This window comes from Protopterus annectens, chromosome 3.part1, assembly GCF_019279795.1.
Source record: "Protopterus annectens isolate FY-2018-M chromosome 3.part1, PAN1.0, whole genome shotgun sequence".
Classification (NCBI taxonomy): domain Eukaryota; kingdom Metazoa; phylum Chordata; order Ceratodontiformes; family Protopteridae; genus Protopterus; species Protopterus annectens.
The window spans coordinates 199,265,552-199,337,640 of NC_056732.1; positions in this window are offsets into that span (position 1 = coordinate 199,265,552).

A 72,089-nucleotide genomic window follows, 5' to 3' on the forward strand; every position below is an offset into this window, starting at 1 on the left:
ATACCATATCGTGGCATTTTTTTATGATGGGGAAATTAGTTATATCTCTCATTTTATTATTGATTTTAATGTTTGAGTTTAGGCGAACTGGTTGAAGAAAAGAGAGAGTATCCTGAAGATTAAGCGAGCGCAACAATGATTGAAAAATGTTAATTTTGTTTTTTAAAGTGGGTAGAATTTTTGACTTGTGTTCATTATCCAGGGTTAAATATGGGATAGATTTAGGGTCAAGTTTGATTTATTGTACATATTTATGCCAGATCTTAACCCAGGTTGGAGTCCATGTATCTACAGATAGGTCATAGTTCACTATTTGAATTAGGAGGCTTGCATCGATTATGTTGTAGTAAAGATTAAAATCAGGAAGGCTCAATCCACTTTTCTCTTTTGGGAGTATTAGTTTTTTTATAGGAAATTCTAGTTGATTTGGGGAACCAAAGGAATTTTGAGATGGTCTCTATTTTATTGAAAAAGTTTTGGGGTATATTTATGTCTATGGAGTTTAGTTGAAATAGTATCCTAGGTAAAATGTTCATTTTGACAATAATAAATAGTAGTTTTTGACAGTAGGGATAAGTTTATGTTTTTCATCTGCATAGATCATTGTTTATTTGATCCCATACTTCAATCAAATTTTCTTTCATCAAATCCTGGTGCGTGTGCATAAAGGTTATTCCTAGGTATTTGATTGTGTATTTGACTTGTATATCAGACAGAGGGGAATAGGATTCTAGGTGATTGTGGGGGTTTAATGAAAAGATGGAGGATTTTAAGGAATTTAGTTTGTAATTAGCAGCAGCGGCGAAGAGACTTACCGATTCAAGAATTTTGTGTAGATCACTACTCGGTAGCTCAAAATAAATGTTTAAATCATCTGCAAATGCTGAGTATTTGATCTCAATGTTAAAAACTCTGGGTATGCAATGATATTTTTTTGGCTGATAAGAAGGAGAGGTTGAAGATAAATATTAAAAAGATATGGTGAGAGGGGGCAGCCCTGTCTGGTTCCACTGGTGATTTTAATAGGGTGGGACAATGTTTTATTAATATAAAGGGAAGTAGTAGCATTATTATAGAGCATTTGTATAATGCTAACGAAATAGTCAGGAAAGTTGAAATATTGCAGTTGAAAACAGAAAATGTAATGTCAACATTGTCGAAGGCTTTAGTGACGTTAGCATGTGTATCTCAGTTGGCTGTACTTTTTTAGAAATAACATTACCGAGTCTAAAGCAAGGGCATTATCACAAAGTTGCCTTTGTTTCATGAAGCCTAATTGTTCAGAGGATACAACAGAAGCAAAGACTTTCTGCATTCTACTTGCTAGGACAGACATCAGAATTTTAATATCTATGTTAATGAGAGCAATGGGTCTGTAACTGAGGATTATGCTTGTCAGAATTAGGTTTCAAGATGAGGATTGTTTTAGAGCTGTTCATATATTTGTCAGTAATTCCCTTAAGGATGATGTAGTTATATAGGCTAAGAAGAATTCTGGATGGTCATTAACTGTTTGGTAAAATTCACCTGTAAACCCATCTGGACCTGGTGCCTTGTTTGGTTCAAGCTTTTTAATAACTAACTTTATTTTGGTCAGTAAGATAGGACAAGCTAAAAGGTTTTGTTGTGTGGAACTTAGTTTAGGAAAGGATATCTTATTGAGAAGTTCTTTACAGATACCATTATAAGTTTGATTTTTGGGGTTATATATCTCGTGAAAAATATCAGTGAAGGAGTTAATAATGTCAGAGTTACTATATAGGGTTTTCCCTTTATAATGTATTTCTGATATATAACTTGGGCCATATTTTATGTTTATTAGTTTTGCCAGTGTTCTGGAGGGGGTTGGTGCCCATTCCGAATATCTATGCAGGAGTATTAGTTCAGCTAAGGATTGGTTTTGTTGATGAAAGGAGTATATATATATTTTTGGGGCCTCATGAAGTTTACTTTCTAGGTCTAGAGAACATTTATTTTGGAGTTGTAAATCAATCTTCATGTACTCATTGGGGAGGTCAGTGATACATCTTTGTTCCTTCTTTTTATGAAAGGACACCTTTTGAATAAGTATCCCTCTGATAACAGCCTTGGCAGCAGCCCATTGAACATCAAAGGGGATGAAACACATGGAGAATTCCAGTTCAAAATGTTTAAGATATTGGTTAATTTTGTTTATAACATCTTTAAGGATATTAGTATTTAACATCCCGGTGGAACTGCTGCCACAGCCCTTATGGTGTTTTACTGGGTTAATATGCAGAGATACATTAGAGTGGTCAGAGACAAATCTTGCTTCAAGGGCAAAATTATTAATTTTATTAGAAAAGGCATCCGAAATTAGGAAAAAGTCAATTCTACACCAGATTTTATGAGATGCCGAGAAATAAGTGTATTTGTTGGCCGCTCTATCATGGTCAAATATTTGGAATGGGTCAATTAGATTTCAATGACTTATCAGGTCATGGATAGATGCAGTTAGTTAAAGGGGATGTTTTCTGTTTTTATTTGAGCTATCGCACAAGGGGTCAATAAGTGCATTCCATTCACCACCTATAATAAAGAAATGATTGGTATATTGTAGTAATAGATTGTGAATTTCATAGACAAAGATATGCTTGGTTTGAGCAAGGACTATATATGTTTAGGAATAGTATAGGGCATTTTAACTGGGGGTAGGAACAGGTAAATAAACATCACCGGCTATTAGGGTCTGATTTAGCGGTCAAGATTTCCCCAGGGAAGTTTTTTTTTTTTTTTTTAAGATGGCAGTGCCTTTTGATGAAAGACAATTTTCAGCTGATATTATCTGACTGATCCAGTTTCTTTTCGTATCATTGTCCCATTGGTTATTTGTCAAGTGCGTCTCCTGTAGATAGAAAATGTTAGATTTGCTCTGGTAAATTGGGTGCATAATCATTTTTTTTTTTAATTTCATGAAGACCATAAACTTTAATCATTGTGTTTAAGGATTTAAGTGAAAAATAGTAGTGCTCGAGTGATTTAAAGAAAGTGAATTGTTGAGACTTGTCGTGGTATAAACAAATAGCATTAGTAGATGTCCTATTTAGTAAAGAAGTTAGCTTGAGTAACATGGCATCCATGAGCCCTACCACAACCCTAGTGCTTAGCGCCACAAATCTCCCTGAATTGGTCTTATGTAATATATATATATATATATATATATATAAATGTAAATTGCATGTTCCAAAACTATTTTACATGTGTAAAATAACATTACAAAGTAGTTGGGAGAAAAAAATAAAAATCCTGATATTCCAAGTATCGACAAGCATCAGACTACCCACTCTCTTGCTGCTCCTTGGGGGTTTTAGTTTAACCTGAGAATGAGTAGTACACAAAATGTATCCTGTCTCTGACTAATACAAGTTGGAGATTTTTCATTTACACCAACAAATATAAACCAGTCATGGATTTATTTTAATCTGGTTAGACGTTAAGGGCAGTCATCTATAGCATGGGTAATATATACATTAGTTACTTTAACTATCAGTAAAACCTGACCCAGGTGTGACTAGTAACTGTAGTTGCCCTTGCTTTAAGGAACAGGAATAGAGAAAAATTAATCTGCTTAGGCATTAGAGTATACTTCTAATTGCATACGAGCCAATCAGGTAAGATTACTTGCCTACATAGTCCATTTAATATATTCTTCTTAAACATAGTCAAATACATAGTTTTCTTTCTTCCTGCAAATTAAATATTAGAAGTGGGTAGGGAGGATAATGCTAGTTTGTCGTTATATTATGTCAAGCCAAAGGAAGAAAGCATCATTCATGGAGAAAATACAACATACGCATAATTTTGTAACATGTCCACTAAATACAGAGGAAGAGCAGCATGCTTAATATTAAAACATTTAAGCAAAATATTACATTAACTTACCCCTAAAACAATTTATGAGGAAAATGCAACCACAAAAACAAGCTAGTGCAGTCAATGAAATCAAACATGAATGTAAGCATTCATGAGCGTAAGAGTGCTAATATGTCAGCAAACAAACAATATATAAACAAAGAATTGATTGTCCTAAGTATACACAAAAAGGTACTGTCCTCCGTTTGGCATACTATTAGAACATATTAATTACTTCTATAGTAAGGTAGTTACTTAACATAAAACATTAGTTGTGAACACTGAGAGATGAGTGTGCATGTGTGTTTTAAGTGTGAGGAGGTAGTTGATGCAGTATTTTCTAGCATAGTGATAAGCAACTGCTGCACAATAAGATTAAAAGTACTTTTTTTTTTTTTTTTTTTAATTGTCATGCTCCCCTCTAACCCGCTGTATGAACCTGGAGCAATAAAATAGAAATAGAACAGTGAATAGGTGGGGAGGGGGGCACCATTACTACCTGTTTTAAACACATGTGCAGGTGCTTAGTACAAAAAGGAAACAAGTAAAATGCTTTGTAAAACACATAACTTCACAAATTTAGAGTCCTAGAGTGACTAATAGCTACAGAAAATAGCTATTTGTGGATAAGGATGCTTGACTCTGGTTGAATCAGCAATCAATACACTCCCAGTAATGCATTTCATTTTCGGCGACCTCCAACCTCGTGATGTCATCCGATTCCCCCGCTGAATTCTGGGTAAAAGAGCATTGCAATGGCTCTGAAAGTCCACGAAAAGGCTCTCAGTGTAAAGGCAAGGTCTCAGGAAAGCCTCTGGGGACTCCTACTACCAGGAACAAGCAGGCCCATGTACTTTATTGCATGGATACGGGAAACACCATCCAATATAGCCAAGAAGACCAAGAAATGTCCAAATATAATCCATGAAGGTTGATTTACAGCTAGAGCGGATTTGTTTAGTAAAATTATATAGTTTCATTTATATTTTAGACCATATTTATTTGTTATGGCTGGAACCTTTATTTTAAAAGGTTTATTTGGTTCTATGTAGGACAGATCTTATTTTTAAACACATTGCTTAGAGTCTTATTAAAGATACTCAGCCAGAAAGCTCAAGTACTTACTTTGTTTGCTTTTCTTTTAGCTAATTTATTGCTTAGGAAGTTCACTGAAAGCTCTCAGGAAAGCTTTTTTTGCTTCGTCAACTGTTTGCATTACATATTTCTGGCCATTGTGGTAGAAGGAAAGGTTGTGGTAGAAGGAAAGAGTAATAGGGTACCTCATTTGCAAACAAATTTTGTTTTTAACTGCATACGCACAGAAAGGAGCCAAAGCTTGCCTTTGAGCTTTAATAGGCTGTGGCAAGTCCTGAGACACTGTAATTTTATGCCCTCTCCATGAAATAGTGCCTTTCTTTTTTGCAGCCATAACAATTGTGTCTATATGGGCAGCATTAAGTAATCTGGCATATATGTGTCTAGGAATAGCTTCCTCTTGTGTTCTGTGTAATGCTCTGTGAGCCCTTTCTATTACAATGGCATTAGTGAATGTTTTATTCTCGGTGATTGCCTCAAAGATCTCTGTTAATATGGGGGCTATCTGAGCTTAGTCAAACTTTCCTGGGATGCCTCTTATCATAATGTTATTCCTTCTAACACGTTTCCAAGTCTATTAATTTTTGTTGCAACTCAGATATAGTTTTGTCATTTGAACTTATTTTTCCTTGCAGATCTTGTATTTTCTTCACACAGTCCTGGCCATGTCCTTGCATCACTTAGATATTCTCTTCTCCCCACTCTCACCATACCCTTTTCTTCACTCACTTCTATCCCTACAATATTGTAATAAAAACACTCTAATGCAACAACTACACATAACCATTATGTACTCTGCATATTAATGTTGTTGTGAGTTATCTCCTTCATTGCATAAGTTGATAGTGAGCAATTTTCTCACCCAAACACTCCCACCCAAAGCTAACTATTAGAAAACCATGCTAGCATTAGCTTGCATAGAACAAACTACTGTATATACCTGTATGACTGCATTGCATCATATATACGTTGTTTATATTTTTATTGTATTACATTGTATTATATGTACTTTTTTTTTTTTATATATCAACCATTGTACTTGTTAGATGTGGAGCTTTTCTACCCGGGCCTCCGCTGTAAATCGACCTCGCTCCAGTTGGACATCCCCGACAATCAAAATTTTCCTCAGTTTTATTTTCAGTGAGGTTTGGTCTTGATTATTTGATCTAGATTAGAGCCAAATGTATTAAGCTTGTCTGAGAAATTTTTTATGTCATCTTGAAGAGGTTGCAGGGCTGATTTGATTACTTCCACTGGAATACAAGGTTCCACTTCAGTTTTGGAGGCACCTTTGTTAGATTCCTGTAGTAGTTTATTAGTTTTCTGTCTTTTGAATATTATATTCTTCTCAGGGGAAACTATAGAAGATAGTTTGGTTTTTGATGTTAAAGTTTCATAGATTCTTGCTGTGTAGATATCCTCGGCAGAATTTTTTTTTTTTTTTTTTTTAATAGTTAACGGAGACCAGTGCTGTATGATTAGAATGCCTTTCCTTTTACTGTCCCTGTTTTAGGATTCAGCTTTTGGAGAAAGGCCTGTCACCATGCAACTGCAGCTATACAGTCAGAGACTGAAGTAGTAAGCACAGGATAAATCCAGGTAAATATGCTGTTCAGTTCCAAAATGTTGTTAAATACCTTTTCTTTGTTGGTCAGTTGATCAGTATTTTCACTTTGATGTAAAGTATGAGGCCAGATGCAAGTTATATTAAGCGGATGAAATTTTCTGCTGTAGGAGAAGCAGAAAGTGTGTGCTCAGTGCTCGGTGGCCATCTTGGAATCATTCATTAATATATTGTTGAATTTGTTGATGGCTTCGTCTAGAGGTAGGGTTTGAGTACAGACCAGTTAAAGGATTTTAGTAAATTATCGAGTACATCAGGATGAAAGTTAGAATAATTGTGGGTATTTCTATATTGATGTCTTTTTAGCTGCTGAGTGATTTCTCTGTTGTCAAATACAAGCTGATGGTCACTATGAGAATGAGGCAGTACCCCAGAATTAGCATACTTTCTGGAGTTGGAAGCAAGTATCCAGTGAGGATAACATTTTTATCACTGGATTTGTTGAGTCAAATAGGAGAAGACATTAGCTGTTTGAACCCACACACATTAAAATACTAGTAGATGGGGTGGTAGATGTTGCAGATAACCAGTCACTGTTAACATCTTCTAAAATAATGGTTTCAATAGTAATATTTGTAGTTATCCAGCAGAGAATTTCTTTTAATACGCTTTTATTATTACTTGGTGGTATGTATAGGGCAACTACTTAGAGCTTCTTCTGATTATTAACATTGAGAAGAGAGATAAGAAGTTCTGCATTTTGGAAGGTTGTGATATTGGTTTTGAGAGGTAAGAAAGTTAGGTATTATTTACAACTGCAACACCTTTTTTTTTGTGTAGTATGTCACACGGAATTGTACTGTAGCCAGGAGGAGACAGAATTTCAGTATAGTTTATATGTGGTTTTAGCCAAGTTTCTGTAATGACAGCAATATCTGGAGAGTTTTGAAGAAATCATGCTTGAAGGTTGGTAACTTTGCTTAGAATACTAAGAATATTTAAAACGTCTTGTGGGTGTACATTAGTTAGGGATAGAGGAGTGTGGAATGGAGAAGGCTGACAGGACAGGGTTTGGATGAATGTCGGAACAAAGAGTGATTTTAGAAAAAAGTGGATTGGGATTTTTTTTTTTAATAAACTTCATTCCAGGTTATATAAAGGAATTGAATGGTTAGACATTTTGTATTTCAAAAGTTGAAGAGATTAAGCATTAAATAAATTTGAGGAAATCAGTATGGAGGAGGATTTAACCCGAGTGTAGGTAGGATGGTGGGTAGTGTGAGAGTATAGGCAGTAAGGTGACAGAAAATGAACATTAGAGATACGGAGATGCACAAGGATAACATGGTAGAAGCAGAGGACTATAGGTATAGTTAAGGGGAGATTGTAGTTGAATGAAAAAGAAAAGATGGTGAAGAAGAAGGGAGAAAGGTAAGGGGAAAGGGTGAATGGAACTGCTTTGCTGGAGATTCCAGGCAAGATGGTCCCCTTATTAAGGAGATGGAGAAATGTAAGATTTTAACAGAGAATAGTCATTTAGAAGAATGTAGAATATACCATGATGTAGAAGAGTGAAATTCTTAGAAGTCCAGACCAACACGGTGGGACTCTGGCTGACCAAGTTCGCAGACAACTGCAAGCTGGGAGACATTATTAACTCCCCAAGTGATGTAGACATCCTACAGAAAAGCCCTCACTGAGGCCAATGACTGGTGTTGAAACCATGGCCTTAAGCTTAATGCCAGAAAATGCATAGTCATTGCCTTTGGGAAGAACTCAGTTCCCACTAATTACCACATCGATGGGAGCCCACTGAACACTGAAGCAGTTATAAGAGATCTGGGGACAACCTCTCCTTTGACCACCACATTGCCACTGTGGTCATAAAGTCCTTCTATGTGGCACATCTCATTACCAAGGGTTTTACATTTAGGAAGAAAGAGGTCATCATCTCTCTCTACTCTTCCATCATTAGGCCAGCCATAGAGTATAATGCCCCATTTGGCATGTACCTCACTACACACATGCAACAGCTGGAAAGGACACAAAAATACCTCCCGAAGAGGATCCTAGGCCTTAAACACATGTCCTACATGGACAGAAAAAAAAACTCCAGCTATTCTCCATCTCATATCGTCTACTAAGAGGCGATCTCTGCTTGACTTACATAGCCATGTCTGACCCAGCTGTTAGAAATGCTACATCTAAAGAAATCCCAATCCCACCGCACAACACCATCAGAGACCTCAACCTCATTACCACAATCAACAGAACATGCAGGAGGGACAGGTTCATAACCCAGAGGCTACCCATGCTCTGGAATAGACTTCCCATACATGTCAAGCAGAGCACCTCACTGGCCCACTTCAAGAGAAATCTTGATGAGTGGATGGGAAATAGAAAGCTCACCCCGGGGATCACTCCAGTGGCTCGACTTGATAGAGGCACTGGAAACCAACGTCTGGTGGCATGATGCCAGGGCACTTCTATGGGCTAGGCTTGTAAAGGCTCCAGGGCCATTAGCCTAGTACACACCTATGAACCTAATTGTGAATTAGAAGATGCATTAGGAAGAGATTAATTAAGTGGGTGATGTGTATAATAAAAGATTGTTGGTATTAAGTCTTGGGTCAGTATTATCAAAGGAAGGGTAATATTGAAGAAGGACTTGCTAAGAAACCACCAGGCAGCATGTCAGCCAGAGAAACCACCCTCTGCCTTTGGTGGAGGGAAGGATTTTACTAAAATTTGCTAACTTGTGGGAGGGAGGGATTTTAGTATTTGTTGTTACCTCACCTTTTGGTGGCTGATGTAAGCACTTTTGCAATGGTTTACATCTTCTTCCCTTACGAGTCTCTAGGCTTCCATTAATTGCTTGGTAAAAACAAGCACACATCCCTGCTCCAGGGCTCTGAAAGCCTGGCACCCACTCCTCCCACAGATATCAGTCTCCTATTGGACTGGATTTCCTTTCTCGGTTCAGCATGGTTATGTTCGCATTGGTTGCTTACTCCCACCTTAACCTCCCCTCCCCCAATCAGCTCCTTCAGCACCTGGATTAACACTTTATCTACGGTCACCTGGGTTGTATTCAGAGTTTTATCCCTCTAGCCATGCACAACCACAGCTCAAGTGTTTCCTTTGGCTAAACCTGCCTAATAACATGCCTGCAGCTTTCCTGGAAGAGCAGTTGTTACAGGAAAGCTGTGTTACATGGTTTACACTGGCTGTATGTGGTCATGGGCATTATTTTAATTACTACAGAAATTCTAATGTAATGTTATGATTAAAAAAACTATCACATTTTTAACACTTGCTCTAGGAGTCCCAAATGTCATGTAAGATTTTTAAGGTAGTGTTTGAGATGCTGTCCTGGCTGGTAGGGAGACAGCAAGAGGAAAGGAAAGACTCCAGTGTAGATTTTTAAATGTTGCTTCCAATGAAGTTTTAAAACACTACTTGCCAAAGAAGCAGCTTAAATATGCACAACAGCTGTCCTAAATAACTAACTATTCACAATTCGTCTCCCCAAGACAACAATATAAAAGCCTGTATTGACAGTGAATCATAGGTTTACGTTCAATATCCATTTAAATTTTAAACTTTTGATTGAAATTAGCTTGGAATACATCTTAAAAATATTTGGATAAGAAACAAGTCTCTAAAGCCCTACTCAGATTTAAAACAATCATGATAACAATAACAACGCCTACTACCTTTGTTCAGATTTCAGTCTAGTTGTTTCTGTTCCCAAATGTATTGAGATCACACCTTTTAATACATTAACAACCATAATTAAAATAAAAGCTAGCTCTTACGATAGTGCTGTTTAACAGACAGACATATATTTTTGTGTCATACTTCGCATCACATATGGTAGTTCTGTGGTCGTAGCTGTGCGTTTCTGCTTGCTGGCACCATTGCATCTTTAGCAGGCTGTTCTAGTACTTATACTACAGACTTTATTTCACCAAGTTATCCTCTAAATGACTCAGCTTTGACAGCAGCAGGCCATCTGACTTTTTCACTTAACATGAAGGAAAAAAAAGGATCACTGTAAATTACATTAGAGGAGAAACAATTCAGAGCCATTAGCCAAGTCTAGAGGCCATTTCTTAATAATAAACTATAATTTCCAAATTACACACATAATGCCTTGTATTTTTAGAGCTTTGCAGTGGGAACAGTGGACCAAAGCATTAAATCAAGGTTTCTTGGATGATAGTCATCCATGGATTGTTCCCAACACCCCCCACTCCCCCCAAATGTCAGCCAACTAAAGAGCAAGTTACTGCAAGGTTAACTTCCTCTGGAATGAAGTACCCCAACCCTGATCCAAGAATATAAGTGAGGAACAATGGATAAAGGCTCATTGGTCAGTAGGTATGAAGACCAAAAAATGTTAAGGAGGCAGAAGAAAACATCTCATCAAAACTATTCTAAAGCAATACCTAAGCAATCAGACATGTTAAGTTTTATAATAATAATAAAAAAAAAACATTTAAGGGGTATTAACTAAGAGACAGGAAGCTAGGAAGGGTAGATGCATTGGTGAGGGGTAGAGAAACAGATGATAAACTGGAAGTGGGGGGAATAGATGACAGACTTAAAATCTTTCCAAGTAATAATATGAATGTTACCTTCAGTAACGTATGGAACAAATAAGGAATTCCTGTGTAACCATCATTCCTCACCTATATGCCTGAGGCTGAAATCCATCACTTTGTATAAATTATACAAAACATAGCAGAATTCACAGTGCACTCTTGGTGGGGGCCACAATTCCGATGTGGTGGCATGCGAGCACATGTGTGTGCAGGTGTGTTTTTGCAGACAAGACAACCAAAACATTACTAAGGAGCATCACTTTCCTTACTTTGCAGGCCACAGCATCATTGTTGGACCCTGTGGGAGTCTAGCAAATATTTTCACTAGGTGCTAGCAATGCAAAGGACAAAGACCTCAGAATTTCCATCATAATGGACAAGATGACCTTGGCTTCTCGCAGCTATTCCCCCCAACCTGCTCATCCAGTGCCAGGGTTCACTAATGAAACCCACGTCAGAAGGCTACATTCATAGATGCATACCATTTTACGACACGGCTGTCAATAAACAGAACTTCATTAAGTTCTGCAAAACAAATTTAACTACAGCTTACAAAACATTAATATCCAACACAGACATCATGTATATGCAACTTAAGTAAAAAAACACCCATGTCTTTAAATAAAGCAACAAAAATAATCAGTTTAAACATAAGCAACCAATGGCACATGTGTGATTTAACTACACTTACAAAGAAAGTCCATAAATCAACAGATGCAATACACTTCTAAAGTTGCATGTTGTTGTTCAAATCCTGTACAACTTTAAAACACACTTACAGTGATACAGATGGCTATAATTTCATATTATTATCGCCAGACAAAGCCCAGCTTAGTAAACTGTATCTGGAAACAGCAGAGTTTTGCACTGTTATAATTACATACTACATAAAAGACAAAGCTAGCTGGAAAACTATGCTGCGAAGGTATTCTGAAGTTTATTTACTTACTTATTTTTTTTTAAGATTGTGAGTAGGAGTTGGAATTACCAGTGTGGAGCTCATATAAACATGTCTGTGAAGTAAAAGATGATTCAACAACACATCACTTTTTTAACATAAAATGCAAACTGCAAACTTCAAGATGTTTTTAAGCCCATCTCATTTCTACATAGTTAAATTAGTTTTCAGGAAAATATGTGAAGTAAACAAGCAAACCAATCATTTAAATAGTTTCAGCTGTTTCACAGCTTCTGATGTTACTTAACCGGCTGTGAGTCACCTAACTATTTTACATATACAGCAGGTGCTTGAATATTTATCTAACACCAAAGAATGCCATAAACAAAGGCAAGCACCCTTCTCTAATGTGGCACCTAACCTCATCCCAGCTACCACAGTACAAAGATAACTGTTCCAAGGCCTACAAATTGTCCACTGTTACAGAGGCTTTTGTTTGTGCACATATTTTTTACTCAAAGTATAACAATGAATAGGTACATACTATACAAGTCGCAACATTTTATTTTGTAAATTAACTCAATCAGCATCCCCATCTACAACCTAGTGTTCTATATCACACTCACACACAAACATTAACCATCTCAAAGCTTGTAGTGATCCCCCCCATTCACTGATATCTGTGGTTCAATCACATTCCGGACCTTAGAGAACACTTCCTGGTATAAAACACTCTGATGCCAATCTTAAGAAGTTCAGAAATCAAAGACTGCGACACAGCTATATAACAGCCTATGTTTGATCGATTTCCCATTTGCCTGCTTCTTGCACTGCACTTAGTACAATGTCACATTTTCCACAATCACTTGATATCTTAATAATGTAGAGAACAGGAAGACGCAACTCTAAGGACTTGTAGTCAAACACCACCACCACTAACTCTTTTCAAGAGCTTACAGATTCTGTAAAAGAAAATGAAGTACATTGAAGAAAAGGATATAATCCATCATAAGGCCCATAAAAAGACTATGATAAGCTATGACACAAATACAATAGAGAAAAATCAAAGCTTCACAATTATCACACAAAAAGTTTGAGATGATATTTAAAACTGATCAGAAGTAAAGCGAATTACTGTAGATACAATATTGAAGTTTAAACATATCAGAATTTGGTGCCATAATAAAATAAAGGACATAGATGACTTGTTCAAAAACAAGATTTAAAATTTTAGTAAAATACAGGTTCAAAAAAGCTAAACTATGTTTTTAGATGTATTTAAGGCCTTAAAAATATCAATTAATATTAAATCATAAAATAGCAACAGCTCTAGAAAACGTAAAATTATGTTGAACTTGGTAACATGGTAAGGCATACAGAACTAGCAACTAGGTCTAAAATTCTAGCTAGATTAATTTCAAATAAAATTAATTCAGATTCCAGGAAATAACATAATTGCTATGGAATACGGACAATGTCTTAGTAGCACTTAACTTTTCATTTATACTACTTCAGTGAAATCTAAAATGATATCTACTAACTACAAACACTTGTTTAAAATTGCCTTATTAGTGGAAAAAATATAAGGATACTAGTCTGTGATAAATACAAGTTTTTCCTTTTAGAGAAAAACTGGGCAACATCTTATTAAGAAATAAGAGTATTATTACCAACATTTACTCAAGTGATTTTACTCACTTTGTTTATACTACAGTTTATGATTGATGCATTTCAATAAATTCTGATTAAAATAGAGCCAACAATAATTACTAATATGTATGAGATCAAATGCCCCTCACTGTTATAGCATGCTGATTGCTTTAACTGAAAAGGTTAAACACAAAAGAAGAAGAGCATTGGGATGGAAGTTTAAGAACCCCTTAATAATTCAAAAACACATGAATGAAAATAACTTGTAAGGTGAAAAGAGGAAAAACATGACTAAAACAGATCCCAGAAAATGCATAAAAATAGCAAGAAAGGTAAAGTACAGTTTTGTACCTACCATAAATGTAGATGTTCGAAGATCCACATTGCTGCAGTCCTTACACTTGGGTAAGTCCGCTGTCCTCGGTCGGCCCGAATATCAAAGTATAAGGCTGACGTCGGTCAAGGCGCATTTGACTGACATCAGGACGTCAGGGTACAAATGCGCATGACCGACGTCATATCCTCAGTCTTTTCTTGCCCCAGATGTCAGAAGACCCTAAAAATAAAGGTCAAAACAAAAAGACAGCAAACAAACAACCAAGCACCCTTGCCCTAATTATATGTACAAAATATACACTATATACACAATATTTACAACTCAACCCACACAACCACCTCTAACTACAGAGGGGAAGGAGGGAGGGTAATTTGGACTGCAGCAATGTGGATCTTCGAACATCTACATTTATGGTAGGTACAAAACTGTACTATGTTCTTCATCTCACATTGCTGCAGTCCTTACACTTGGGTAGAATCCCAAAGCAGAGGTATGGGAGGATGGCCAAACTATAAGGAAGCAGGAGCTGCCAAAATGCCCTGCAAAACAGCCGTGGCAAAACCAGCCCTGGATTTAGAGTAAAGTGGCAGGTGATAATGCCTAGAGAAAGTATGCACTGAACTCCAAGTAGCTGCCTCCAAAATATCCTTGGTTGCCACCGCCCTCAAAAAAGCTGTCGAAGTGGCAGTAGCTCTAGTGGAATGAGGCCTAATCCCAGCTGGAATCTCCTTGCCATGATGGGAATAACAGAAAGCAATGCAAAACCCAATCCACTTAGAAATAGTTTGTTTTGACACAGGCTTGCCCTGAGAACTCAAAGCAAAAGAAACAAATAACTGCTGAGACTGCCTGAACCCTTTAGTTCTGTCCAAATAATATCGCAACTGCCTGTGTACATCTAAAGTGTGCAAAATCTTTTCCCCTTTATTTTGGGGATTTGCATAAAAAGTAGGCAAATGAATAGTTTGGTTTAAAGCCACACTAGAAACCACTTTAGGCATAAAGGAAGGATTAGTACGTAAAGATACCCTATCCTTATGGAAAATTAAGAAAGGCTCAACGCCATAAGGGCCTGCAATTCAGAATCCCTTCTTGCAGGGCTGATGGCCAACATAAAAGCAGTCTTCCATGATAAATATTTCAACTCAGAAGTAGCTGCAGGCTCAAAAGGTTGTAGAGTGAGTTTCTCCAACACAAAATTGAGATCCCAAGCAGGAGTAGGAGCTCTTCGTGGGGTCTTATATTCTTTGCCCCTCTAAGAAATTGCTTGAACAAAGGATGAGAAAACAATGGTGGGTCACAATCATAGTGAGCCGAAATTGCTGCAGCATGAACCTTAATAGAAGAGAAAGACAAACCTTTGTCCAGTAACTCAGTAAGATATTGAAGAGCCACACTCAAATTAGGCTCAGAAACATCAAAATCTTTTGCTGCACTCCAAAATAAAAATCTCTTCCATTTATCTGCGTACACTTTCCTTGTACTAGGCCTTCTAGCTTCCAAAATAACATTCAAAACTTGCCGAGGAAGTGGAGGCCCACTATGGTTCAAAACAGAATATGCCAGGCTGTTAGGTGCAGAGAGTGAAGCTTGACATTGAGCAAATGGCTGTCCTCCTGTGACAACAGGTGTGGAATCGAAGGCAAAGGCCATGGAGGCTTCCGTACCAGACTTCTCAGTAATGGGTACCAGTGCTGTCGAGGCCAATCTGGAGCTATTAAAATCATCCTTGGCTTGTCCTGTCTGACCTTTAGAAGTACCTTTGGGAGGAGAGGCAGAGGTGGAAAGGCATACACATGAAGATTGCTCCAATTGAAAGAAAGAGCATCCACTCTCCAAGCTGTGGGATGAAACCTTTTGTGCAAAACTTTGGCAGCTGATGGTTTAGTGGAGAAGCGAACAGATCTATGTCTGGAGTTCCCCATGACACTGTCAATTTCTGAAATACATGAGGATCCAATTTCCACTCGTGGGGATCCATAATTGTCTGCTCAACACATCTGCTAAGGAGTTCTGTGCTCCTGGCAGAAACCTTGCCTGAAGATTGAGCTGTAAACTGAGAGCAGTCTCCCACAAAATCATTGCTTGCCTGCATAGAGGATAAGAATCGTTCCCCTTGCTTGTTGATGTACCACATGACAGTTGTGTTGTCTGTTAGAATCAACACCTGCCCTGGAAGAAGTAAATCCTTGAAAGCTATTAATGCAAACTGGACTGCTAACATCTCCTTCAGGTTGATATGTAGATGTTGTAGTCTGGCAGGCCACTTGTCTTGTATCCACTTTCCATTTAGATGAGCTTCCCAAGCTTTGTCTGAGGCATCTGTCGTTAAAATCTGACTCGCCTCTGGCCGGGTCACAGAGAGTCCCTTGTTTAGGTGACATTCCTGAGCCCACCACAAAAATTCCTTTTGAATGCAAGGTATTATTTGAATGACAGTGTCCAGATCCTGGCAGTGCTGTGTCCATACATTTTTGAGATACCATTGCGGCTTCCTCATATGCAGTTTGGCATTGGGAAGCACCAGAATACAAGATGCCATGAACCCTAAGGCTTGAAGGACTGTCCTTGCAGTCAGCCCGGACTGATGAGATAGTTGATGGAAGTAAAGGGAAAGACTCTTTTGTTTGTTCGGGGTTAAAAAGGCCATCTGGGATGCTGTATTCAGTCTCACACCCAGAAAGCACATGTCCTGAGAGGGTACTAGACTGGACTTTATTTCGTTCACAGAATACCCCAGGCATCTTAGCACTGCTATCACATATTCCAAATGATGAAGAAGCTCTTCCCTTCCTTGAGCCAGAATCAGGCAGTCGTCCAAATAAGGATAGATCTGTATTCCTTTTAGCCTGAAGAAAGCTATCACTGGAGCCAGAACTTTCGTGAACACTCTGGGCAGTAGATAAGCCAAAGGGCAATGCAGAGAACTGATAGTGAGAAGTCCCAGCTCGAAAACGCAGATACTTCCTGCAACTTAGTCTGATAGGAACATGAAGGTAAGCCTCCTTGAGATCCAGAGTTACCATCCAATGATCTTTGCCCAGCAGAGGTAAAAGCTGCTGTAACGTCAACATTTTGAACTTGGGAATGTCCAGATAAGTGTTGAGGATAGATAAATCCAAAATTGGTCTCCACGTGTTCCCCTTCTTTGGTACTAGGAACAGCCGAGAATAAAATCCTAGGCCCACTTCTGGCATAGGGACCGGCTGTATGGCCCCTATTTGGAGTAACAGAGAAACTTGCTTGTGAGCCTCTATTCTTTGTTGAGGAGGAACGTCTGGCATGCCTTTGAAAGGAGGCAAGGTATGGAAATAAAACCTGTAACCGTGGTGTATGATATCCAATACCCATCTGTCTTGGGTAATTAAACTCCAATTTTCTTTGAAAAGTGCCAACCTTCCTCCCAAAGGTGCTGCCAGACGAGAAGGCTCTGGCAGCTGAAAAGGTAGGTCATTGGGTCTGTTTACGAAAGGACTGACCCCTGCCCTCACCAAGACTGTGCAGGAGAACTCCTGTTCTAGGCCTGAAAGAGCCCTGAGCTCTGCCCCTACCACGTCTAGATCTACCCCTAGACTGGGAATCATAAGAAGGATACGTCCACCCCTTAGTAGGCCAATTTCTACTAAACTTTGGAGGCTGGACCTGCAAAAAATCTTTAACAGTCTGCATAGACTTAGCCTTGTCTTCCATTTTCTTTAAAACTGCCTCAACAGGAGAACCAAACAACACGTCAGATTGTAAAGGAGCATCTAAAATCCTTGTTTTAACATGGTCAGATAAATTTTGATCCCTCAGCCAGGCGTGCCTGCGAAGAACTGACCCAGTGGCAGCCACCCTAGACGAGGCCTGTACAGCATCAAAACCACATTGCAAAGAATGCTTACCCACCTGTTCAGAAACATGTACTAAATCTTGCAACTACAATCAATACCTTCTGCCAGAGCATCAACCTTAGACTTCAATTGTGAAAGGAGATAGTTTTGGTATTTCAACATGTGAAACTGGCAATTCAAAGCCCTCATAGCAAGAGTGGAAGAAGTATAAACTTTCTTTCCCCATCTATCCAAGGCCCTGGCCTCTTTATCTGCAGGAACCGGATTCTTTACAACAGAAGCCTTAACACCTTTAGGCCCCTGGCTAACAGTTTCTGGGTCTGCCCTAGGACTCTTAAAAAGATACTTATGAGCTTCAGGCACCCTGTAATACCTATCTGGTTTAACAGGAGCAGGAGGCAAAGAATCAGGATTAAGAGAAGCCTCTGTAAAAACATCTTCCACTACATCCAAAACAGGAGGTATAGCCAAAGGCCTATGCTGGGGTAAAAACAAAAATTCACTAAGCCTTTTCCTGGAATCAGAGAAGTCCTGACCTTCCCACTTAAAATGCTCCCTCATGGAATGAAGATTTTCTGAAAAAGAAAAATCCTCAGGAGGAGAAGCAGAAGGAGTAGAATCATCCAAATCAGAATCAGAATAAGGAGAGTACTCCTGCAAGTCTTCAGCCGAAGACTCTGAAACATCTGAAGCCTGCTCAAAACTCCCTAGCTCAGGCTCCACCCTAGGTCTCTTATCAGGAGGGGGCATAGAACCCCTAATCAAAGTAATCAAATCTTCTGCCATTTTAAGCATATGCTTCTTGGGCACAGTTCCTGAAGAACTAGGGGTAACACCAACTGAAGCTAAACCTGGCCTGCCCCTGGGAGAAGCCTTGGAAACAGAAGGAGAGTGCCTAACCACCCTAGGCAGGGAGGGGAGTATAGTAACCTGAGAAGCCCCATCAGCCTGGCCTGCCTCCTGAGAGGCCACATCCTGCAATAACAAAGTCTCTCCCTGGGATCCCAAAGAAACCTCCGGTGGAACCACCGGCTCCACCGACACCTCTAAAGAACCGGCGTCCGGCACTGACGGTTCCTCTAGCCTAGGTTTAACTGCTTTGTCCTTGCGCTTCTTCGAAGAAGCGGGCGGAGCATCCGACGGCATTTTATAATTGCACCGCTTCCCGAAGACTAACCTGGCACAATCTAATCTTCTCTTTATAGTGCGCTTATTGAATCTAGCACAAGAGCGACACCCAACAACGTCGTGCTCAGGCCCTAAACAAGGAATACACAAAGTATGGTAGTCTCTATGCGGTATCTGTTTCCCACAAGAAATACAATTATTCACTTTTTCTGACATCCGGTAAACCACTGAGGCAAGAAAAAACTAAAATATTCCCCAACGGGGTACTTAGCCAACTTTGACTCGGTCTGAAACTCCGAAATCGAACAATTTCAGAACGCCAACCGGCACTTGCAACGCTGCTTCTGCATCGGACCATGCGGCAAAAAAGACTGGGGATATGACGTCGGTCATGCGCATTTGTACCCTGACGTCCTGATGTCAGTCAAATGCGCCTTGACTGACGTCAGCCTTATACTTTGATATTCGGGCCGACCGAGGACAGCGGACTACCCAAGTGTAAGGACTGCAGCAATGTGAGATGAAGAACATCTGCAAAATTAGAACAGGAAGTACCATCAGCCAACAATATGAACAAGGTAGATTTAAAGATTCAGATTTGTGAGAAAAGTGCACTGCTTTCAACTTTAGGGAAATTACAGAACAGAAAGTGGTCTTACTTTAGCTTAACCTTTTACAGATAATCAAACTCTTGAGAAGGATGAAACAGATCTACTGAAAGTCTTAAAAGTTTTAGGAAAGACAACGTTTTGTAAAATATCTATTACATACTTGCATGCATGTGTGTGTATCTATATCTATCTATACATTCATGATATAGATTTAGATACATGTATGTGTGTGTATTATACTAGTGTATATACACACACACACACACACACACACACACACACACACACACACACACACACACACACACACACACACACACACACAAAACACCGAGGAGGAACAGTTGCATAAACCTAGAGACTTCAAGCAGTATAGATTGCCAACTCTTTCAGGAACCCCATACATGACAAATTAAAAGAAAAATGCTACCTTGGAACTAAAAAAACAAAAATTCACTCTGTTTTCCGAGCTATTTTAACACCTCAAAATCACTTTAACAGGAGGCGTGGCCAAGATGTACACTGACTAACAGCAGTTTCTTCCAGCTCTGCCAACTCTCCATATTTCTAACAGGATTTAAACTACAAAAATAATCCAATTAATCTTCTATCATTTTATGAAATCTAAAAACCTCCTGGTGGATTATTTCAAAAAACTATAAATATATTATAAAATTTTCCTGTCAAAATCTTCAGATAATAGACTACAACATCTCTACCTGAAAGATGAGTCATGCTAATAATAATTCCTTGGATTCTTCTGTTAAGAATGAACTGTTAGCTGTGACAACAACATTACAAGAGATGTCTTTAAAACTAGACAAAATGGATACAAAAATAGATATCTTTGAACAAAAATGTTCTAAGCAAATGGATTTAATACATAAGGAATTACAACTTCAGAAATCCCAGCTTTCTGATATAGAACAATCTCTTAATGATGTAGATGGAAGACTTCAACAAGGAGAGAACAAAACAGACCTTCTTTTGAAACAAAACACAGCCCTTCAAAACAAAATAGAAGACTTAGAAAATAGGTCAAGAAGGAACAATCTTCAGATTTTTGGTCTTCCAAATAACATAGAAGGAAATAACATGGTCAGTTTCCTGACTATATGGTTGCCAACTGTCTTAAACCTTCCTGAAGCCCTTTCATTCGGAATTGAAAGGGCACACAGATCCATTACTTCTTCTACTAATAAAAGCACTCCGAGGTCAGTTATTGTCAAATTTATATCAACACAAGATAAAGAACTTGTACTAAAAACTACATAGGCTAAGTCCCCTGTAAAAGTAAATGATAATGTAGTGCGTTATGACAATGACTATTCTTTTGCAGTAATGACCAAAAGAAAGACTTTCCTTCCAATTATGAAATAGCTTAAGAAGAACCAAATAAAGGTACATCTGTTATTTCCAGCTAAAATAAAAATACTTCTCAGAGGGATACAAAATCTTTGATGATCTTGACTCTGCTGTCACTTACATAAAATCTTCCAAATTAATAGGCAAAATAGAAGATATGGAATTATCAAACCCATCATTAAAGAGAATCTCTGAAAGTTCTGAAGTCCTCAGAAAAAAAGAAGTTAAAATAAAAATATCTGTGGACTCATTATTTTACCACTTTGCAGTCTTTATAAATGTGAAATCAGATACAGAACTTATTGCCTTTAAGGCTTTTAAAGTCTACTGAAAGGTAGGTTAAATGTTGAGACAGGTCCTATTTAATGTTTCCTTTTACTATAAGTTAACCTTAACATATTTAGAAAAATATTTATTCTGATGGCCATTTTATGTTTGATGAGGAAAGAGAAATGCAGCTTCTGCATCTCTGTTTTAATAAATGACAGTGCTAGTGTAAAGACTGATACATATTAGATTGACATCAGGCTAACTGAAAAATAGCTTGTCACATGCTTTATTTACAGTGTAGTGCCTTATTTATATTATATTTAGAATTTATCATATATAGTAAAATATACTTGTATGAAGGGGAGGAAGGAAGAAAAAAAAAAACAAAGAAATAAGCCTTTTGGATAGCTGTGAGTGCTGTACTGTGCTGCGCGAACTTCTCGCATGTATTTTCCATTTTTTTTTTTTTTTTTTTTATCTCCTTGAAGTCAAAGTTCCCCCTGAAAAGACTAATATAAACTTATTTACATCTCGAGACATTGTTTCAAGCCCTGGAACATCCTTTTCAGGAAAACCTAGTGAAACATGTCTTCGCAGCATCGCAGACGCACTTAGTCAACGTAAACTTTGACCCTAAAGGCAAGATCCAGACATAATCTTAAAATGCGATGAAAACCAACATTACAGGAGCCTTCTAAATAAAAGAGTCTAAAGACAAAAGCGGATAGCAGGAAAGAGCTATCAGAACAAATGAATAAAGACCCATATGTACTCATAACGGTTTCCCTTTCACAATAAGCACGTAGCAACTTTTACACAGAAACACATCCTCTTAAATGAAAAGGACTGCTGAAAATCCCTAACAGGAAGTGGATGGAATGTTTTAACGCTACTCATAGCGTATATTTTACTGATGCCACAACAGATATAAAGAAACGGACTTATATTGCTCAGATAAATATGTTAATAAGAAGCAAACATACAGTATATAAAGGTTTTACTTTTTTCTTTTTTTCTCTTCTCTTTCTTTCCTTCTTTCTGTACTTTGGCACATAACAGACTAGAACATAACAAACAAATCCTACTAACAGATTTCTTAATTAATGGTAGTAGCTGTTAACTAATTAAATAGTAGGAAACAGATGTTATAAATTGTATGATTAATTTAAAATTGATATTCAATCTTTCATAATAATACTACATATAAGTCTTTAATAATTCCATTTTGGAATTACACACAGAACATGATTAATATATATAAGTTTTGTCTGTTTATTATTTCATATTAAATATTTCTGATGGTGGGGGGATTAACTGTTGTTGGTAAAGGTGTGGGTGATTCAAACAGTTTTCTGCTTGAATCAGGAGTATTTTGAACTCCATGAAGGGGATAGTAGAAAGTGATTTAAAGTACTTGTTTTTTGATTTCAAAATAAATTATTCTATGTTTAGAATTGTATATATTTATAAATATTCCAGAGATATTTACAATATTTTGTTTGTCCGCAACAAAATCCTTAATATTTTCATGTGTCAAAAAAAGAAATGTGTTCTTATAAATGTATGTCTTTCAATGTCAATGGTCTTAATAACCCTATAAAAGAGGGTGTCTGGTCAACTACCTAAAAATGAATAAAGTAGACATTGCCTTTTTACAAGAATCTCATTTGATAGGAAAAGACCTAGAAAATTGTTCACTTAATGGTTACACAACACTTGCAGAATCAGACTACCAGACCAAGGACTTTGATACTATGGAAGAAATCATTGCCAATTCTTAAAATACTGGACTCTTATTCTGACAAAAATGGCATGTTATGTATAGTTACTTTAGAAATAAATAAACAAGTTACATGTATTGATTACCGGGCATAGGCGAAGAAACAGTAAACAAATACCTGGAATTGATCTTAACTAGATCTAAAGGTGAGATAATATATGCAGTAGACTTTAATTGTATCCTATCCAAAAACGACACCACCAAAAGAGATAACATTAAAATATCTCCTTCTGCAAAAAAGCTTAACTTCCTCAATAGCTCAAACTTGAGAGATATATATGAACTAAAAGAAACAAATTCTCTAAAATACACCCATTATTCCTACAGATTTGGTACCCAAACTACTATTGGCAAAATATTTGTTACTAGCAGTCTATACTCTAAGTTACAGGAAGTATCAATAAATTCTTGTTCGATGTCTGACCATAATGCCATTTTCTTTAAAGTCAACATTAAACCTAATAATCTAATATTTTGGCAAAGAATTCCAGCGTACATTATAAACATAAAAGGATTTAAAGATTGGCTGCTAAATGAAAAAGATATTTCTGGATATCAATGATAATAATAAAACATCCAAAATTATACTATGGGATACCGTAAAAGTCTATTTGTTTGGTAGAACTAAAAATTGGTATTTAAACAAGAGAAAGGAATGGCAAAGTGAACTGAATAGAATTCAATCAAAAATTGAGAACGTAAAAAATAAGACAAAAACCAAGGACATAAACCCAAATAATGAACTTAAAAAACAATCTTAAATCATAAAGTTACAATAAACTTAGAAAGGCTCAAACTGCAATCCTAGTCAATTAATCCCAAAAGCATGCACAGATTAGCAGTAAAATCAAAAAAATCTAACTATGACCAAACACATAACAGAGATTAAAGATGACTCAACTAGTAATCACAAATGTGTATCAGATCTAAAAGACATACTAGAAGTATTTAGAAAACATCAAGAAATCATAAACCAGAAAAATGTAAACAATGACTGTAATGATCTTAGAGATCATTTCTTAAAGGATAATATTTAAAAAAAAAAATAACAAATGAGCAAAATGCCAAACTAACCAAACCAATAACTTTAAAAGAACTAAAGGAAAGAATCTTAAATCTCAAGAAAATAAATCACCAGGCCTAGATGGTTTAATTGGTGAAATATATAAATTCCTGCCTGATATTCTACAGACATTATTAGATGCGTTTGAAGAATTTAGGGAGAAGGCAATTTTAATACCATCCTGGAAATATGCGATATCATCTCCAACTTTGAAACAAGGAAAAGATTCTAAACTAGTGGCCTCTTATCGACCCATATCCCTGTTAAATGTAGACTATAAAATCTTCACTTCAATAATAGCTAACAGATTAAACCAAATAATACCTAATCTGATAAAAGATGACCAAACAGGTTTCATCTTAAATAGAAAGGTCCAAGATATTATTAGATTATTATCTTTAATTGAACATGCCAATAAGAAAAGAACTGTCAATCATTAGCTTAGACTTATACAAGGCTTTTGATTCCATAAACTGGTCTTATTTATTTAAGACACTTGAAATTTATGGTTTTTCATCTGAATTTATACTGTATACAAACTCAGTTTCATATATTAAAATAGGTATCTTTTTGTCAGGTCCTCTTAAAATTCTTAAAGGCACTAAACAAGGTTGCCCTTTATCACCCTTAATGTTTGCCCTTTCAGTAGAACCATTAGCAAACTATATAAGAGAAAATTCCAATATAAAAAGTTATGTAAACCCCAGATGTATGCGTCTTTCAGCTTTTCCTGGTTAGGGGTCGCCACAGCGGAACTCCAGTCCGCTAACGATTGGCAGTAGATTTTCACAAACGACGTTCAACCTTCAATGAAGGCACTCCCATTTACGCATGTCTTTCAAATGCCCACCCAACCGCGAAGAGGACATGCAGACTCCACACAGAAGGCACTCCCTGCACTCGAGCCGAGAATAAGATTCCAAAACTCTACTTTTTGCAGATGACATTTTGTTAACAATAGGAAACATTAATTCTTCAATAAACCATATTAAAAAATCTATTCAAACTTTTGAAATGATCTCAGGTTTGAAATTTAACCAAGACAAAACAGAAACGTTAATATTAAACAAAAAAATAGATAATATTTTGATAAATCATAGTGATTACAATTGGGCTAATGATACACAAATACCTTGGAGTAACAAAATCATCTTGGAAAGATACCATAAATACAAATTACAAAAACATAATATTAATATATATATATATATATATATATATATATATATATATGGTAAAAGATTATATAGACAAATGGAACAAAATGTTCTTCAATACAGAAGAAAGATTAACGTTAATAAAGATGATCTTATTACCAAAAATTCTGTTCTTTTTTTCAAACATTAATAGCATTGCCTTCAAAGTTAATAAAGCAAATAAACTCTGTGCTACAAAAATTATTATGGTTTCCTCACAAAAACCAAGAGTCATTTATTCATGGCATTACAAAAACTGGGAAGATGGGGGAATTTCGTTTCCAAATTTAGAACTATATGCAGAGCCAGTAATACTTAAAATAATAACTCAATGGGTAAATCCTAAACATGAATCAAATTGGAAGAATCTTCACATAAGTGAGCTCCTAAGCAACTTCGATATAAACATAGAAAACACTATATTTTCAGAAACTATAAAGGTTTATCTAGTCTTAAAGGATTTTATTTATAATACAAATAGAAATGAAAAATATTCATTTCTTAAATATATATTACCCCAATTTAAAAAAAAAAAAAAAAAAAAATCAATAAATAAAACTCATATGATGAAAAAATTTAACTTCTTATTTCCCATAGCATATACAAAGGCATGCCTTGATTCGTTTAACATAGCCAAAATCAATGACATGACAGAAAATAGTTAAATTTTTTTGCATCAATTTTTAATAAATAATAACATACAAGAACCATGTTTGCTTATGGCTAGATATAATAAAAATAACTGGCTAAACATTCAGACTTTTAGAGAATATATTGTTAATGAACTTAAAATATCTCAAATATCAAACATTGCATTGTTTCTTAAAATATTACTACTCCTTAGTGAAATAAATAGCTTGAAAAATAACATTATTTCAATATCTAAAATATACAATACATTAAAATTAGACTTACAAATACCAGAAGGGATTCATTATGAAACTATCTAGAAAAAATTAATAAAAAGTTTTCCAGAGGATGAGAAAACTAATTCTTAAATCAATTAACTATACAACATCATCACCCTTTTTGGAAAACATTCTCATGGAAATATATACACAGAACTTTTATCACTCCTTATAAAATTGCAATAATCTCAAAGAATGATGTAAACAAATGCTGGAGATGCAAAGAAACAATAAGAGCAGATTGGGAATTTATGTTTCTTAAATGTAAAAATGTAATGCATTATTGGCAGAGAGTTTAAAAACTTTATAAAAGTACTGTGGTCAGACAAATGCAAACTTTCTGATTCACTGATACTATTTAATGCCCCAATACCTACATGTATTCCAAGAGTTCAAGTTCATCTCCTTTGGTCATTACTTGCAATTGCAAGGAAAGTTATTACGGTAAATTGGAAATCTAAAAATATCCTCTTATTCACTGAATTTATCTCACTAGCCAAGATTGTATGTTATAGGGATTTGCAAACTTTAACTTCAAGAACAAACAAAATGACACACAAAAAATGTCATGGTTAAAACTTAAGTTACTAGACAAAAATGTAAGTATAAAGGTTTTCACTTTGTTAATTTGTTATGGACATTGTATATAGTTTTTACTGGCATGTTCTTTAAGTATTATATTCTATGTATAAGAATTTGTCACTTAAAATTAATAAAAAATTTATTTAAAAAATCACTAACTGCTACTTATAGAATTTTAATGTTTTCTGCAAAATGGCTGCCAATGGGGCTTTACATATCAATGTATCTTTTTTCCTTCTAATCTTTCTCTTTCCCATAATCCATTTCAAGTCTGCTTTATACAAGTCATGCTAGACATGAGGAAGTAGTTGCGTATTCCCATGCCATTGACATACCGGGATTAATGTCAGTCACTATCATCTTATAAACCTTCTACAACAGGACTGCTTCTTTTATTTCTTGAATGACCATCATTTGTGTGTGCCTCAGGGCTTGCTTTACAGTGTACTATGAAGTTATATGGCTGCAACCACAAAGTAGCTAAATTGTTCAAAGTATCTTTTTGTAGTCCAAGATGAATTGACCATCCCTTCCCCGAACACTTTTCCTTCAGGTCAAAACTGTCACTGCTCTGAGGGATCCTTGCAATTTCATGCATAACTGACGGCTGCTAGTGGAAAGAAAATGATTTGAAAGTAATTCTGTTCTCTAGTGCCAGCAGTGGAAAGAGTTCTGTTTTCATCCATTCATGTACATATATGGATAGGTAGTTAAAGTAGTTCAGATTTCCCTTTCCTAATGTTTTAATGAAAGGGCACATAGCACATGTAAGCTAAAGTAAATTCAGCTATATTATCACGGTTGCTGTCAGTTGTTACATTTCCTCTGTTGACTAAAAAATGGTCATGCACACTGTGTAAGGACTGATTCAAAGTCAGTGGAAGTTGTGTCTTCCCAAGGATCTGGGCAACAGATATGCATCCTCCTCTAGAAGGATATCACAAGACCTGCTTATAAACCACATCAGTGCATGCACCTAGTTGACAGGGTTGCCACCTCTCTGCATATCCCTCACCCTCTTAGCACAAAGGCAAAATAATGGGGGGACAAAGGCCCAAAAACAGGGCGAGATTTTAAACAGTGCTCTTATACTCTTAGAAAGCTGCTACAACAACAGGTTCTGCATTGCATTGGTATGCATTTTCTTTTAAAAAACTTTTTTATTTGATTTTAAAACAATCATTTACACAATAATTATTTTCTGAAGGATATGAAGTCTGAAACTCAAGTGTTTGTCATTATTTATTTACTTCAATCCTCAATGATTTTCTAGAAAGCCACAAATTTTATAATGCAAAGACCAAAATTATGAGGCAAAGCTCTGAACATTCTGCGAAAACCTGGACAGTTGAAAGGTAAGCCTGTCTCACAACCTGCAGAGAAATCCTGATTTGGGAAGTTGTGCCCTACTGTTGTGGGAAGGCATGAAAATGGTAAATGTGTTGATACTTTTCAAGAATTATAAGAAACAATATTTTCTGACTTTTATCGAAATGTCAAAGACATCTTTGATATTACATGCAAAGTAATATAAACAACAAACATTTAAAGTTTAAAGCTTAGAATTTCAATACTGTGATGTTGCTTATGCAAATTTATCAAAACAGGTGCAACTGCCTTTGACCCATCAACTGGTCAAATTGCTCTGTTTTGCTATGAAAGGCATGACTACATTGAAGCAGTTGTGAATCGGTGTAAGCTCTCTTCCTCTCTGCAAGGAAAACAGTAGAACACAGTTTCATACCTGTCTTTTTTAAAGCAGTTGCTGAGCTCCTGATGTCAGCAGGACTAATTACCCAAATAAGATTGTCAACAGTACCCATCAGTGTCTGTGGTATGCCATGCAGGCACAGACAAATTCCTCTGCAAATGATGTAAGAAGTTAAGCTCAAAAAGTAGGCGCAGTTTCCCTTCCTTTGATTCCAAGGAAAGGAAAATTTTATAAAGCACAAGCAGGTTTCTGGTACCTTACACAATACTGGAACCATATTGTAGGGAGAAAAGCAACCTAAGAGTAGAGTTAAATTGCAGGAGAAGGTGTAGTTTTCCCTCAAATGTAGCTGATTCTGATCCCACTGATGCTAGTGGAACCGGTGATGGCCCATGTGAATAGCAAAAGCTATATAAATATAGATTTAGAAATAATGTCAGAGCCTACAATGAAACACTGAGCAAAAAAAAAAAAAAAAAAATCAATAAATAATGTGTGCATATTTATCCTCTACCAGACTTCTTCCAATTAAATACAAAGAAATGAAAAAAGGGTGTAGTACTAATCCTGTTAGTGGACAACTGTGTTCACTATATATTTTTTTCTTGAATGTCTGCTTTCTGGCTTGGTTATTATATTGTACGGACTATTTTCAAAATCTAGACAATGTGCACATATATACACATTTTTTTATTTGTGCAGTTCCTTCTGAGTATATAGCTTCCTTTGGGGAATTTTTGGCAACTTTTATTTTTCTAATACGTATACACATACATACACATTTCATTTAAACACATATACATACACATTTCATTTAAACACATATACATACACATTTATATATAGGCGCACACACACACACACACACACACACACACACACACACACACACACACACACACACACACACACACACTACCTGATTCCAAACGACTTGCACTTACACTAACATCAAATCTTCTGGAATTCTTCACTGGTGTAAGCTTATGTATAGCTAGGCCTTACACTGGAACAAATCACTTGCAATGGGAGCAAGTCTTTTGGAATCTGACCCCTAGTGTAAGCTTGCTTACAGGTAGGCCTTACACTAAAGTAAGCCATCTACACTGAGAGCAACTCTTAGTATCTGGCACAGACATGCGTTCCTTTCAGATGCTTGACCTATCAAATTGTTTAAATAATGCAAGTACTGGCAAAGTAGTTAAAAAAATCCTTTCTAGACTTCCAAGATGCAAGCAGACTGATCGACAGCTTAATTTCAGTACTCACAGTGTGAAAAAAAAAAAAAGAAACAGAGATAACGGCCAATAACTCTGTCGGTTTTAGTACATTCAGTTACTACCTAGTAAATACACTGCCTGGGTGACAAAGAAGATGTTTAGGGAGCCTGGAAGAAAATAAACTACAAAAGGTGAAGAGAAAGCACTGACTGGGAAAAACCCTGCAGCTATTCAGCAAAAAGCAGCTCAAGCTCCAACTTTGGTGCAATACATTCCATTAATTTAGAGAAAAAAAAATAAATCAAATGTGCCAAGAGCGGATTAAAATAAAAAAAAAGATTGGAGTATATCAACTCAAATAAAAGGCTGAAAAATGGAAGAAGCCTTAAACAGCTATTCAGATGAACTGATAAAAACTGAAAAAAATCAAAGGCTAAAATAAAGAAAATACTAGCCTAATAGGAAAATGGTCAAGAAGAGCCATTTCAGGAAATTGTATAGTTAGAGGATAGGGCACATAGGGAAATGTGAGATTTTCTGCTTTTCTACAGAAACTAGAAGGAAGGAACAGTCCGTATAAATTTAGTGAAAGCACAAATAAGCAACTGGGCAGGTATTCCAGAGCAGGATTTATTAATTGAAAAGGCACATTGTGTGTATACTCCAAACCTAACCATGAGAAAGCAGTCAAGACTCATATTAGTAATGCTGAAATCATATTACTAGAAAGAGTTGATCCTGACAAAATTGGTGCAAAAGGGCAAAGTATTAACAACTGGAGAAAGTAGAGTTTGTGGAAAATGAACATTCGCTCTACACCAGGCAGAAGAGAATCAATTTTATAAATATCAGCAATCAAGAAATGTTAAGAGGCAGGTATAACATTCAAGTTGCTGTATTCAACTGTCTTCAGAATATTATACTCGGAGGATCAGTCATTTTTATGCAGAACAGGATAAGGATTAAATACAAAAGTTTGCCTAACAAAAACGTCACCAATAAACAGGAGGGGACTCTGCCTCTCATTCCTCTGACAACAAAGCTTACAGAAAGACTTTGCCAGTGAAACCTTTAAAAATGTTCCAAAGAAAAATGCTTTAGAGGCAGAAAACAAATCAACAGAGCTGACTAGAAAAATCAGGAGTACCTTGGAATTGAACCAAAGTCTGCGGTTGGGAGACTGAGATGAACAGGAAGAAGATCTGCAGCACTGAAATTAGTGAATACATGTGGGATTATAAAGTATCGATCACATTTGCAAAGTATGGATTCACAAGATTAAGTGAAAAGATTGGACTTTTGTTGACAATGATAAACTTGTGGGGTTTGAAAAGAATATACCCCACTGCATTAATGTTTGGAAGGACACTAAAACAAACAGATAGCTACTGTTATATGTGATAAAGATACTAACGTAAACAAGTGCCTTTTTTGTTTTAAGAACTGTAAGCATTAAAATGCAAAAAAAAAAAAAAAAAAGAGAGAGAGAGAGAGAGCGTGAAGAAAGGCTGGACAAAAGCATGTTTAATTTAATTTTCTGTAATCTCGGGTTGCTGAGGTGGGGATGTAAAAGTGCACAGATTATAATACATGTACAGATGACATGCTTTCCCTTACTTTTGCATAGGTGAATGTCTAGATTAAGGCCCTTGGCTTAATCTAATAAATGTTTGTGTAAGCAAGTAAATAATAGAACACTTAAATGTAATGGGAGTGGGAGGATGGCAGGGTGGTTAAGGTGTTTACCTTGCAGACACAAGGTGCAGGGGTTGATTCTCACATGGGGTAATTGGCTAGGCTTAAAATGGCCCACTAGGGCAATTAGCCTAGTACTAATCTACGAACCTATGAAAAGCTTTCCTTTAGCAAATTAATGTTCAGTGCGAGTTAAGAATTTTTCAGATGGGGGCAGCAGTACATTTTGTTCTTATATTTCCATGGAGACATGCTGACATGCATCTTAGCATGGACAACGTTAATTTTAGGTTAGTTAATGCCTGTGACAGCAGGTGTCGATTTGAGATTATTCTTTTCGGGGGGGGGGTGGTGACACTTCAATATTTGAAGATGTACATAGTTTTGTGTATTTGTTTTAAATCAATAGGTTATGGGGATGTTCTAGGGGTGAGTGTGTGTGTGTGTGTGTGTGTGTGTGTGTGTGTGTGTGTGTGTGTGTGTGTGTGTGCACGCGTGTGTGTTTGATGGTTTTCATTAAAACAAAAAAGTTTTGATTTGTAACATGTACAATAGACAGGAATTATATTTCACAGGAGTATGTGCTCTTAATTGAACACTTCAACACGCATCCAAAAACAATTTCACATCATGTGCCAATAACAACCAGGATAAAAAATGCAGGGTAATGAAGTAAAAATGACACAATGGCAGTAAAGTAGAAGCAGCTGTTAAAAAAAGGATAATTAGTACATCATATAAAATATTGCATGACACCTATAGGAATCAATCAGAGGAAGTTAGAAAAGATTGAGAGAGATTAGATAAGCAATTCACAAAGAAACTGTGATAATAGTAGCAGCCCAAATGGTAAGTGCTGCAATGAAGCCAACAGGCTGCTATTACAATAGGAGATTTTCCCCCAACAAGAAGCCAAACAGTTACATAAACCTTCAGACTTCAGGATCTATAGAAGGTTTCCTTTTCAGTAACCCCAAAAATGATAAATTAATTGTACCTTTTGCTGGTGGAAACTGTGATAGCCCACAAATAGCAAAAGCCATGCAGCCCGCATCACTGGCACAGAACTAGGTCATGCAGCCGGCATCACTGGCACAGGACTAGGTCATGCAGCCGGCATCACTGGCACAGGACTAGGCCATGCAGCTGGCATCACTGTCACAGGACTAGGCCATGCAGCCATCATCACTGTCACAGGACTAGGCCGTGCAGCCATCATCACTGTCACAGGACTAGGCCATGCAGCCATCATCACTGTCACAGGACTAGGCCATGCAGCCATCATCACTGGCACAGGACTAAGCTATGCAGCCAATATCATTGGCACAGGACTAAGCTATGCAGCCAATATCATTGGCACAGGACTAGGCCATGCAGCCGGCATCACTGGCACAGGACATGTTCATGCAGCGGATATCAGCTGCAGAGGAGAAAACAAAACAAAAAAAACCTCAATTCTCTGGTAGCTTAACTATCTTAATAGGCCCCCTAGTCTAAGGATTCCTTAAAAAATGTTTTTTTTTGGCACTGTAACAGGTGATGTTACAGATCTGCATGACTGTGAATGATGTGTCATCATGACTTTCTAGCATGTCTTTTCATACAGTGAAGGTGATCCCCCTGATCTGGCTAGTCTCTGATTTAACCATTTTAAAACCAGAATGTCTACTGGAATCTGATGATGGATGTTTATGAATTTTACTTTTGGGTCCAGAAATGAGCGAGAAAGTACAGGCAGCCACAATAGCAAACTTGCACCCAATTCAGAAAGTGTAAATACAGTGCACATCAAGTAGACTTGCAAGGCCTTCTTCCATCACCATTTGATTTTGCTGGTAAAGCAAAGACACAGCACAGGAAAAAGTACTGCACTCTTGTCCTCAGCAGTATAGGCATTTAGTAAGCCTGCCATTACATGGAATTGGTCTGTATCACAAATACAATTTGGGCTCGAGTCCAAAAGACGAGTAAGAGACTTACTTCAATGTAAACAAGCTCTAGTACTAAAATGTATTTTTTTGGCATTTGTTTACTGAGAAAGTCCAACTGGGTCATGAGGTCAGTGGAGGCCCGGGGAGAAAAGCTCTAGATCATCATCTTCTTTCAGCTGTTCCCATTAGGGGTTGCCACAGCAGATCACCTGTTTCCATTTCTTCCTGTCCTCTGCATCTTGCTCTGTCACACCAACCAGCTGCATGTACTCTCTCACCACATCCATAAACCTTATCTTAGGCCTTCCTCTTTTCCTGTTACCTGGTAGCTTCATCCTTAGCATCTTTTTCCCAATATACTCAGCATCCCTCCTCAGCACATGTCCAAACCAATGTAATCGTGCCACTCTGGCTTTGTCTCCAAACCTTCCAACCTGGGCTGACCCTCTAATATACTTATTCCTAATCCTGTCCACCCTCGTCACACCCAGTGCAAATCTTAACATCTTTAATTCTGCCAAATCCAGCTCAAACTCCTGCCTTTTTGTCAATGCCACTGTCTCCAACCCATATAACATAGCTGGTCTCACTACCCTCTTGTAGACCTTCCCTTTCACTCTTATAGGTACTCATCTGTCACAAATCACTCCTGACACTCTTTTCCACCCACTCCATCCTGCCTGTACTCTCCTCTTCACCTCTCTTCCACACTCACCATTACTCTGTACTGGAGAAAAGCTCTAGATACATATGGTTAAACAGCATGAAAAACTAGACATACATAAAAAAGTCATAACATTCAAGCACAAATATGAAAATACCACATTTTAGTCTGTCAGAATGGGAACTTAGACGCAATAAAGTCGTAACATTCAAGCACAAAATTTGAAAAACTACACAATAGTTTGTCAGAATAAAAACTCTGCCAGACAAAGTCAGTGTTCAAGCATAAATTATATGGAAAGCATTATAATAGGAAGATGCAGCATTATTTACAAAATAGATGATTATCTAGCGGTCATGAAATATGGTAACAGATTATACTGGTGAAGGCGTAGGATAGTACAAGTAGAGAAGAGCAGGGTGTGATACAGGGGATGGTAGGAATAGATTTGTAAAAAGTATAGTGCAACCTTAGGAGAGTATGTGCAGAGGAAGGGAGGGGTAGGGTAAATTAGTAGCAGGAACAGAGAGAGTAGAGGTAGAAAAAAGTATGAGAGTACCTCAGCCTGGGCTCATACAGGAGCAAATCCAAGCTTTGTTGAAATATTCTTTTTATAGAGGTTTTGAAGGAGTACAGGTTAGTAGCAGTTTGGATAGTTAAAGGAAGAGAGTTCTATAGTTTTGCCACACTGCAGGAGTAAAGGTTTAGGCCTGGGGTTTTGTTAGGTTTATAAGTTGTGAGGAGAGGTTTGTCTTCAGATCTGAGAGGATTACTTGGGATATAAAAGTTGATTAATGGGCTAAGAGTGGACAAGCTAGTGGGATGTGGATGGTTTAGTACATCACAGTAGGATATATGTATTGGAGGTGAAGGAGGAGCTCAAGCCATCTTAGGGAATGTAGGGCTTTACAGTGATTGAGTTAGAGGGGTTGCATTTATGGCAAATTTGGCAATTTTGTTACAGCAGCTTTCTATTTTTTCTTAGGGAGATCTGTAAATTAGTTAGAATTGGGGCTCCATATAACACTGAGGGCAAGAGCTAGCTTTTGGCCAGGGTAATTTTAGTAGCTGCTGTGAGGAAGTTTTTATTCTTGTATAGCATACCTAGTTTTTGGTGTTTTTTCTTTCTTTCTTTGATACTGTTTTGTATGTGTAGGTCAAACTTGAGAATCAATTGTGACACCTAGTAGTTTGGTATGCTGAACCAATTCAATTTCAGTATCATTGGCTGAAAAGATCTTGAAGTATGTTTTGTTGGAGCTATGGAGTTTGTGGATGAAGAGAAGGAGCTTTGTTGGGGGGGGGGGGGGGGGCAGTAGGAGTTCAGTATTGAGCCATGCTTCAATGGAAACGAAAGCTTATTGTGTTACGTGTTGTAGGCGAGTTAATGTGTCTGATACGCAGATGATACTGAAGTCATCTGCATATTGGATTAGAGTGCCTTCACAGGAGGATGTATGCAAGTTATTGATGAAGACATTAAACAGTAATGGGCCAAGGATGGATCCTTGAGGTACACCTGGGGGGTGATGTGATATGGGGAGATAGAGCCCTGCAATTTTACTGCTTGCCACCTGTCAGACTCACTCCGGTGTAAGTTTGGTTTACAGATATAGTCATGCTGACAGCATGTCTGTTGGAATCAGGACAGGCTTACACCAGAATAAGCAAAGCGAGCACTTTTGGGTGGTGGGAAGTGTTAACAGCCTAGGAAAATTTTATCTGCCAAACAGAACTGATAAAGAGGTATCAGTCTTGCCATGTTTATGTAAATGTCCTTTTCATAGACAAGTTATTTTAAAAAATTGTTAAGAACATCTTGCCTACTAAAGATTATTAGTACACAATGAAATACAGTAACACACAGGCTGATAACTTCTACTTGCACTCCATATAACTTTTAATCACAGAGTAGTTTAGTAATGTAGTTTGTTAACCTGGTAGGTGGGATGGCGCATGACCCTTTTTGAAAAGGGCTTCAAAGACTACAAATCTTCTGTCACCATGTCTGTAAATGAAATTTAATTCAGACTTATAGCACAAGTGAAAAGCTTACTCAAAATTACACGGATTTCATTATGACACTAATGTGATTTCCAAAGATAAAGTAAGCATAGACACTGCAGTGTAACGCCTGCTCTCCTGCCTGATTTGTCCATCCTGGCTCCATTGTGAGGAACAATATACTAAGTGGAGAAATTAACCAGAGCACTGAGGAGGCACATGTTGAACTGTGTTATAGAAGGGAGGAAAAGAGTCTTGACAAAGTGCAAAAGTTGCAGAATGTAAAAAAAAGTATGTGACCGAGTGTGTGTATGTTTGCATGGTAGGGGGTAATGGCTATCCACTGAATCACAAACAAATTGATAGGAAACTATCTTGTGTGCAAGGCTAAATGAGCACCAGCAGGAATCTAAAACCAGTTAAAGTGTTTCAGTTTGAAAGTCTCTACAGGCTAACAATGAGCAGTGGTGTGCGCTGCTTCTATAAATAATGGGAACCAAGGACACGGCTTAAGGAAATGGCACACTCCAGAGAAGAATGATCTATTAAGGCAGCACCTTGTGTTTATACACACACACACACACACACACACACACACACACACACACACACACACACACACATATATTTATAATTAATTAAATACAGACATTCCCCTGCTCAGAGACTGAAGGGTTTCAGTTTAACCTCTAAGCACACAGCTCATTGACCGAGTATGAACTCTAGTTTTACTGCCTGCATTCAAAAAAAGAAGGAATTCAATCTCCAAAGTGATTGCTCTCACTATATAAAATAAACTGCAGAGCACCTGTGTGGACAATAAAAATGCCTGCAGGATAATAAATGCACTTCCCACAGTGTGCTGGGAATGACATTAGACAAGTTCACTGCCCAGCTGAGCCAAGTAATTACACACCCTGTCAGCTAATGAAAGGTTATCAGACTGCACTAAGCTTCTGTTACAAGATGCATTCCTACACAGCAGAGATTTTAAAAAATGTTAACTTGTCCTTACTCCATCAATTCATACAAATATTAAAACATACAAAGCAGGGGAAAATTAACTAAAATCATGCAGCTCTATTACTCAGACACAGAAATGTGACACTGTCTGAAGGTAGTTTGTGCAAGTACAACAGAGCAAAACACATACTGGAAACCACTTTCAACAAACCTTGAATCTGCACTTTTCTCCATATTTGTACAACTGTGGAGTTAGTATATACTACATTAGTGAGCAGAGAGGTTTCCCCCCTTAAGGTTACAGTAGGAACAAGGGGGCTTGCAGACTTAAAACACTATTTTGGTTCACTGAACGTAGTTTTCCTCACAAGTGCTTTATACCATTGGCATGGAGTAATGTAATTCTTACAGCCATCATGAACCCTAAGAGAACTATCAAATATGCTGCAGCATTTACCATTCAAGCACATAATGGTCATGTCTTTTCAGATTGGTAGTAGCCATTTCTCAAAAAGCAAGGAACTACAACACATGAATTCTCAGAAATATGGTAGTATGTCACTTCTACCACTTGTTAACTTCACGGGAAGGTTTAATGCCATTGATAAAGGTACACAGGTAGTCACTGGGCATGCAGTCACCAGACCACTGAGGAGCCTAGCCCAGTTTCCCCAACTGCCTCAGAGCACAGTCTAGTTAAAAAACTTGCTCAGAGTCACACAGCAGATAAATGGAGAATGATTGAATCAACCCTTGGACTACAGGAAGCAGCTTGTTACCAGTTCATAGCCTTAATCCTCTATGTCATCTGGCAGAGAATAATTGATGTACATACACCATACATATTTTTTTTTTCATGATGCAATGTTCCCTCTCACACTTGTGTACATATTGTCATGCATGTAAACTACACAGAACATTTGCACATGTTTTTCAAACTCTCATCATTCTTACCCATCTGATGGACATGGGGATGGGCCCCTAAATGTCACATTGTCAGGGTAGTGCAGTTGTGTACCATAGCAGTAGATGTCCTTCTCTTCACTGCTGCAGTATTCCTTGCAAAAGGGATCTCCTTTCAAGGATAGCCCAACATCCAGCCAGGATACCAAAACTTTTAGTATTTACAGGTGCTGTAAATCACAAGTATGTTCCTCATGCAAGGTGCAGGGCATTAAGCTGACATACATACAAACACATTTCAGAACTGAAAAAGCCCCAGGAGGAACAGAATTTCCCCGAGGGCCAGAAACAACTTGAGCATCCAGGAGAAAAGAGAAAGGAACCCCTGGCCAAGAAGGCAAGGGGAACAGGTCAAGGCAGAGGGGGCAAGAGAGAGGGAGTGTATACTGCAACAGTGAAGACAAAGACACAACTGTACCATGTCCTTCCATATCACTGCTGCAGTATTCCTTACATAAGGGAGATTAAAAAAAGCTCAAGAGGAAATTTGGGAGGAGGACGTCACTGAAGAGCCCTCTAGAAATTCATGCAGGACAGCCCTGGAAAAGCAAGATCTAACCCTGGAAACAACATCCAACTTACAATGCTTAGTGACTGTATGGACAGAAGACCATGTAGCAGCTTCAAGGATAGAAGTGGAATCCAGCCCCTTGATTAAAGCACCAGCTCTGGTAGAGTGAGAGTCTTTGCTGGACAGGAAAGACATCTGCCATGAAAATAACAACACAAAGAAATGGCTTTAGAAATCTAGGAAGACATGGTCTGCTTAGAAATAAAGTCCAAAAGATAGTGTGAAGTGCTCAAAAAACAACCAAATAAAAAAATAGAGCACAATGTTGCGGGTCCACGGATGATTTATTATAAAAAACACATCCACAAACGTAGTAAAACGTAGTTAAAATCCACAATTGTTAACATCCACAATGGTTAAGTGCTTTCATCAAGTAGTTTGACTTCCTCAGAACACAATGACTAGTAAAATCCAAGTTTAAATACATGAATTCTAATTAATCAGAAATTCAAAATGCCCAATCATGTTCAATGAAAATTCCCTCCTCATGAATATATATTCCCTCCTCATGAATATATAAATGCATGGTTATTTAAAAAGAAAGTATCAGACTCATCATGAACCTACTTACCAAAAAAAACAAGAACAAGAAAATACACACACATAACATCTCATTCCAATAGAAAAACTTATAATAAAAATGTATACTACAATACACTAATATATTACTACACTGAGCCTGCCTTTTCTTTTAAGATAGGCATAATAGAAATATGCTCATTAAGCCCTGGGGGGTAATCAGCAGCCAAATGCAGTTGCCATAGTAATTCCTTTTTATACAACACATTTTGCCAATCCCCCCTCTGGCTTCAATAGTGACAAATGCTAGTATAGCAAACTTGTAACACTGGAAATTACAACAAGTAACACTATGCTTAAACAATGCACTGGTGTCTTTTTCGTTTTTGATATCGTATAGGTGTTAGCATATCCTATTTTTCAGTCTTCTCTCTGTCTTACCTACATAAAAGGAAGAACAGGAGCAGCACGTAGCTATATATACAAGTTTGCTTGAATCACAATTGCCACTCTTTAAAAAAATATGACTCTTACTTTGATTATCAAGAGTAATAGTATTTTCTTGTAAAATATATCAACAATAGGAACACTTACCACAAGGTTTACTACCCCCTCTCTTGACCCTGGTATTGTTCAAAGTATGATCCTTCTCCAATATTGTCTTAATATTAGGTCCAACCTTGGTGGAAAAAATAGGTTGTTGGCCCAATATACAATATATTTCGGCATTAGTTCTAAAAATGTTCCAGTTTTTTGTTAAAGTTCCCTTTATGTGAGAATACAAGGGACTATATTGCACCACACAAGCATGCTGAAAATCAGGTTTATCATGAACATTCATATCTTGACTTATGTCTTGACTTATAGGCTGGGATCCTACCCTACCCACAGCAAGTAGGGGGGTATACACCTTACCCCATTTATTTAAGACCTCTTCAAGAATAGGGTCAATAAAATGTCCAGGATACCCTCTTTCTAAAAACATCTCCCTTAAATGTTGAAACTCTACTATAACATCATCTTTTCTAGTGGTCATTCTAACAACTCTTATAGCTTGACCCTTAATAATACTATTTTTCTGATGTATAGGATGATGGCTGGTGTAGTGCAAATAATTGTTACAGAAAGTGTTTTTGCGATAAATTTTAGAAATAAAATTATCATGCCCTTTAATAATTTTGGTGTCCAAGAAGCTAATTTCTTGGGGATCAAACTGATAAGTAAAACTTTAAGTAATCTGTGGTTTGATTCAGGTACTGAACAAACTCATCAATTCGGGCCCTCCTACCCAAACAATAAAAATATCATCCAAGAAGCGACCATAATATTTAATATTAGAAAAAAAAATTTCATTCTGGAAAATATACCTGTATTTCCAACCCAGAAGCACCAAATTAGCATACAAGGGTGCGCATGCAGCACCCATTGCAACACCTTTTAGTTGCTGAAAATATTCACCTTCAAAAAATAGATAGTTATTTTCCAAAATAAGATTCATAAGCTCACACACCAATAGTACTTCATCTGAGCTCAATAAAGAATGACAAAACAGGATCTCCTCAAAAAAACACAAACCTTCTGCTTTAGGGATACAGGAAAATAGGTCCTGAACATCTATAGTCAGAAGAACACAGTCCACTGACCATAACTCTTTCTTAAGTTGTCCCAAAAAGTCCCAAGAATCTTTTAAAAGGTGTGGAAATTTATTCAAAATATGTTTCAATTTCTTATTCACAAATACTGCCAGATTGTTGGTTTTGGAACCTGCTGCTGCCACAATAGGTCTAAAAGGTGGTTTATTCAAATATTTATGTATTTTTGGTATGCCGAATATTACTGGAATTTTCGGAAACTTATTCAACAAAAAATCATACTCATCCCTAGTTATTCTCTGATCCATGAGATATTCATATAAATAGCTATCCAATCTACTATATGAAATTTCATTCTTTGAACATGAAGAATAGCTATCAGCCTGAAATAAAATATTTTGCATATCGTTAGTATAGTCTTCAGAATTGTACAATACCACCCCACCTCCTTTGTCAGGTCTCATAATTCTGACATTTTTATCCTCTTTCAAACTACTAAGTAGTTGTTTCTCCTTGGGGTTCATATTGGCAAACACTTTTCTTTTTTCCCCCCATATTTTATATGAATCCTCCTGAACTAATTTTTCATATGTTGTAACTAACGGATGTAGTGGGGGGTTAAATGTACTACTTCTCTTGACAGTACCACACGGTACCTCAACGTGTGTTTTATCTGAAAACATAATATTTAAATTTAACTTTCTAAAATATAACTGTAAATCTACCATCACTTGACCTATATCAGGTATTTTAGTTGGTACAAATTTAAACCCTCTGGAAAATAATGAAAATAAATCCTTAATGACAGGAACATCTGAATAGTTATATATATTAAACCCATCCAAACTGTATTGAATACTATCCACATTTTGTATTTGAGTTTCAGAATCTACCATTTGTTGTGTCCGTAGGTTTGTTGCGCTGCCCTGCTGTAAGTTTTGTATACTCCTTGTCTGCGATTGGCTATTCTTTCTGAGCGTCTGGGTAATGGAAAATCCTGTGGGTCAACAAAACAGTCTGGCTCAAATTTCTCAAAACCGTCACCACTTGGTTCAAGAGTAAAATTAGAGCCCATTTTACCCGTATCTCTCTTTTCATTACCTGGATTATCAATATAGCCACTTTCTCTATCATAAAAAAACAATTTATCAGTGGGATAAACTTGATGTAATTTATACTGTTTAATGTCCCTATCTAATTTATTGAGCTTCTTTTTAAAAATACTATCACATTTCTGGTCCACCCTAGAAATGATTTTACAAAACAAGCTTTCATACTGATCAAACAATAAATGAGATATAATTTGTTCATGCAAAAAATTCACTTCATCGTGTAACTTTTTTTTCCATTCCCTCATATAGAGAAACAGTTTTATCTAATAATTCTAAACCCCATCGGTCAAACATATCTGTAAAACTCCTAACAATATCAGCATCATAGTATATACCATAGGGAAATTTGAAAACTCTTAGCCCTTGTGGAACTAATTTTTGCTTAATGCATTCATTTAAATAACATACTTCCATTTGGCACATTTTAAATTTAAACAGTTTTTTTTTCAAAACTATATATCATGTCTCAAATAGAATGAAATTTAAACTGTTTATTTGCACTAGGTGCAGATACTCCTGTACTGCGCTTTAAATTTGAGTCAGCAAAAACAAAATGTTTCTGAAGTAAATTGCTGAAACATTCCTTCTTATTTCTAATAGCTGTATGCTCATTGAGAGTCACTTCTTTTATCACCATTGAATTGTTCTCTGCACCCTGGCAGTATGTTGTTACTGCCAGGATCTATATCATGAAAATTATTGCCATTAGCATTAGCACAAACAGTACCTGTGTTGGAGCACTCTGTACAACGAATCCGCTTGTTGTTACAAAGTTCAGCCGGTGAAGACGCAAAATCACCCTCAAAGTGAACCACACAGTTATTATAAGGTTTTTTAGAACGACCTGGTCCCACGCCATCTTCCGATGCAGAAGCACTGTTAGTGCAGCAAGTGGAACATCCTCATCATTCCTCTTGATGGATTTGCGCCGTCGTGATGACGTCATCGGTGTTCTTAAAGTGGCAATGCAATCCAGGAGACTCTGAAACAAGTACATTATCTTTACCTATGACATCGCCATTTTTGGAATTGTAGGGAGGGAGAATGCAAACCGAATCCTTATTGCTATATTGTGAAAAAAGTTCAATTAACTTAGTTAATTCACCCTTTAGTTCAGCCACATCATTTTTCAAGGATACAATTTCAGACTGGTGAGAGTCCATAATAGGAGAAAGACTAAAGGGTTCCGGGGACCCCAAAGCAACAAACACTGAAAAAAATACAAAGACCAAAAGATAGTGTGAAGTGTTTTTTCACCTATTTTTTCCACCAAGGTTGGACCTAATATTAAGACAATATTGGAGAAGGATCATACTTTGAACAATACCAGGGTCAAGAGAGGGGGTAGTAAACCTTGTGGTAAGTGTTCCTATTGTCGATATATTTTACAAGAAAATACTATTACTCTTGATAATCAAAGTAAGAGTCATATTTTTTTAAAGAGTGGCAATTGTGATTCAAGCAAACTTGTATATATAGCTACGTGCTGCTCCTGTTCTTCCTTTTATGTAGGTAAGACGGAGAGAAGACTGAAAAATAGGATATGCGAACACCTATATGATATCAAAAACGAAAAAGACACCAGTGCATTGTTTAAGCATAGTGTTACTTGTTGTAATTTCCAGTGTTACAAGTTTGCTATACTAGAATTTGTCACTACTGAAGCCAGAGGGGGGATTGGCAAAATGTGTTGTATAAAAAGGAATTACTATGGCAACTGCGATTGGCTGCCGATTACCCCCCAGGGCTTAATGAGCATATTTCTATTATGCCTATCTTAAAAGAAAAGGCAGGCTCAGTGTAGTAATATATTAGTGTATTGTAGTATACATTTTTATTATAAGTTTTTCTATTGAAATGAGATGTTATGTGTGTGTATTTTCTTGTTCTTGTTTTTTTTGGTAAGTAGGTTCATGATGAGTCTGATACTTTCTTTTTAAATAACCATGCATTTATATAATCATGAGGAGGGAATTTTCATTGAACATGACTGGGCATTTTGAATTTCTGATTAATTAGAATTCATGTATTTAAACTTGGATTTTACTAGTCATTGTGTTCTGAGTAAGTCAAACTACTTGATGAAAGCGCTTAACCATTGTGGATGTTAACAATTGTGGATTTTAACTACGTTTTACTACGTTTGTGGATGTGTTTTTTATAATAAATCATCCGTGGACCCGCAACATTGTGCTCTATTTTTTATCTGCTTAGAAATAACTAAACCCAAAGATTTGGGATGAAAATAAATAAAAAGCTGCTGGGAGATGCGAATAACTTTACTTTTATCCAAATAATGCCCAAGCTGTCTATGCAAGTCCAAGGTGTAAAGAACCTTCTCACTGGAAGACTACAGAAAACGAAAAAAAGGAAGGCAAATGAAAAGAGCAATTTAGGGACAACTCATTGTTCACCTTGGCCATAAAAAAAGGGATTAGTACAAAACGAAAAGACACCCTGCCTCTGTGGGAAAACTAAGAAAGGAGGGACAGCCATGAGAGCCTGAAATTAAGGAAACTTCTGAGCTAAAGCAAGAGCCAAAGGAGAACAGTTTTCCAAAGTACAATGCTGTAAGGAAGCTGAAGCCACAGGCTCAAAAAGGTGCCTCAGTTAATTTTTCAAGAACAAAATTGAGGTCACAGAGGAACCGCTGTAGATTTAGAAAACCAACAGCGAGAGAGGCACCAGACAGAAAATCTCTTCCATTTGGACAAATATGATTTCCTGGTAGTGGGCTTCCTGTCCTCCTGCAGGGCCCAAAGCACGTCCTCAGAATAAAGCTGCCTGACCCACAGCATCAGTTGAAGAGAGGACAAGTAAGGATGGATAAGAGATCTCTTGCCTTGTGTGAGAAGGTCTACCTGGTGAGGTAACTTGTGGTGACTGCTCTTGGTCAAGTGAGAAAGAAGAAGGAACCAATGCTATCTGGGCGAAAAGAGGGAGTCACCAGTAAGATTTTGGAAGACACCTGCCTGATCTTGTGCAGTACTCTTACAAGAAGAGGGTGGGGGGGGGACATAATAGAAACATCGCTTTCCAAGGAAAAGACAGGACATCTACTTTCCAAGCCACAGGACTTGGGACTCTAGAACAAAAGAAAAAGAGGACGTCTGTTCAGAGGGGAGGCAAAAAGATCTACCCGAGGAATACCCCACCGATGGGCAATGCCCAGGAACACTTCTTTGTGAAGCATCCATTAGTTAGCTTGTGTGCTGGACCTGCTCAGAGAGTCTGCCACTAGATTGCTCTCTGAGGGAATATAAACAACTCAGAGAGTCACTTGATAATGGGCAGCTACATCACAAACCTGAAGAGCTGGCCTGCAAAGGAGTTAAGACCTTCTACCCCCAGGCTTTTTGACATACATCACTGTGGTACTGTGAAAATTTTGGGGCCTGGGATATAAGGGGGTATAAAAAGCCTGGACAGCTAGAAGCAGAGCCCAGAGCACTTCTCTCCTTGATGTTGATGTGGTCTGACCTCTGATGAAGAGGACAGAGACCCTGAACCTAGAGAGAGAGCTGAAGGAAGCTTCCCAACCTTTGTCTGAGGCATCTGTAAAGAGCTCGAGTCAGGACTGGAAAGGAAGCCCCATGTTGAGAGAAAGTTGGACGAATCCACCATTGAAGTTCAAGCCCGAGACAAGCAGGGAATGGAACCAAGGAGTCCAGGGGGGTGATAATGTTGAAGCCACACTGACTTGAGGTCTTGTTGGGAATCCTTAACTGCAGGGAATATTTTTTTCCAGGACATCCACATGACAAACCCTGGGATAGTCAGATCCTTATCAACAAGGCTAGAGACCTGCTACAACAAAAATAGTCAAATTCGCCACAGGGGCATCCTACAGTAGTCACCACTGTCTCTCACTTGCTGAACTGGGCTGGCTTGAACTCACTCACCTCCTTCAATGGTATCAACTCTCACTCGCCCACAAACTAGTAAACCATCCACTAAATGCCCCATCCCTCCAGAATTTACTCCAACCCTATCACACCACCAGACCACTCAGATCCAGCAACAAAAATTAGTTGCAGATCACTAAAGCCAATATCTCTGCTGGTGAAGCACTATTCTCTTGCACCATAGCCAAATTATGGAACTCCCTCCCACCCACAATTACCTCCATACCATCATGCACCCACTTCAAAACTTTACTAAAAGCGCACCTAAAAACATGCTGGCTATGCCCTTGCAGCTCCCACTCTAATATCACCCACTCTAATATCACCCACCCCATCCAACCACTACCTTTCTTTCCACTCCACCAACTACCTTGATTATAGCAAGCTCAGATGCTCATAAGCCTAGTACTTATTATACAGCAAGAACTTCTTATTGTAACATTTGTTAATGTCGGTTATGTACTTCACAGATAAAGATTCTAGTTGTCTACTGATGTACTATGTTCTTCATCTGTAAATACGTTGTAAGTAATTGCTATGTAAATTGTTAATCGCTATGTAATCCAATGTAACTACTGTCCGTTTATTTTAACTGTGGAGCTTTTCTCCCCGGGCCTCCGCTGAAAATGGACCTATGTCCAGTCAGACACTCCTGGTCAACAAATATAAATAAATAACCACTGAATAAGCGCAGTAGGGATCTCCTTCCTCACAGAGCGGAGGAATTTCTCTTGTTCCCTTGGATACAATCAGCTGATGTTCCCCCTTAAGGTCTGGAGCAGACATCTGGAAAGCCTCAGAGGACATCTGAGAAGTCAAATCCATGCCAGCATTTGACAGGGTCACTCAGAGAAATCAGAGGTAGTGACTGGATGATCCTATGGGCTTTCACTAGCCTCGAGAGAGACTTCTCAGAGAGGGAGGACAGTAGCCATATCAGACCAGAGTTTTTTTACCATTTTCTTGGCTGAAGAATGACTCTCAGGACATGAAGACCCCACCATGGGACTCTGAATCAACAGCTTAAAATGTTGGTTTTCAAGGTAAGTAGACAAGGAGAAGAGGCAATTATGTAGGGTCTTGAGGACAAACATTTGGCAGATAGAACACTGTGCACGGTTGTGGGAAGCACCCAGACAGAGGAGGCACTGGTCATAATGATCTTTACGAGGAATCTGCCTCCCACACTGAGGTAAGAAAAAACTCCACTGGAGCACTTATCTGACAAATGGTTTGGCAACCAGCACAGAAGAAAGGCATACAGACCGATATGCAATGATGTTGTCGGACTGGCAGCAAAGAAATTCTGAGGTGCATGCATCAGTAGGTCACCTGTATTCACTTTTATGCCTTGCACAGGGAGCATGTGTGTGTGACACATTGTGCCTATAAATACTAAAGGCATTGGTATACTGGACGGGCATTGGATTATCCTTGGCAGGAGATTCCTTAGGTGAGGAATACTGTAACAGTGATATGGAAGGACATCATTCAATTCCTCTACTACCTATGCAGCATGGATATATTAAAAGTCAGAGCACCTTTTGTCTTCCTTGCTGCCACTTTGTCTCATACCAAAGGTGCTACAGACTTGAAACGACTTACCTGATGTAAAGTTCATCGGCTTTATGAAACCATTTGATATTTTGGTTGACAGCATACTTTTGGGTAATCTTTCACTTTTGGTGCAACATCCAGTACGATTACTTCTGAGGTGTGTGTGTGTGTGTGTGTGTGTGTGTGTGTGTGTGTGTGTGTGTGTGTGTGTGTGTGTGTGTGTGTGTGTCTTCATTCTGTAACTGACTGGTACTTTAGTTGGAATTAATTTCTCTGTCTTACATTCCTTGCTTGCCAGGATAAACTCTGGCTTCCCCATGACCATGACAAAGCAGGTACAAGAGAATGACAGACTGACTGCAGGATGTTACTGGATTGTCTAGATATAAACCAAAATACCCTGTTATTTCATTTGTTAATGCCAGTGGCTCTGCGTTCCAAGGTGCAGCCACTTTTATTAAATTTATTTCTCCCCTTTTCCTCTCCTCTGATCGGTGCACCATTTATCTGTATAAAATATCCCCATTAAAACTGCTCTATTAGTCTTTCTTCTCAGTCATTAGGGCAGGGTGGCTATTGCTAGGAGTCCTTTACTTTCATTTATACTGGGGATCCAAGGTCAGAGTTCCAATCCAAATCCTGACATAAAAGTGGTTCTGAACTTAATTTAACAGATCTGGCAAATGTTCAGGACTAAAACTCATAACCAAGTAAACCTACACATGTAGAAACTCTGTGCGCATACATTTTTAAATATACTTCTCTTTAATTGCCAAAACTGTATGGCAAACTGTAGCTGCTTGACAAAGTATTAGACTGAGACCGCAGTGGTCAGTTCACCAACTTCCAGTGACAGTGCAGTGGGAAAAAAATGAAAAATAGCCCTTATAATCCAAGATCACAGCACAAATCAGTAAATACATTATTTTCTCAGGGATGACTGTAAAAGAATATAATTATAGCTTGGAGGGTTATGGGGAGGTAGACAACACTCCATAAACTTATTTTGGTAGTCAGGTTTACTACTGACACTATACCAAGGTACTGCATCAGTCTTGGGTTCAATTCCCACATTCGCAAGTCACTTAGACAGACATTGTTCCCAGGCTAACAGTGAAAAGGAATTGAGTGCCCATTGGACTTGCCGAATTAAAACATTTTATTTTCTTTCAGTAATTTTTTTTTTTTTTTTTTTACACTGAAGTACTAGGGATTCGGGTTTAAGAACACATTCAATAAGCTTCCCCATAAACTTCCAAAATCAATCCTGTACCTCGGACACACATTTCTGCCTCTCTTTTTCCAGTTACAAGGCTGAAGTGCATCTGTGCATACCAACCTGAAATCAGAGAATAATCTATATGGGAGGCACATGTCTGGTTTCTGAAGCAAGGCCATAATCATTTTCACTTCAAAGCACTGTGGCACAGCCATTTATGAAACACCATAAGACCAGGACACTGTTCTAAAAATAGCAACACTGTATAATCAAACAAGTGCATGCCACAAGGTAGCTTTAAGGGAAAACACAGGCACAATACAAGCGTTCACGTCTGTAAACGCTTTTCACCAGTGTCTCTTTTTTAAAACATTTAATTCCACATCTGTGAAGTCACAATACGGCAGGAATTTCAGTTGAACTCTTCCTTTACATCATACCTTTTATGTACTTTTCTGAGACCAGGGGTTGCACCACTTTTCTGTTTCTACACTAGCACAGCACCATGTGTGTTGTTGACACCACAGGGTTCCAATTCAACACATAAATAGAAATTAAGAAGAACTGAAACAAAAGCAAAGAACTAAGAGCCAAGCCCGTGAGACTAAGACAACATTAAGAATGAAACAAAGTAAATGCTCAAGAATGCACGGGCTGCACAGAACTATTCAATTTTATCTAACACAGTAGGTGAAATGTAGCAGTACAGTGGATTACCAGTATGTTTTCTTTTGCAACTGTAGCTCACCAGGCATTCTGTGAACAAAGACATTTACAGAAATACTTGCACATATAATGCAGCATGCATCTAGGAAATTAAAGTCACATTACGAGAGTTTAACAAAACATTAAAACAAACAGGACTGTGACATTAGTGCAACAATGTGAATGCACTGGCTGAGAAACACACTATGATTTTTAATTTAAATTTTGTTTTATTCATTTGTTAACAGTGCAAGTCAACTGGTCTGTTTTATATCCTTTTCAGCTCCTGCAACAAAGACATGGGTAAAATGCAGTACTTGTATAGCTGGACAGTTCTAAGGTTAAAAACAGCCATCCAGATTTGTATCTTGTCCCCTCGCAAAAACTTGAGTGCCCATAAAATGCCCGCAATAACAAGGTAAGAACATACAGACTGTTCAAGCCTGAACCCTAAACCCTGGAGCTGTGAGGGGTAGCTGTTACTACTGAACCACTAAGCTGCCAAAACAAGAAAGAAAACTGCAGCCAACAAAAGTGTCTGATACTAGACACTACCCTGGCCCCTCTGAAATAAAATAAAATATATAAAAGGCATATAACTATAAGTAGCTCAAAGCTGCAAGCATTACTAGTGCCATGTGAAGTTTGTACAGATAATATGCAAACAAAATGCATAAACAAAACTTTCCATCAGATACGCTCTTGATTCAGATCATCATACTCCGCATTTAGTCTATACACGGGCTCCTCCCTCAGTGTTTAATAGCACAACAACGTTCTATAAACATACACCCGTGTGTATGTACATACACACACAGCACCTCAATCATTAAGGGAGCACAAGTCTAGCAATGGGCGTCCAGCTACTTCCTCTCAAAATGCAGCAGTCAGCCTAGAAACAGGCATCTTCCTTAACACCAGGTTCTCAGGCATCCTAACAACTAAAAGTAAGGAAAAAGAACAGACATCTAGGAAATTTCTAGAGGAGGAACCAGAACAGGTCCCAACATGTTATGCATGGAATGCTTGGCCAGCGTCTTGGAAGTGGGATATTTCATTATACTACTTTCAAAACTTACAAAAGCATGAATTATTTTGACAGTAACACTGGGCCCTAATACAGCTGATCACTGTAGTGCTTCCTCTCCCAGAATTCCCTGTTGAAGCCACAAAGCAGTAAGGAGAGTAGTGGACATCAAGAGAACACCACACTGAACTGTGGGGCAAATGTATCTTAATTTGTCATTCTGTGCATAGAATCTGGGTGTTACATCAACAGTGACCATCATCTAGAGCCAATTTTCACACTTTTGTGAAAAAAAAAAAAAAAAGTCAGACTCCTTCAATAGCCTGTCCAACTCAATCATGGATGCTGGTCCCAGTAAAAGCAGCCTAACTAAAGATATTGTAATTTTTGATTTTGGAAAGTCTTACGAGAGGCAGCAGTCTAAAAGTCATTAGCTTTATCCACTACCTTCTGAGTGAAAGAGAAAAAGAAGGTGCAAGAATAACCAGTCTTATTTTTAAGTCTATTTTGATGATCTTCACAGATTGCAAATACCAGAGCTAAATGTACATGTTAAAGGCTGTGTGTGGTTTGTGTACACTAAAGTCAGGCTACTCCCCAACTCACGATCCACTCCACCTTGTCAACATCAAGCTAACAATGCATTAATGTTGTCTCAAATAATATTTCAGTCAGTGGCAGTACTGTGACACTAAACTGCTGAAATCTACTTTCAGTAAATCTCAAAAGGTTTGTGTGTGTGTGTGTGTGTGTGTGTGTGTGTATTTACATACATACATATATAAATACATTTTTTTTGCAGGCGTCTCTCTCGTGTGGAGGAGGGACAGCCCCATACCTACCTCCCAATTTAGGCAAACTCCACAATCACACAAGAGAGGTCAAAAAGTACAGTTTTGTACCTATCATAAATGTAGATGTTTGAGTGTTCACACTGCTGCAGTCATCACACTTGGGTTATCCTGCCATCAGGCGGTCCGGCAGTCGGCCAGAGTTCCAAAGTCTTGGTCCGGCGTCGGTTGGTGTCGCTTCTTCCCTGACGTCAGTGCGCCAGGGGTATATAAGATGCAGCCGATGCCATTTTCTTCAGTTTTTCTTGCTCCAGATGTCAGGTGTCCCCAAGTAGGTAGGCAATACATATTGCTAATCAAAAATATACATATAAAATAAAAACAATACCTTCAGTTACCAGCAAATACACCACAAAGGTTGTAAAGGATAGAAAGGTATAGATAAGTCCAGCTAGTTCAGAGGGGATGGAGGGAGGGTAACCTGGGCTGCAGCAGTGTGAACACTCGAACATCTACATTTATGGTAGGTACAAAACTGTACTATGTTCAATGTGTTACACTGCTGCAGTCATCACACTTGGGTAGAATCCCAAAGCTACGGTTGGGTGGCTGGTCTATAAAGAGTTAAGATTGGCTATGAGGCCCTGCAGAACTGCAGTGGCAAATCCTGCTCTGGACTTAGAGTAAAGAGGCAGGTAGCAATGCTTGGTAAAGGTGTGCACTGAACTCCAAGTTGCAGCCTCCAAAATTTCCTTGATAGGTAACTCCTCTGAGAAAGGCTGTTGAAGTGGCTGTTGCCCTGCGGCATATGCTACAAACAGTTGTTCAGTTTTCCTGAAAGCTTTTGTTTTGTCCAAGTAGAAGCATAGCTGCCTGTGTATGTCCAAAGAATGCAGACGTTTCTCCCCTTTATTCTGGGGATTTGGATAAAAGGTTGGCGAATGGATGGTTTGGTTAAGAGCCACACTAGATACCACCTTTGGCATATAGGGTTTGTCCTTAAAGATACCCTGTCCTGATGAAAAATTATAAAAGGTTCCACTGCTATTAAAGCCTGTAGCTCTGAGACTCTTCGTGCTGAAGTTACTGCCAGGAGCAGAGCTGTTTTCCATGATAAAAAATTTAGATTGGTTGTATTGGCTGGCTCAAAAGGTGGTAGGGTCAGTTTTTCCAAAACAAAACTGAGGTCCCAAGTTGGTGTTGGTGCTCTCTGGGGCAGTCTTATGTTTTTAGCCCCTCTGAGGTACTGCTTTAGCAAGGGATGAGAGAATAAAGGAAGATCCGTGTTGTGATGTGCTGACATGGCAGAGGCGTGGATCTTAATTGATGAGAAGGATAGGCCTCTGTCCAGCATCTCAGTTAGGTATTGTAAAATCTGAGGAATGTCTGGAACAAGAGGGTTAAGGCTTTGAGTCTGGTTCCAGGCGCAGAATCTCTTCCATTTTTCTGAGTAGGCTTTCCTGGTGCTAGGCCTCCTGGCCTCCAAAATGACATCCATAACAGCTTTAGAGAGAGGTGTTACCTGTTTGACTAAAGTATCTGCCATGCAGCCAGGTTTAGGATTTTGAGCTGACCATGCAGGATCTGATTGTTTTGTTGAATCAGAAGGTGTGGAATTGGAGGCAAAATCCATGGTGGGCCCTGAGGCAAGTTCCTTAAGATAGGGTACCAGTGCTGGCGTGGCCAGTCTGGAGCAATAAGGATCATCTGTGGGTTTTCTTGTCTGGCTTTTAGGAGTACCTTTGAAAGGAGAGGCAGTGGTGGGAAGGCATAAACTTTTAGGTTTTTCTAGCTGAACAGAAGAGCATCCACTTTCCATGCTGGTTTGTGGAAAGTCCTTGTGCAGAATTTTTGTAGTTGGCAATTCAGTGGGGGTGCAAAAAGACCTATGTCTGGGCATCCCCATTTTTGCGTTACCATGCTGAAGATTTGCGGATTCAATTTCCATTCATGTGGGTCCATGATATTTCTGCTTAGGTCGTCTGCCAGAGTATTTTTCTTTCCTGGTTGGAATTGTGCTTGCAGGTGAACTTGGTACGTTATAGCTGTGTTCCACAAGGTCATGGTTTGCCTGCATAGGGGATAAGAATGTGTGCCCCCTTGCTTGTTTATGTACCACATTACTGTGGTGTTATCTTTTAGTAGTAGTTGTCCTGGATGTAGAAGGTCCTTGAAAGCTGTTAGGGCATTTTGAACAGCCAACATCTCTTTCTGATTGATGTGAAGATGCATCTGGTCTGTGGTCCACTTGCCCTGAATGCATTTTCCTGCCATGTGTGCTCCCCAGGCGTAATCCGAAGCATCTGTTTTTAGAAATTGCCTGGCTGTGGGTTGGGTAAAAGGCTGACCCTTGTTTAGGTGGCATGCCTGTGCCCACCATCGAAACTCCTGTTGTAGGCAGGGAATTATTGGTATTACAGCTTCTAAACTGTGAGAGTGTTGAGTCCAAACACTTTTTAGGTACCATTGTAATTTCCTCATATGCAGTCTGGTATATGGTATTAGTAGTATGCAGGATGCCATGAATCCCAGGGCCTGCAGAATTTTTCTTGCAGGAGATGGGACTTTTTTGCCAGTAATTGAAAATATTGAGTTAGTTGAACTTGTTTGTCTGGCATGAGGTAAGCCATCTGGGCCGTTGTATTTAAGCTGGCACCCAGGAATATAATCTGTTGCGAGGGCACTAGTTTTGACTTCTTTTCATTTACTGTGTACCCTAGAGAAATTAGCAACCTTTTTACAAATGCCAGATGCTGTAGGAGAATGTCCTTTGTCTCTGCTTGAATGAGGCAGTCGTCCAGGTATGGATATTTGAATTCCTTTTTGTCTTCAAATTGCAATTACTGGTGCCAGGCACTTTGTGAAGACCCTGGGCGCAGTAGATAAGCCAAAAGGCAGTACAGAGAATTGGTAGTGCATTGTACCAGCTTTGAATCTGAGGTATCTTCTGCAATTCTGTCTGATAAGGACATGCAGGTATGCCTCCTTGAGGTCCAGAGTAACAAGCCAAGCCTTCTTGCCCAGCATGGGTAAGAAGCTGCTGTAATGTCAACATTTTGAATTTCGGAATATTCAGGTAAGTATTCAGAATTGAAAGGTCTAGAATGGGCCTCCAAGCCTTGTCCTTTCTGGGGACCAGGAAGAGTCTTGAGTAAAATCCTTGTCCTTGTTCCTGTTGTGGTACTTTTTGAACAGCTCTCATGTCCATGAGGGCTGAAATTTGTTTTTGTGCCTCTACCCATTGATTTTGTGGCAGGTCTGGCATTCCTTTTAGCTTTGGTAGAGTATGAAAGTGGAATCTGTAACCTTGAGACACAATATTCAGAACCCATTTGTCTTGGGTGATTGTTTGCCAGTTTTGAGAAAAAAGTGCTAGTTTTCCCCCTAAGGGGGCTTCCAAAAGGGACGTGCTTGGCGTACGAAGAGAAAAGTCATTGTGACGGTTTCCTGTAAGGTTGAGACTTGTCCTCACCTCCTTTTGGGGTTGAGGTGCCCCACTGTCATTGTCTGTTTGAGCCTTGGGATTGAGATCTGCCTCTTGGGCGTCTGTATCTGCCTCTCTGTGGCCTGACACTGGAAAGGACTAATTCTTTGTTGGCCAATTTCTGATAAACAGACGTGGCTGTACCTGTAAGAAATCCTTGACTGTTTGCATAGATTTAGCTTTATCCTCCATTTTCTTTAACACCTCTTCTGCCTTAACACCAAACAAGGTATCATGCTGTAAAGAAGCATCCAATAATTTTGCCTTAACATGATCAGGTAAACTCTGTTCTTTTAACCAAGCATGTCTTCGAATAACAGAACCTGTAACTGCGGCTCTACAAGAGGCCTCTAAAGAATCAAAACCACATTGCAGAGTAGGTTTTCCCACCTGTTCAACTGCAAGCAATAAATCCTGCATTTCTTTACAATCAGGAGCTTCTGAGCTTGCAAGCATTTTCTGTTTTAACTGAGCCATTAAATATTGTTGGTACTTAAGCATGTGAAACTGGCAATTTAAAGCTCTTACTGTTAAAGTTGCAGACGTGTATACTTTCTTCCCCCATCTATCAAAAGCTCTGGAATCTCTGTCAGAGGGTACTGGATTTTTTGCAATGGAAGCCTTAACCCCTTTTGGACCCTGGGAAATAGTTTCTGGATCAGCAGAAAGGTCTTTGTAAAGAAACTTGTGAGAGTCAGGGACTCTATAATACCTATCTGGCTTGGCTGGAGCAGGGGGAAAAGAGTCAGGAGATAAGCTGGATTCAGAGAACACATCATCCACAATATCTAGCACAGGTGGAATAGCCAGGGGCCTGTGCTGAGGCAATAAGAGGAAATCCCGGAGCCTTTTCTTGGATTCTGAGTAATCCCGACTTTCCCAATGGAAATGCTCCCTCATGGTATGTAAAGTTTCCCCAAAAGAATAATCCTCAGGAGGAGAGGCTGAAGGGATAGATTCTTCAGCATCAGAGTCCTCATAGGAGGGTGGAGAGAGTATCCCTGGTCCGAAGAGGAATCAGAGGAAATGGAAACCCGATCAGAGGAGTCATAGTCTGTATCCTGCCTAGGCCTTTTCTCAGGAGGGGGATGGGAACCCCCGATTAGAGTGATGAGGTCTTCGGCCATTTTAAGCATCTGTTTCTTAGGCATGGAGGACTGTCCAGGAGAATGCTGTACTTGTTTCTTTGTCTTTAATGGTACCTTTGTCTTGGCTGTTGTTTTAATGGTAAGCTGTGAAGGTCTGAAAACACCCACAGAAGCCGATGCCTGCTCAGTGGCTCCGGACCCATCTGAGGGATTAGTTTCCGTAGGCCCAATACCTTGAGTTTCCAGAGGTCTAGATGTCTCCACGTGGGAGTCGGAAGTGAGCTGTGGCTCTGAGGTAGCGGGTGTCAGGGGCTGCGAAAGCGCCTCACTGGGAACCAGTGACTGGCCTAGAAGAGGTTTCGTCTTCGGTTTTGGACCTCGGATGCCTGTCTTTATCCTTGTCTTTGTGTTTTTTCGGTATTGAGGTCGTCGGCTGATCCGACGGCATAGTATAATTGAACCTTCGGCCAATGTAGTGTAAAGAAAAATCAAAACGTCTTTTTATAGTGCGTTTGTTAAATCTAGCACAAAACCGACAACTAGTGACATCGTGATCAGGGCCTAGGCATGGAATACAGTAAGAGTGGAAGTCCTTATGAGGTATTTGCTTCCCACAAGAAATACAATTATTAACTTTTTCTGACATCGGTCTGAGGCAAGAAAAAAGTTTCCCCAATGGGGTACTTAGCTTTATTGAAGACTTCGGATCTGAAATTTGACTTCGAAAATCTCAGGAGTTGGCCGACCGGCACTTGCGAACTGCTTCTGCTTCGGGCACCGCGTAGCAAGAAAGACTGAAGAAAATGGCGTTGGATGCATCTTATATACCCCTGGTGCACTGACACCAGGGAAGAAGCGACAGCAACCGACGCCGAACCAAGACTTTGGAACTCTGGCCGGCTGCGGGACCGCCTGACGGCAGGATAACCCAAGTGTGATGACTGCAGCAGTGTAACACGATGAACATCTGAAGACTCCATTTCTTCTCAAAGTTTTTTTTTTTTTTTTTTAATAAAATTGCTCATTGGTATCACCATGCAGTGAAAGTGCCTCCATACATTTGTCGGGCTCCCACATAAATAGTATGGTTTGTTGTCTGTTCTCTCTTGCGTACACACTCTGTTTCACAAGGAAATGTAAATTCTGTGGTTAATTTAACATTCCTCTGATATAGCACGTATCGGGATCATTCCCTTAGCAAGGACACTAGTAGGATTACAGGCCACAATAACAGCACTGAACCACAAAACCTGCACAAATGAATTACCACAGTGCTTTAATTTGTTACTACTAATATTCAGTACCACTTCCCTAACACGTCTAAACTAAAATTGTACTTCTAGCTTTCCTATAACTGTTACTTCTTATTAAGTGCTCACTACTAAATGTTCTTCCTTCCTTCTTTCTGAGATATCAATAATCATTGGCAAAAGACAGAAATAGTGCAACACAATGCCTAATGAAAAACACTTTAGGCAAAATACAGCCTACAAAAGCCAGATAACCACTTCTGGAAATGTATTTAATTAAAGGGACACTGCAGGCGAGTGACAGTTTATATCATTTTGTATTATGCTAGTTTATAAAGCACAGTGGTGAGCCAGTCTGTTCCTCAAATTACCTATTTTCAGTGCACACAGTTTGATTAAATATTAGCATGACAAAGCTATAGGCATCCTTGAACTGTGGATTTGTAAACTTGAATGTCTACAAACCTTTAAAATGAAACTGTAACTGAAAGTTACAGTTACAACAGTGTCAGTTAAACACTGATATTTAGGGTCCTTAGAACAACACATAATGACCTCTGTAACAGAGAGACTAACAGTGATGTTCAATAGCCCAACACTAACCTCCCAGCTAAGACATTTTTCATAAGACAGATAGCACTAAATGCCATTCTCTGCACTGCAGTTATACAACCTTATACTTATATAACTTTATTGTTACTGCTACTGGCTCAAACACAGATAAGTAATGAGATAAATTGTAAATTAAATTCCTCTAGAATGAAGTTAAGCGAGATGCAATGTTACTTGCTTCTATTTTTCTAACTTCAACTCGTATTGGTTCATTTTGTTAACCCAAATAATATTAATAAATGGGTAAAAACTAGAACAGTTAAGACTCTGAGGATTGATTCAGTACCAAATGTTAGCACTATAAAAAAAATGGGAGATGATCCCTAGAGAAATCACACAGCTATAAGCTTGCAGGGCATTACATAGGTACTGTAAAATCAGCGTGCTGTCTGCCAATTCTAGTCAGGAAAAACAAAAACAGGGAAAGTGTACAGGTACCCAACAAAGACAAAATTCAGTCACCAAGGGTTGAACATTACCTGATAAACAAGGAGCTAAAATGGTGCTGGCTTTACAAGTGCCAACTTTCTATTTTGCATTACCCTGATGAATGAACTGTGACAGATGTAGTACCAAGGTCTAGCAGGGCAAGGAGAGACAGCTCGCCACACAGACGGATCACTCATGTACTGTTTCACTCTCAAGTCAGGTCACAGACTCAGTGCTGCAGGTAATGTCAGCTTCATTCATAAAAGAACTGGTAACGTTTTCTGCCAAACTGCAGAGCACTACCTATGAACTCAGACAAAAGCAATCTTGGATCATTCAAACATTACAGAAGAGAAGTGGCAGATCACACTTTAAAGCAGCAGCAGTTAATTTGTCTCCAATAAGGAGACTGCACAGAGAGGAAACTGCTGAAAAGGATATCCAGCAGTCAGTGGAAAAAGAATAGTTGTGTAAGAACTTACCATAACCTTAGATGTCCTTCTCTTCCATGTTGCAGTATTCATAACAGTAGGGAGTTGCTGCCTGCAGTGCCACTGTCTGGCCAGTATACAGAGTCTTTTTTACAGGAGGGTACGTGTGACGTCCCTTACCAGGGCCATAAACCGACGTTGGGTATAAAACTGACATCTGCATGTACCCTCATCAGAATGGTTTTGCCGCTTACAGTACTGCTCCTGTGGATTGCAAAGGAGGGTCCTAGTGGGAGAGCCTTAGTCTTGCATGTAGGCCAGGCCCGAGAGTTAAGACTGGGGAAGATAATGACTTATGTCCCCATAGGTAAGCCATGGAGTTCTGGTTAGGAATAAACAGGGGGCAGGTGGGTGGGACTGAATACTGCACCATGGAAGAGAAAGACATCTAGGGTTATGGTAAGTTCTTGCACAACTATTCTACACCCTTCTATTCTCATGTTGCAGTATTCATAACAGTAGAGAGAGTACCAGAGCTTTAAGTATGAACCTGGGTGGAGGAAAGGTTTCCCTGATCAACCACTCCCTGGTGGACAGACCTAGCAAAGCCTGCTCTTGCTTTAGAGGCCATATCCAGCTTGTAGTGCTTGGTGAAGGTGTGTACCGAAGTCCAAGTGGCTGCTTCTAAAATGGAAGTGAAGTCCATGCCTTTGAAAAAGGCAGTAGAGGAGGCAGCTGCCCTGGTAGAGTGAGGTTTAACATGGCCTTGTAAGGACTTCCCATGACGAGAATAGCACAGTGAAACGGGTTTGGAGATCCACGAGGAAATGGTCTGTTTTGAGACACCCTTCCCTAGGGCTCTTGGATAGAAGGAAATGAATAACTGGTCAGATTTCCTAATACACTTAGTAACATCTGTGTTGTCTGTGTGCATCCAGGGAATGTAGAGTCCTCTCTGAGGAGTTTTGTGGATGAGAGTAGAAAACTGGTAGGTTAATGGTTTGATTTAATGAAAGTTTAATAACTACCTTGGGCATGAAGGAAGGGATGGTCCTGAGAGCCACTCTGTCCTTGTGGAAAGCAAGGTAAGGAGAGGTGGCCATAAGGGCTGGCATCTCTGAGACCCTCCGGGAGGAGGTAAGGGCCACCAGCAGAACTGTTTTCAGGGTGCAGCTTAAGGGAAACTGAGTGAGCTGGTTCAAAAGGAGGTAAGGTTAGTTTGTCTAAAACAAAATTTAAGTCCCAAGGTGGGGGAATGGGTCTCCTGGGGGGTCTGATGTGGAGAACTCCTTTCAGAAAAAGCTTGACCTCCAGTCTGGATGCCAGAGGGGGTGTAATGGGCAGACAGGCAAAGATAGCAGACGTGGACTTTGACTTAAGAATAAGTTAGTCCTGAGTGGAGTAGCTCACACAAATAGGATAGGACCATCAGTATTGAAGTAGTGAGGGGGTCCTGGTTATTTCTTTGAACCACTTGGAGAATCTGTGCCACTTAAATACATAGTTTCTCCTAGTACTAAGTTTTCTGGCCTCCTGCAGAACATTGAGTTCATCCTCTGAATATAGGGGTCTGTAAGGGATTAGAATTCTATCACCCATAAGGTCAATTTCAGGTTGCTCACCTTTTGGTGGAGTAGGGATCCTTTGTCCTGTGTGAGCAGGTCTAATTGGTGGGGTAACCTGTGGTGATGCCCTTGGTTAGTAAGTGCAGGAGGGGGAACCAATGCTGTCTTGGCCAATACAGGGTCACCAGTAGGATTTTGGGTTTGTCGTCCTGAATTTTCAGGACGACTTTCTGAATTAGCGTGAAAGGAGGGAAGGCGTAAAGGAGCATTCCCTCCCAAGTAAAGGAGAATGAGTCCATTTTCCAAGCTTGTGGATGTGGATCCCTTGTGCAGAAGCTGGACATCTGCTTGTTATTGGGAGGCAAAGAGATGTGCTTGTGGAATACCCCACCTGTGTATCAGGTCCAGGAAAACCTCTCTTTGAAGCATCCATTCATGAGGGAGAGCAGAGTTTCTGTTTTTTTCTGTCTGCCATTAAATTCTCTGTTGAGGGGATATACACTGCTAGCAGGTGAACCTGGTTGAAACTGCTAAGTTCCAAATCTGGATGGCCAGGCTGCATAGGGAGTAGGACCTGGTCTCCCCTTGCTTTTTAATGTACCACAGGACAGTCATATTGTCTGTGATTACTTTCAGGGTTCATGGCTGGATAGTGGGGTTGAAAGTTAAAAGGGCTAGTAGCAATGCACTCATTTCCTTGATGTTTATGTGGTCCTTTTGCCTTTGAGTGGACCATTTGCCTTGAACTGAGAATTGTTGTTGGTGTGTTAAGAGCACTTCACCCCACCCCAGGTCTGACGCATCTGTGGAGACCTGTTGTTGTGGGGCCGGAAGTTGAAGGTGGGTTCCTAGGTTGAGTTGCAGTGCTGAGAGCCACCACTGAATTTCCTTTAAGCACAGGAGCAGTGGAAGAGGAGAGTCCATGGGTTGGGAATGTTGGCTCCATAGGTTTTTCAAGACCCACTGGATTTTGCGCATGTGGAGTCTTGTCAGAGGTAACATGGGAATGAGGGATTCCATGTGGCCTAGCATTCTCAGTAATTCCCTTGCCGTCAAGGAGGAGAGGGTAAGGATCTGACTCAAGTATATGCAAAGGTTATTGATCATTTGGTCTGGAATGAAGGCTTTCCTGTTTTCTGTTCTGATCCCACATCCCAAGAAAACTATCTTGTGAGGGGGTCAGGTGTGATTTTTTCTAGGATTTAGGGTGAACCCTAATTGAGTTAGGCTGGAAGACACCTGTTGCAGGTGAAGTAGTGAACTTGGTAGTCTTGATGGAGGATGAGCAGGTCATCTAGGTATGGGTATATCTGTATAACCTGGGTCCTGCAGTGAGCAATGAAGGGGGCTAGGCACTTTGTAAACACTTGAGGAGCAGTGGAGAGACCAAAGGGCAAGGCAGAGAATTGAAAATGACAGGAGCCTATTGCAAATCTGAGGAATTTCCTGCAATATGAATGGAAATAATGGGGAGATAGGTATCCTTCAGGTCCAGGGCTACCATGAATGCCTGGGAGGGGGGGAATTAGTGGTAAGAGAATGGGTAAGGTGATCATTTTGAAGCTGGGAACATGGAGGAAGAGGTTTAAGAAGGATAGGTCTAGGACTGGCCTCCAAGGGCCGTCTTTCCTTGGTACAAGAAACATCCTGGAGTACAAGCCTGAGTTTTGTTGTGGGGTAGGCACCAGTTCTATGGTGCCCTGAGTTAGGAGTTGTTGAATGATGGTTGGGAATAAGTGGATTTGGTTTCTTGGGGGCTGAGGGATACCTTGAAAAGGTGGGAGCATCCACCAGGTCATGAAATATCCTCTCTGAATGAAGGAGAGAACCCATTGTTCTGCTGTTATTCTCCACCAGGAGGGTAAGGAGAGGGTGAGTCGAAGGGATAAGGGTGTTTCTGGATGCAGCCGGGGGGAGTCACAGTGGAGGTGGTCTGGATTGGTCAGACTAACTCCAAAAAGATGGAGTGAAGGAGCTGGAAACCTGTGAGCAGAGTTTTTTCGGAGCTGTCTACGTCCCTTAGATGGAGGAGCTGAGTGAAAGGACTGCCTTCTAACAACGGAGGGCTTCTGTAGGTAATTCCTGTGGTATCTCGGAATAGCGGAGAACAGAAGATGCTTGAGATTCTGTAATTCTTTTCCCTTTTCTTGAAGGAATTTAAGGAGCTCAGCAGAAGCCTGTCCAAAGAGGGCCTTATTGTCCTAGGGTGCATCCAGTAATTTTGTCTACACATCCATAAGGAGAGGTTGAAGCCTAACCCTTAGTACTGATCCTGAAAGCAGCTGATTTAGATGAGGCTTCCACAGCATCGTAACTGCACTTAATGGAGTGCCTGGTCACTTGGGATGCTGTGGAAAGTAGGGAATTAACTTGGGCTTTTATAGGGGAGTCCTGTACCTCAGACAGAAGGGCAGAGGCTTTGGAAATGGTATCGAAAACATATCTGGCCATGTGTGTTTGGTAGTTCAAGGTCCTTATGGCTAGAGTAGAGGAGGTATATACCTTTTTCCCCAGTCTGTCCATAAATTTGCCATCTTTATTGGGTAAAGGGCAGTGGAAGGTAACTGCGTTAAACTGCGTTGAAGATTTGTCTGCAGAGACAGCTATAAAGTACAGTTGTGTACACTTACCATAAATGTAGATGTTAGAGTGTTTTCACTGTTGCAGTCCTAAAAAATGGGTTATCCGGCTCCCAGTAGCCCTCGAGCATCTAGAATACCAAAGGTAAGCAAAAATATGACAATCGGCTGTCGTCGGTTGTAAAGGACGTCAGGACGTCCGATAAAAAAAGGAGGCAGCTGACATCACTTCCTCAGTCTTTCTTGCCATAACAGTCAGGAGTCCCCAGAAAACAAGGCTTAAGCCAAAAGAAACTTTGACAAATAAAACCAGATTCAGCCTGTACCTTAGGAAAGGACCAAAAAAGGGGGAAAGAGGGAGGGAAACCAGGACTGCAACAGTGAATACACAAACATCTACATTTATGGTAAGTGTACACAACTGTACTATGTTCATCGTGTTTCACTGTTGCAGTCCTAACCAATGGGTTGATTACCAATGCCCAGAGAAAAAGGGAGGAGGCACCAACAGAATCAAGGATTGGAGAAAATGCCCTGCAGAACAGCAGTGACAAAAACCCTGTCCTGGGATCTAGAAAACAAAGGCAAATTATAATGCTTTGTGAAAGTGTGAATAGAAGACCATGTGGCAGCCTCTAAAATGTCTTTAGTAAGGACACCCCTTAAAAAGCCTTCAGAAGTGGAAGCTGCTCTTGTGGAGTGGGTCCTAACACCTTGAGGAGGAACCTTCCCATGAAAGGAATAACAGAAATTAATACAATGTGTAAGCCACTTAGAAATTGTTTGCTTACAGATAGCTTTGCCCTGAGCTCCAGGGTGAAAACTGACCAATAACTGTGTTGATTTCCGAAGGTCTTTAGTCCTGTCCAGGTAAAACCTGAGCTGTCTGCGCACATCAAGAGAATATAGGATCCTTTCACCTCTATTTTGAGGATTAGGAAAGAAAGTAGGAAGGTGTATGGACCGATTAAGAGTCAGGCTTGAAACCACCTTAGGCATAAAAGAGGGACTGGTTCTCAGAGAGACACGATCTGCATGGAAAATAAGAAAAAGCTCCACAGCCATCAAAGCTTGCAGCTCCGAAACCCTCCTTGCTGAAGTTATAGTCAAAAGGAAGGCAGTCTTCCAAGAGAGAAACTTTAAATCTGCAGTGGCAGGTGGCTCGAAAGGAGGAAGAGTGAGTTTCTCTAGCACAAAATTAAGATCCCAGGCTGGAGTAGGTGCCCTTCAGAGAGGTTTTAAGTTGCAAGCACCTCTGAGAAACATTTTCATCAGGGGATGAGAGAAAATGGTTTGCTCAAAAGAACAATGAGCAGAATGGCTGAAGCATGGATCTTGATAGAGGAAAATGAAAGACGATCCTGAAGCAAATCAGACAAGTATTCCAGGATCAGCGGAAGAGTAGGCGGAGAAGATTCCCCTCTAGTCTGCATCCAATGAGAGAATCTTTCCCATTTGCCAGCGTAGGACTTCCTAGTTCTAGGCCTCCTAGCCTCCCAAAGTACGTTAACCACCTGCTGGGAAAGGGAAGAAGAAATAGATTGATTCATACAATGAGCCATGCTGCCAAATGGAGAGACTGAAGATGAGGATGTAGAATGTTTCCCCCTTCCTGAACCAAAAGATCTGGTTTCAGAGGAAGATGCCAAGGAGGAAATTGGGAGAGACTGCAAAGCAGTGGATACCAATGCTGTCTGGTCCAGTCTGAGCTATGAGAATAATCCTTGGTCTTTCATCCCTTATCATCAATAACACTCTGGAAAGAAGAAGAAGCAGCGGGAAGGCATAAACTGACAGACGTGTCCAAGGGAGGGACAGAGCATCCACTCTCCAGGCCTTGCTGTGATGCTGTCTGGTGAAAAAAAGTGGTAGAAGGTGGTTGTCCTGGGAGGAGAAAGATCCATCTGAGGAGTGCCCCAACGTTGAATGATGCTGTAAAAGACTGCTCTGTTTAGTTGCCACTCAGGAGGATCCAGGGTCTGTCTGCTCAATTGGTCTGCCAAAACATCGAGTCTCCCTGGAAGAAACTGAGCTAGGAGATGCAGGCCCAAGGATGCTGCTATGGACCAGAGAATCATGCTCAGTCTGCACAGGGGGTAAGAATGAGTCCCTCCCTGTTTGTTGATGTACCACATGACTGTGGTGTTGTCTGTCCTGACAAGCAGAATTCCTGGAGAAAGAAGATGCTTGAAAGCTAGTAAGGCCTGCTGAACTGCAATCAACTCCTTTAGGTTTATGTGCAGGTGCAACTGCTGGGTGTTCCAACGTCCCTGTATGCATCTGCCATCCAGGTGAACTCCCCAGGTGTAGTCTGATGCGTCCGTGGTAAGAACTTGAATGGCGGGAGGTGGGCAAAAAGGCATGCCCTTGTTTTGTAGACAGGCTGTTGCCCACCATAGAAACTCTGACTGCAGACATGGAAGCAGAGGAATTATCATATCCAGGTCCTGTGTGTGTTGACACCAAAGGTTCTTGAGGTACCACTGCAATTTCCTCATTTGCAGTCTTGCATATGGAATCATGAGAATGCAAGAGGCCATGCACCCCAGACCTTGCAGGTATTTCCTTGCAGAGGGCTGGGACAGGCTTGCCAAATCCTTGAAGTAAACTGAAACAGTTGCCTGCTTCTCATGAGTGAGATATATCATCTAGGCGGCTGTGTTCAGACACGCTCCCAAGAATGTTATCTCCTTGGATGGCACCACTTTTTAATTTTTCCATGTTGAGAGTGTAACCCAAAGAAGAGAAAAGTGTCTTTACAAATTCCAGATCCTTTAACAGCTGTTCTTGAGAATTTGCTTGAATTAGACAGTCGTCCAAGTATGGATAAATCTGAATTTTCTTCTGCCTGCAAAAAGCAATGACTGGAGCTAGGCACTTCATGAAAACTCTGGACCAGTAGATAAGCCAAAGGGCAGTGCAGAGAACTGATAATCTTGCTTGCCCACTCTGAAACGAAGATATTGCCTGCAACTTTCCCCGAGAGGATGTGCAGATAAGCTTCTTTGAGATCCAAAGTTACTAGCCAGGAGTCCTTGTCTAACATTGGTAGCAACTGATGCAGAGTGAGCATTTTGAACTTTGGAATTACCAAGAAAGAGTTCAGAATGGATAGATCTAGGATAGGATGCCAGGTGCTTTCTTTTTTTGGAACTATGAAAAGTCTAGAATAGAAGCCCTGGCCTACCTGCTGAGCAGGAACTGATTCTGTTACCCCCAATTGTAACAGAGACAAAATTTGATTTTCTACTTCTGCCCTTTGGTTTGGAGGAGTGTCCAGGAAATCCTTTGGGTACTGGAAAGGTGTGGAAAGAAAACCTGTGACCTAGGGATACAGTTCTGAGTACCCATTTGTCATCCGTGATGGTGGCCCAGACATCTGCAAGAAATGCCAACCTTCCCCCTAAAGGATTCTCCAGGCAAGCAGGAACAGGCAGAAGTTGGACACAGTCATTGAGGATGCTTGGATTGAGATGAAGGCTTAGAACTGCCTGCCTTGGAAGTGGAAGCATGCCAAAGCTTAGACTTTGAGGGGTAGCCACCTGCCCCCTAGAAGATTTGTAACCTCTAGTCCTAGAGCAGTTCTGTCTCCTGGTATCAGGAAACATCCAACTCTTAGGGTAATTCCTGCTGAAATAAAGGAGGTTGAACTTGCAGAAAGTCTAACTGTTTACATAGACTTGGCCTTATCTATCATCTTTTTGCGCACTTCCTCTGCTTTGCTGCCAAAAAGACTGTCCTTATGTAAAGGTACATCTAAAAGCTTAGACTTGAAAGGCTCTGGAAGGGGCTGCTCCCTGAGCCAAATATGCCTTCTGAGAACAGATTGAGTAGCTGTCGCCTTGCAGGAAGCTTCTAGAATCTCAAAACCACAATGTAAAGAATGTTTATTGACAAGACTGGCAGAATTCAGCAAATCCTACATATCCTTACACTCTGCCAAAAGAGGCACACTTGCAATCTTTGACTTAAAAGCCTCCAAGGTGCACTGCTGATACTTAAGCATATGAAAAAGGCAATTAGTAGACATAATAGCAAGAGTGGCAGAGGTATAAACCTTTTTACCCCACCTATCTAGGTTCCTAGATTCCCTGTCAGAAGGAACAGGATTCTTGGTAACAGTGGCCTTAACTCCTTTAGGGCCTTGAGAAATAACCTCTGGGTCAGCTAGCGAATTCCTAAAAAGAAACAAATGAGAATCAGGGACTCTATAGTACCTGTCAGGTTTCCTGTGAGCAGGAGGAACTGAATTTGGAGTCAAGGAATTTTCCAGAAAAACATCATCAACCACTTCCAACACTGGAGGAATAGCCAGAGGATTATGCTGAGGCAAATCCAAAAACTCCTTGATCCTTTTCTTAGATTGGGGATAATCCTGACTTTCCCATTTTAATGCTAACAGGGAGTATTCAAAGCATCACCAAAAGAGAAATCCTCTGGCAGAGAAGCAAAAGGAATGGATTCTTCTGCATCAGAATCCTCAAAAGGAGAAAAAAACTGAGAAACTTCTAGCATTTCTGCTGATGAAGAGGAAGTTTCAGAACCTGAATAAGACAAAGCCTCAGGAGAGACATCCCTATCCCTTTTTGAAGGAGGAGGCTGTGAACTCCTAATGAGTCAAAAGGTCATCAGCCATTTTAATCATTTGAGAATGAGGGGAACAAGAAGAAACTGGAGCCTGTTTCTTCACAGGCCTACGACTGAAGATTTACCTGCAAGTCTGAAGTACTCGGGGGGGGGGGGCTGGCAACAGCCGAAGTAGTGGGCAGAGGTTGTTGGTATGAGCTTGCTGTCCGAATGAAGAACAGAGACCTCGGACACCGGAGCCAGCTTAGCGGCTCCAGATCCAGCTGAAGAGGCAACAGGCGGAAAGTCAGAAGACAAAATGGAAGCCAGAGGCCTGAGGTCCTGCGGTTGAAAATCCACAGACTGCAGGGGCTGCAAAGGCACCTCACTGGCTACCGCAGGACTGACAACCAGCTTAACATCATCTGAAGATCTGACCTTCTCAAGCCTGTCGCGGTCCTTGTCCTTACGCTTCTTAGGGATATCCAAAGCCTGAAGACCAGCGGACGCCATACCAACAAACATAGGCACACTCCAAAATGCTTAGCTAAAAGCTTAGCCTAGCGATAAATAGTAAGCGGATTAAAGGAAGCACAGAGGTCACAATTAGGAACATCATGGTCAAGGCCTAAACAAATAATACAATAGGAATGAAAATCTCTATGGGGAATCTGCTTTCCACAGGTAAGACGATTATTGACTTTTTCAGACATTCATTAAGGCAAGAAAAGAGGATCCCCAAGGGGTACTTAGCTGTAGATGACTTCAACTTTGTAGTCAGAAAACAAAAAGGTAACCTGCCGACTTTGAACTCCGCGGCAAGGAAAACTGAGGAAATGACGTCGGCTGCCTCCTTTTGTATCAGACGTCCTGATGTCCTTTACAACTGACAGTCAATGTCATATTTACTTACCTTTGGAATTCTGGCCGATCGAGGGCTACCAGGAGCCGGACAACCCATTGGTTAGGACTGCAACAGTGAAACACGAACATCAGCTGGATCTGCTGGCGGATTTCTAAAGAGAAACTAGGTACCCTGGGGACCTTACAGAAATGGTCTGATCATTCAGATGCTGGAGGTTGAGTCAGGAGACTGAGGAGCAGCCAAAAAAGCATCCTGATAAGCAGGAAGTAAGGGAGGGAAATCAAAAGAAGATGGTTGCTGCATTTGTAAGAGGTCAAAGTACCTTTTTTTGATTTCAGAAACTTCTGAAGCCTGCCACTTAAAATGTTCCCTCATGAGGGAGATGGTGTCCCCAAAGGTAAATTCTTCTCCTGAGGATTCAGGAGAAATAGAATCCTCTTCCTCTGGGGTAATGAAATCCTTAGGGGAGTCCATTTGGGTTTCATAAGAGAAGGATTCCTCCGAAGAGGAGTAATCTTCCTCAGATCCTTGAACAGGTGGCTGAGGTGAGAGAGTAGGGGGAAGCTGTTGTGTCTGCAAGGCCTAAAAAGCCTTAAAGAGACTTTGTGAGAACACATCCCAACCAGGCACCAGCCGAGGTTCAGAGTGCTTAGTTTTTTGTTTTCTCTTCAAAGGAATTGCCGGTGAAGAGAGCATACAAGTGGACGTCTGCTTAGTAGGAAAAGGAGGAGCAGGGCCTTCTGACTTTATGAGTCGTGGTTCCTCTCCGGCATCAGTTTCTGATGATTGAATTGCCTCAGCGGACGTACAAGTGATTTCCAGCATCCCATCTTCCATTAATGTTCCCAGGCCTGCTTTGGACATTGTTATCTGAGCTGATTCCGTGCTTTCAAGCGCCTCTAGACATGCTTGGATGCCTGAGGCGCAGCTTTGGATTCGGGCCCGATTTTCTTGGCCTTCTTCCTGGGTGGCTCATCAGATGGGTCTATTCCTCCTTCCATACAAAGTGCTAAGCGACGTAGCCTTTGGTTCTCTAAATACAACTTGAGTGCAGCCAAGTGGCTTCGGATAGTTTTGGGGATGAAAGATTTGCAAATAGGACAGGACATTTGATCGTGGGCCCCGCCCAAGCAAAACAGCACTTCTTGTGCATGTCCTTGTGAGGAATTTGTCTCCCACAAGCACACTCCTCCTTTCTAGCAGACATGCAAGTCTAAACTGTAATCAAAGTAAGGAAAAAACAATAGGGCACTTATCTGTATCAGTCGAAAAAGCGGTCTGGTCTTGAACGGAATTGCATTCGGTCTGAAGAAATGCTATCTGCTTGTGGAACTGGCAAACAGGAGTCTGACATTCACTGCGGCAGAAAAATTCTGATGAGGGTATGTGCAGACATCACTTTTATACCAAACGTTGGTTTATAGCCCTAGTAAGGGACGTCCCATGTACCCTCCTGTGAAAAAGACTTTGGTATACTGGCTGGACAGTAGCACTGCAGGCAGCAACTCCCTGTCATGAATAATGCAACACGAGAATAGAAGGACATGACTAGGGACACCTTTTAAGTCTACTACCTTACTACATTCTAGACCTTTCATAATGTACTAAGATCAGTTTTAAAATGCATACACATATGCTACCTCTCAAACCTACAAGAAAAGAATAGTTCTTTATGCTAATGGGAGAATAACTCGGAGTTTAATCTACCATCTTTAGACCAAACTGTCTTGCAAAGTAACAACACTAGACACCTGATAATGTCATGGGCTGAATGGTAAGGAGATGCATCAGTCATAAAGCAGTACTTTTAAACAGTTAAAAACATTATATTGTAATGTTTTTAATTATTAAATGTAAAGTTATAGCTGTTCAGAATGTGGTTATCTTTCTCTGGTCAATAATAGAAAGTACCCAAGTCCTGGGTAATTTCTGTTCATTCACTGATCACCTACTGTTCAAGGTCACAAGGCACCTAGAACATCAAGTCAAAGTCAAAGTAAACTTTATCGTCATACAGATCAACACAGAGGAAAAAGTGCATGTCACTGCACGGAATTTCGATACTCGGGCTCGTACCATAAGAATTAGTTTACAGAAGGAAGATTAATAATAATTTGGATTCAAAGATGGCTGCCATTCTGTGAACACTGCTGAACTACATCTCTGTATATACCCTGAGGAAATCTAAACTTTAAATTGATACTAGGAACTTTTTAACACTAAATATTCGATAAAACAACTACAACTTCATCTAACTACCTTGTAGGAAGAAGAAAATCCGAAAAATAATACATTATTCAACAGGATTATAATAGATTAGCTGGCTCTGACAAGGAAATCAAACAAAGGCACCGTGTGCTCTTTATACTTTATACTTCTGTACTGGACAAAGATGTCGAAAGAGGAACAAAATATGGACACAACCACTACCAAAACAAAACTTTCAGAACTACGGTCACCGGAAAAAGATGTGATCTCTAAAAGGCAAAACGTTACTAAACTACAAGAACAACAAAAGCCAGAAACTAAAACTAAATTAGATCAAGCACTAAATATGGAAGACATCAAAACTGCCTTATTACCCATTAAAGAGGCTCTGAAAGAATGAACTAGTCAAATACAAACGTTTGGAAACTCTTGCAACCAACTACTTGAAAGAATGGAAAAATCTGAAGCTCGGATTTCTGAAAATGAAGACAAACTAAATCTACTAGCAAAAAAAACAAGTATACATGATTTGGATATTCAGGCTATTCAAAGCAAAATCACTGACTTAGAAGCTAGATCCAGGAGAAATAACATTATTAGAGGAATTCCAGAATCGGTGCAATATAATTACTTAATCCCATCTATAACACAAATATTTACAGTGATCTTAAATGACTCTGACATGGTAAAGCAAATCATTATTGAAAGGGCACACAGAGCTTTGAGAGAACAACAAGCTTCTAATACTCCAAGACCTGTATATGTTAAAATTCTCAACTACCAGGATGTTAACAGAATACTGGTAACGGTTAAAAAAAGTGGTGGAAGTATCATGTGGAAAAACAACAAAATCTCTCTGGCTCAAGATTTACCTGTGCAAATCAGACAAGCAAGACAGTCCTTATCTCCTTACTGCAGATTTCTCATTGATAAACAGGTTAAATTTAAAATGAAATATCCTAATTCATTAACATTCACAGTAGATGTGATTAAATATTCTGTTTCTGCAAAAAATGAAGCAAAAATTACTTTTCTGAAGGTTTTTAAAAGTGTACCTGCTTCTGAGACTTGAACTGTATTTCCGTTGGGACCATCAGGCTCTGCCTGAGGTCGGATTTGCTGATTACTGTGGCTCGAGGTCTGGGTAATCCTTTGTCTTCTTTTGAAATGCTTTAGGCCTCTTCTGGATTAATAGGATTGCTGTTTTCTGCTACCTGCGATCGTTTTCCGGAGTTTTATGGCTTCCACGAGCTGTCTGCATTGACGAGAAGACAGGAAATGCCTTTAGGACTGTCGAGGGGACAGATTTCGATGTGGCGCTTCCGGAAGTCCATCTGTAATAGTGGTCCCCCATTGCGAGTATTCTGCATGGTTTCTAGGCTTAGAAACCTGACAGAACTGTTTTTTAATCTTGTAAGGACATTGTAACATCAAGTAATGTACTGTTTTGTTAATTTAAGCACATAGGAACATTTTTAAACACTGGTTAGTTAGATACTAATATAAACCCTGTCATATATAGTAGATTAAAAGGCTGTACACAGTACTGTTAAATATAGAAGTTTTAGTACATTTTGCAACTTTATAATATTAAATTTAACCTTTATACTTTTACTCAGGGATGATAGCTATATATTACATTATTTACATATTAGTTTATATGAGTAGAAAATAGCAATACTTTATAATGTATAAACAAGAAAAAGGGTTATTTAAGGTATGTGTGTTTTTATATATGGTTATAACTTAGTTTTTTTCTATTATAGAAGGAAAACTTGTCCATTTGTTAAACTTGTATTTTTTCAAATGTTATTTTATGAGTATATAGGTGAGGTTAGTATGTATATATAGCGTGCTAATCACAGTTACTAAAGTTTTGTTACAGTAATTTATATCTTTAATATTTTTTTTTCAATAACAACTAATCCAAGATGTAGACAACAGTAGTGTTAGTTAGGGAATGTCTAGAATAGACTTTGTAATAGTTAGGTTAGTTAATATAGGTCTTTACTATAGGATGTGTTTAAGGTTTTATAAATTAAGATTTTTTTGTTTTTGTGTTTCTTTGACCCTTTCAGTCTTCTATGTTATGCAAGACCTATG